General features: G+C 42.5%; 1 protein-coding gene across 1 annotated transcript; it reads left to right on the top strand.

Annotated features, from left to right (window-relative positions):
• The first annotated feature begins 41,274 nt into the window (after window positions 1-41,274).
• Window positions 41,275-64,927, top strand: LOC128712000 (uncharacterized). Its single transcript, XM_053806893.1, has 9 exons — window positions 41,275-41,366; window positions 48,894-49,008; window positions 49,441-51,019; window positions 59,751-59,992; window positions 60,464-60,710; window positions 62,599-62,767; window positions 62,843-63,082; window positions 63,153-64,759; window positions 64,827-64,927. The coding sequence occupies exons 1-9, from the start codon at window positions 41,275-41,277 to the stop codon at window positions 64,925-64,927; spliced, it is 4,392 nt and encodes a 1,463-aa protein (XP_053662868.1).
• Window positions 64,928-72,089: the final 7,162 nt, after the last annotated feature.

Raw genomic sequence — 72,089 nt, 5'->3', positions numbered from 1 at the left:
GGTTGGAAACCATTTGCAAAATAAACTCATACCACCCCCGCCTGCCGCCATTCGCTGGGCACGGGTAACGGGGCGTTCTTTACGGGGACGGGTGGGAAATCAGCACAACAGACAACACAACGATGGTCCGGCTCCGGACAACGAAAACGAAATGTAGAAAATAAATTCTCACCACATGTTATCATCTCCATCGGTTACGGCGGGAGAAACGGTCAGTTCCGGGGATGGAGCGTAACTAAAATTAGAACTTCAAGCGCATTGGGGCGAAGCGTACTGCCCGGCACTATTTGGGACAGTTTGTGCTTGTTGGATGTAATAAAAACACTGAGCCATAAAGGCAGTCGCTGTAGGGTGTTTGAGAAGATCCTGTTTTTAGGGATGATAATGAATGATCTGTAGCTTGCTACAGGACCACCAGCTGGTTGCGGTGGGTGCGAAAATTAACGACTGCCAAGGCAAGACTCGTGTGAAGCGCTATGATAAGACCCATAGAACCAGCTACATTCCGTTAAAAGGAGTCTCGACACAGGTCGACAAAGTAGTATTAATCATTTCCTGCAATTAACCCTTAATAACATGGTTTAAAAATCATTTTCGGCAGTTAACAATTGAAATAATATTATTATTAAATATTAATCAGAGTTAAATAAGGTTCAAAAGCGGTTGATGATTTAACAAAAAAAAATTTTTTTTTTGCTTCACTTTAATTCCTTTCGAATGCATTTTCCCTTCCTAAGATTGCATTTTTAGGATTGGATGCATAATGCAGCTCGGAAAGTCCTATAGAACTCCAATAGGACTTACTTTGGGCACCCTGTAGAAGTTTTATTGAAAAGCTTTAAGACTTCAATATGACTTATCTAGAAAAATCCTACTGTCACATAAAAAACCTTTAGGACTCCAATAAGACTGTCCTATAGCAGTCCCATTTCTATTTTTCTATAGTATTCCATAAGGACTGACTCTCTTTTCTTTGCGTAACGATCTTCCAGGTCACGCCTGCTATTTTTGGTTTACTAGAATTAATTTTAGTCAGTCCTTGCTACGGGGGATTAGTCCAGATGGGATTGTGGACCAGGTCCTGTCGGGTGAAGACCGGTGCCGCTAGCAATACACCACCGGCCGCCCACTTACAGGTTGCCCATAAGGACTGACTATAGGAATTCAATAGGAGTCTTATAGAGATTCAATAAAACTCCAATAAGACTGTCCTTCAGCAGTCCTTTAAATGTTCTATAGGTTGCAAATAGGATTTGTAGTCCATGAGTGATCTATAGGAGTCCGATAGAAATCCTCTAGGGCTGTAAAAGGACTGTGCAATAAAATTCTAGTAATAGTTCATCTGAAGTTAAAAAAAGGCAAGAAGTCGGTAGACATTTAGTAGTCTCTAGTAGGAATACAAAAGGAGTGTATTGGAGATCCAATCCACAGGATAAGCAGTAAAAAGGTAGCTGAGTATGAGCAGATGCACTGTGATAAACTAGCTTTCTCACTAAGTGTAACGTGAATTTGAATAGTGTAACCCTGAACGTATAGAAATAAACTAAACAAAACTATTTGTCATCGTTGATTTTTCTTCGTGGAAGCGGACAAAACCCTTGTCCCCCGACAGTAATTTTGGTTTAAAAATTGAAATACATCTCACAGGAAAGCACCTGCAAGGGTTTAATTAGAATGAGGCAAGGAAAAAGACGACTGCTCGAGCGAAACATCAAGCCAACAACGGCTAAACATTCTATTAATGATGCTGTTTCATGCGTTGACTTTTCCGGCCTTTTCGCTAATGCGCCCCCCCAGCACCAATCTTTTCTCCCATCGGCGACAGCTGGCCTTTAGCGGGCAACTCTATTAGCATCGCCCGATGGCCGGATCGCGGAATAAAACGTTGTGCTGCTAATTGTGCACTCTCTCTCTTTCTGTTTCTCGGGCACTGCTGCTGGAACACTGCCACCGAATGCACCAGTGCACCCGAAGCACCGAGCTCCAATTGCCTAATGATGCAAATATTTGCGCGCTAGCTGTAGCCCGATCCGCTGCGAACGACGGTGACGAAATGGTGCGAAAATCACTCGACACGATTCGGCCGCGCCGCGTGACGTGTCGCGTGCGATCAATCAAAGCTGTCATGCTGATGTCATGCTGTTTATGACAGATGCTGGCGGGAAGCACGCTAGCGCACACACGTGGGAACCGTGGCGCCTAATCCATTTGCCGCCCGGAATGTACTTTTTGGAGCAATTTGCTTAGGGCGATCAAGTAAACTTTGATCCTTGGTTAGCAGCGGGGAACTTTACGCCCTCACAATAAAACGTTCGACGGCTTGCCATGTGTTCAACGCGCCGATCATGAACCCCCACCCCGCCCTACTGACAGCATTTTGAAGAATGTTACACCTACTTCGGACGGCTCCGGTGCGCCGTGGAATACAAATGTTCCTACAATAAACAAACACCTGAACTGGTGCGGCTGAAGGTTTTTATTTTGGGTGCCCGCGAAACGATTTCGCTTGTTGAATTTACGCCAACGGTGACGTACGCGGGCAGGCAAATGATTTGACCCATCATTCGGTATTCGGGCGAAACTTAAAACATCTGGTGTTTAATCGAGTGTAGCATTGCATTGTTTATGTTACCGTCCATTGTTTGGTTCGGTCCGGGCAGAGTAAAGTGTGACGTTTCTGGCTTTTGGATCTTTTTTTTTCTACGTCACCAGCACAGCATGGAGAGAAAAAAAACCCTCTGAATTATATCATTTGCAATTCAATTCTTGTAACTCCGTTTGGTTAGGTCATCGCAATATTTGCTCCATGTTTGCATGTGATCGTGAAGGATCGTGAAACATTTCATATGAAGTTTGTACAATTGCCTGTTTTCCAAAGTTAACTTTACTTCAAGTTACTGAAGATGTCGTGCCAGATATATGTTTCATAATTATATGTATATCTTATTCAACTTTTTTATATAGTTTCAATCTTTCGTTTAAAATTGCTAATAAAAGAATTTTGATCTAAATTCAAGTTTTTGAAAGAATTAAAGCAGATAGGTGGTTATTTATCCATTAAATGCACAATAAAAATAATAACTTTTCAAAGTATTTCCTAAATGATTGAAATCTAAAAGTTAGTTATGTCAAAATTCTAGTAAAAAATACCTTAATAATTTTCTATTCATAATCTATCATTTTAGTCTCTTCGTCTATTATAATCGAAATTTTTATGTAAAATTTGTTTAGTAATTCATCGCCAATTGGTGTTAACCTTATTTTTCTGGTAAAGTTTACATGCACATTGGCAACGTGACGGGCTTGACATCTCCCGTCGAACTGCTGGTCTTGCGAGACTCTTCCAAGGATTCGGCATCAAGGCATCAAGAAAGGAATGTCCACCATCAATAAGTCATGAAAACGATAATGTATTCGATTCTAATCACGCTCAAAACTGAAGGAAATTCCACAATTTTGCCTTGATAGCATTTGTAGCACGAAGCGGATCGGACTGGTCGTGATTCTTACAGTCAAAAACCATTATGGATTTGACTGCTGATTGAACATGCTAATGTTGATTAACATATTCATCATGTTTTATTCTGCGCGAGACTTTTGAGATTAACTTTTCCAATAGAACAATTGAAAAATTACTATCATTCTCTGTGATGAATTCCTTGCGAGAACATAAGTATTGAGCATTGGAACTTTCTTATGCTGCATGAAGACGCTTCGTTTCAAAGATGGTTTCAATACTAGTGACGCAACTTGTTTCTAGCATTCGCAAGAATTCATGGCTCATTCCACGCGTCCTGCATTTACCGTGTCAATGGGAACGAATCCATAAAAGCGGCAAACCGGGGCGGCAGGCTCGCAAGAAAAGCGTACTGGCGGATGCTTCACTATTTGCATAGAACCGGAAACAGAGTGGAATCTTTTGTTAGCATTGCATCGGATTTCAATTGATATCCGTTTGGCGAACGAGAGTAAATGTTGACAGAGAATGAATTTCAACCGGATGAGAAGACGCGTGTACGCTCGCTGCAGGACAACCTTAAAGGCAAAAAGGTCCTTGGGAAAAGTGAACTTCCCGAGCTAAAGTTTCGTTTCATTTAGTTCAAGATTTAAGACGTTAAACTTTTCCCCTTCCCAAGAAATAAAGAATGTCATTGCCATATTTTTATTTAAACGCGCTCTACGCGCTCGATACATAATGGAAAACCATTCATACTTTGCTGACCCTCCATTGGTCTCTTCCAAACCGTGGTGCTGACATGGCCGTGATGCATCCATTGTTTGCTCGTTTAGCCAAGATTCTTGTTTCGCCTTTGCACACGAATGCGATCCAAAAAACACTTTGCAAACCACTTGCTTTCGCTTGGGGAAGCTTTACATCACGAGTGTCCTTCCCGAGCGAAACCCCGCTAAGCTGCCATCGTGCAACCGGGTTTAATGTTGTTTGTGAGCTGTTTTTTATCTTCCTATCGTTGAGTTTATGGTGCTTTCGAGACGCAAACCCAACAGGCCACCAGACCATAACTCATTCATCAATACCGCCGTTAAACAATCTTGATCCTTCGCTTCGCACCGATCCGATCGGTGATGGGTTTTTTAGGAATGGATTGGTCATTGGCGACAAATGATCGTCATGGCTTTGCTAGTGACCGCCGTCCGTTCTTTATGTGTGGGAGGAAAAACACAAAAGCTTTTATATTTTTATTACACAAAAAAAAACCCCATCCTTGTCACCGGAAGAAGGAACTAACTCGTTTTGGCACGGTAATGCATTAAGGAGAGAGAGCGAGAGAGTCCTTGTTGGTCTCTAACACTATTAGCCGGCGTTGTTGTTAATAGCCAAAAGGGTAGTGTTGGGAATGGGTTGGGACCATTAACGATGCTATTCGACACGGGTGGCACTCTTGTGAGATGAAGCGTACAACAACGTGGCCGGGCCATTCACAAGCAAAGTCCATGGACATGGAGGCGCATGGTCTTTTATTTTACATGCTTCCGAACGATACGCACAACAAGATTACAACTCTTTCCCGTCCATCGCCCTTTAAATCATCTGATTGCCTAAGAAAATATTGAATTTAGTGCAAAATTCTAATCCACAAGCGTTTGATAAACATAAAAAGCATAAACGATAATCTCATGAACTAACAGCTGTGAGCTGCGGCATGAATGAGCCTTCAGGTAGTCTTCGAAACGGGCAGAGAATCACACAAACTACGACAATTTTGTGGCCATTCTTTCGCTCGGCAACGTTCTGGCGTCATCTGTCATTCCAATTAAATTACAATGGACGCCCAGCATCAGCGGCCATCCCGGACCCATTCCCCCACTGCACCGCGTCACAAACTGGCATCAATCATCGTGCCATCGTGCACATTGTTGCGTAAAGTTAGGTTTGCTGGTATTTCCCGTGTCCGAACCGTCACCATTATCTGACCATTTCCGGTCCAGGACTAAACTGGGCCACGGCAAGAAGTTTCTGCCCTGTTTGCCACCGGGTGGGGGTCTTCCTCTGGTCTGGCCATCGCTTGAAATCGCTGGCGTAATACGTAACCATATCATGGAAAATTTTCAACCTTTTTGTTTTTCTATTACCTCGTTCATGTTTCGTTCACTTCTTCCCGCTTTAAGTTGCTAGGTTATTGGGGCTTTTCCCCCCCCCCGTTTTACACATTAAAGTGGATCAAATGCGCATGAATTTGTTCATTTTGTAGTTTTCTTTATAGCGCGCAATTTAAGGTATTTTTTCATTTCAATTCCTCATTCACACAAATACCGTTTTTCACGAATGTTTAAACCCCCCCGCTCCTCCCCACCCCACTTAGCCTGAAAATTCTTCACATTCTGTTCGTTGATAGCGCTTGCTCGCTCTTACCAACTGTTTGGTCGGTTGTTAGGGACGGTTGCCATGGCAAGGCATTAATATTCAAACAGCCACTTGTTGTTTCAAAGGAATGAATATTTAATCCGTTAAACAAGATGGACGGTGCACGCAACAAACACAACACACACATTTACTGAATGTGGCGGGGGAAAATTTTGGGCCAAGCACTAGCGCAACAACACACGTTAGCAGCACAATGCAAAACAATCACAAGCAAACACTAGTGTCAATTTAGGCAAAATATATTCACTCGTTAATTAATTCTGGCACACTTCACGTAACTTGAAGACAACTTATAAGCGTGCGCGACACGAAGAAGAAAAAAAAAGGATGTTCGCAAACATTTTCTAACACAAAATTACCGATAGCAGACAACAAAACACCAGCGCTACCGAAAATAATGTCCCTCACGGCTGCGGGGTAACGGTTTGTTTATAATTCCAACCGTCGAAAGATGGAGTAGGTGCACACCTTCACCTAGGCGGTATTGCCTGGCTGCGGCGCGCATTCCAAAAGTGGAAAACCCGGGCCACGAGCGCTTGGAACTAAGACGAATGCTATGTTTAAACGATGATTTTGAAAACTTACACACTGTGTCTGTTCGGTGCTCACGGGGCCAGCTCTTGAGGTCTACTAGACGCTGTATACTGAGCGTTAGGCGGCACTGCTTGTTGTTATTTTTTCGTACGTTCGCTTATCAACGGAGCATGCGCAGAGTGGAGCATGCACAGAGCTACACAGTGCGCTACGAAATGAGGCAACAGTTCGTTTTGCCGGTAGCATCAATTAGCCAAAGAAGGTCGTTTAACAGGAGAAAAAATCAAAATGTTTTATTTATGTTGTGTTTTTAGCTAAACAAATAAACAAAATGGTATATTGGGCAAAACTTTATCTAATGTAATGTTGGGCGTGGAAAAAAATCAGCTTTATATTTATGCTGATTTTAATCCTAATAACATAGTGGATTTTCTAATATTAAACTCACAAATACAGCAAATCTATGAAAACAAATGTCTGCTAGACACCAAACTCGTAAATAGATTAGGGTTAGAATAAGTTCTGGATTTTAATGAAATCACATCGAAATCTCGAAATATAATGATTTGTTGTTACCGGCACGATCTTCTATATCCCAATCCTAGCAACACGACCAAACCACCTTAGTCGGAGCGAAGGATAATTAATCCTTCCCTGGCTTTCGCTCAATATAAGCAAAACAAACTCTTGATAATGTGAGTTTAACATTATCATTGTTATGAATGTTAACTTTTTAATGAAAACGAAAATCTCGCTGAATTTTACTATCATGTAACTCGGTGTTTTAATTATCTAATGGTAAAATCATCATTTATCTATTTTTTTCTTGTCTATTTCTTAATATTTCAATTCTTCGATACTAATGTCCGCGTATGGGTGGGCTATTTCTATTTTAGTGATAAGTGTTTCATCTAAAGCTGGCTTTTTTTTCAAGTATTCTTCACATAACAGTACGACATATGCCCAGACGTCACTCAAATGATTACCCAACGTAGATTAGAAACTGATAAACTGATCAGGAGAATAAGTGATCTATAATATGCTTACGTAACCGTAACATAACCGATCTTCCGAAGAAGTTACAATTTTTGGTAGCTTGTTTGGCCTGATTATCTGATTTTTCTGATGTAACTCATGTCCGGAAATACTGTAAATCTTATAACTAACTTTAAATATTAAGGAATTTGCGCACAAAAAAAAGATATCTCTTTAAGTGGCAGCTTAAGTTTTTAGCTAAATGCCAAAGGAAACACTTATTCACAAACACTTACGCTTGTAAGTAAAATACGTTAACTAAGGTAGCATATTCAGCTATAATAAGATGCTGATGGGGATCTTAATTCAATGATGGCACATCTCACATACAGCACAACCATAGCTGATTCTCGGTACAGTATTGCAGCGATAATCATCCGAAATGTATTCGAGCGGAAAGTAAAAAAAAAATCTGAAATTAGAACAAAACACACAAACCATCGATCATTGAGCGCAGTTTAAATAATCACAATCAAAATACCAATTATCGCAATTGCCATTTTTTTACACTTAGCTGCACTGTGACATTTTTTTCATGACCATTTGATAAGGCTGGAAATGAAATATAAAACAAAATAAAAAAAACGGTTTCATTGATAAAATTCCTTCTAGAATCAATCGTTGCGGAGAGGAATTTTTGAAGGTTTAATAATGTTTGATGGAAAGGACAAGAGAGTTAGAAATGTTTGTTTAAAATCATCCATCACGCTTATTACCAATTAAAATAAATTTTGTGGACAAAATTAATGAGAATAATATTCAGTTTTGTCCTTTGTAAATCCATACACCCTTCCGATTTACAATTCGTCTGCAGTAAACCAAATCTCTTCTCTTTTCTATTTGGTCCTTGTGTGTCGATAGCAATGGCCTTGATGGCCGATATGCACATATTCGCACAGAGAAGACCCAAACACACGACCAAATGATGTTGCGCACCAAAAAAAAAAAAGGTGACAGTACACCCAGGTCCGGACACAAGTAACAAGGATCTATTTTCACCGGCATTTTTTTTTTTTTCTACAGCCAGCTGCATGTGCGATGAACACGCGACACCCGAACACGAACAAGCGGACCATGCAGTTTTCCAACGTTCACCCCAATGGAAAGATTTTCCCCAACCGTGGAAAGTTGCCGGTATCACGCACACCGATGCACGCTCCTGCATAGTGGGTTCGAGGCAGGTGAATTGGTGGTCAAAATCTACTCGTAAATATCCCTTTTTTTCAAGCAAATTTTAAGGATTTCTTTTTTGATAACTAAAAAATTAATACAACACTTTTCTTGATTTTAAATATATGATTATCAAAACATCTTTAGCCCATCAATGATGTTTTTTAGAGCCGACCCCAACTTTCTTTGTGTGCGTATGGATGAACTCACTGGAAGCCAAAACCCGACCTACGCAGCCTACTTTGAACTTCGGCCTCCGGTGCGTTTCTTTATTGCGGCTGTTATCAATTTTATGCTTCAACCGCTGGCAAGCGATGCAGTTGCCGATTGTCGGTCGTCGTGTTCGCATCGTCCACATCTGGCAATCCGTTCGAAGGCAATATACGTTTAGTGTGTGCAGTTTTTGCGAACAGTGTTGTAGAGTTTCAGTGGGGTTAAGTACAACCTCTAGCCATTATTTTGCTGCAAATCCTGTGCACGAGTGCAGGAACGAGTGATAAAATAAACGATTCGCCGTTTAGTTGCGTAATTTATGGATTGGTTTGCGATCAAATAAACGCGAAAATAGAAGAAAAAAATCCTACGCGAGTGTTTTTTAATCGCTACAAGTGATTAATTATTTTGTAACTCCCTGGCGGATCGGAATGTTGTGTGCAGTTTGTGAGGTGAAATGTGAATGATAGAGGTATTTATTCACGAAAGCTTCTTTCTACGATGCAGACCAGCAAGCGAGTGTATCCGCTGTGATGGATTAATTGCACTGAAGTTCCCTACAGTTTCCATAGGATTACGTTAAAGTTTTTCGGGTTGAAGGTATGTACCAGAAAATGTGTACTAAATATTTTAATTGACTTTCAAACGGATGTTAACGTGCTATACAGTTTCAATCAAAGAAAAACTTTTCGAAAAACTCCTTTTTTGCACCCGCAAACTTTGATGATGAAAATGGGAAAAAAAGGAAATACTCCGTTTGGCCATTCACCCAAAACCACCGAAAGCTCATCTGCATAACCAGCATCTTTTTTTTTCGCTTCCCATCCTTCCCTACGTCATTCTAATCCTTTCGCCAGCATTTGACGAACCGGTCGCATTACTCATTACCATAATTTCAACCCTTCAAACAATGTTCTCCGCCGATGGGAATTGAACAGAAAACGCACCGTCCCCGTGCACTAACTTCCGCCCACCGGGCACGTTTCGCTGTATGCTAATGCATGATTCAGGCCAAGTGTTTTTCCGAGGGCTGGTTACCGGGTGGCAGATTCGTTCGCTCTGTGCACAGTGGTTTTGCGTATGCAAACCCGCAGCCTGAGCGAACGGGCGTTTGCTTCGTTTTGGGGCCAGCGGGCCAGCCTCCCATCAACGCACGAGCTGAACAGTAAACCCGCATTTTTTTTTGCGTTGCCTTCTCCACCAAACAACGGAGGCAAACGGCACAGCAAAGCTTTGCTGTTTGCTAATACATGGTGCAAGTTCTACCTTCCAAAAACCTTACGCCGAAAACCCTTTGAACTGTAGTTCCGGTGGGTGCGTTGCATCCGGTGAGCCGGATGCACTAATGAAGGTGGAGTGAGCCGGTGAATTTAAATGCGCAAGCATAGGGAAAAAAAAGTGCCGGAAGGATACTTCTCACATTCGCTGCACTTGGAAACGTGCTGGGGAAAAATATTACGGCCGGTCAACTTCAAAGGGGTATGGTTTGCATGGTTAACATTCTCGCAACACGGCAGTTTTCGCAAAAGGATCGATACAATTTGCATGCTGCAGTTCGATCACGCTAATGGAGCGGACGGTTCAAGACGCAAATTGAATTATAACCTGTCAATCTCAATCCATCTCGACGGTTTCATACGTCCGTGCAATAAACAGCGACGATTGGACCGGGTAACACATCAAAAAGGCTTTTAATTACATAAAATTATTACATGATGCAACTCGCATCACTCACGCAGAGAAATGGCTAGTATGAATATTGATGGAAATTACGAATGTAATCAGTGTTGCGATTGCAGTGCAAGTGAAACAAAAGACACAATTTGGCAGTGAGTTCGTCAATCGTTCATGGATTATAATTCGGTTAGGATCAAGTGATAAATGATTAAAAAATTACCTAATTTTTTTGAGTTCTTATATAGATAAATAGCAAAAGAGTAAAGGGTTTTCCATTGGGCAGAAGTTTCAACGGCTCCTATGACCTTCATCATTTGAAGTGTCAGAGAGGTTATATCGAACAATGTTGGTGGCTAGTTGACATCATCTTCTCGCGGAGTAGTCAAGGCCGAAAATCACTAATGCCAAATATCGATTGTTTCATGCACTGCATGTCGAGCTTCCTGTTGGAACCACACATCGTCCTGTACCAACCTAGAAGAAGTATGTACAAGGCTCATCGATTTGTAAGGCTCTTGGATGATAGTGATGAAGAAGTGACAGCTGGCTTAGGGTCCAAAAATTCACACCAAACAGTGCCTTTTGTGGGATGTATTGCCGCTTGTTGGACCTGATGTGGATGGGTTTTGTGCTAGTAATAAGCCGCATCACTTAAAAAGGTAATGAAGGGACGGCAAATTAAAGATCTGTTTCACTCAGTTCAACACCTTTTATTAGCGAACACGTGGCGCCCTCTATGAACGTTTAACAGAAGCTTCTAGACCATTTGGTTCTTGTTTTGCTGAAGACCCCAGTCTCGCTGCTGTAGTATTGCAAATTGCATATGCATTTACTGCTAAACTCTTCACATTATTCCACTGTTTGCCGTTTTAGGTGCTAGATGGATTATTTTATTAAAGTGTGTACAAACCGTTTCTTTCCACTTTAACGATGTTTTTTTCCCTAACGTCTATGACACAGATATCATCATCATCTTGGATCTTGGCCAGAACGGAACGTTACTGTTCTTCTTCGTTACCAGAAGATGATTTCATATTCGTATTCTGGTCATGCTGTCGTGGAAAATCCCTTGGGAAAAGCAGCTGCCAAAGTTCCCCCTGTTCCTTTTCCCGGCCCACCCCCCGGTCGGCAATGAGCACCCCCGATTGCGAATGTATCCAGTTTCAGCCAATATTTCACATTTTGTCATCGTGCACTGGTGTAATTCTATTGTTTTGATAGGCTCCATGTCGCCGGGGCGCCTGGTTTCGATCAATTTTTGGTCCGTTTTTTTATATATAAAACGCGCAAAGAAATTGAACCTTACATTTGGGGATCGGGTCGCGAAAAAAAAATGGAAAAAGGGACACGCCATTTAAATTGAATTGCCAGCTTTTTTGAATGATGGACCAGCAGTGTGTGTGAGTGCGTTCTTTTCAAAACATGGTTCGATTTTTTTTTTATCTTTCTTACATTCCCAATTTCTGTGTTCCCTGTTTTACTCGTCACGGTACCACGGAACGGAATCGAACATCGAACGGAGCGCAACAAATTTAAATTTATGCCCAAGAACTTTGAGCGAATTTTCCCTGCCCTTAATGGCCAATTGAATTTCATCGAATTGTTCCGGCCGTTTATCATACTTTGGTGGTGGCGTGTCGGAACTAAATGGGACCGAACGGCGGGGTTCGTGTTTGCGAACTTTACAACATTAACGATGCGGGAACATGGACACCAGACATCGCATCTTGTGGAGTGCGTCAATTTATAAGCAATTAAAAATGCGACCTAAATAATGACGAGTAATGGTTTATTGATACTGCTATTACGGTAGCAAATGAAGCATTTCTTTACAAATTGCTTTTAAACAGTGACTACCGAAAGGTAATTTCTGTTGGAATCTTTATATAGTCTTTAGTGATGTAAGATATTGTAGCATTTTATAATTTTTTTTATAAGCTTTTCCAGCTACTAACAGGAGTATATCGTTAATTTCTTTTAACAAAACCCTTCAGAAGGTATTCGGAGGAATTGTTGAGACCCTTCATGGAAATGATTAAAAATGTCGGGCGTTCCACACTTTCGACCATCCCAGGCATGAACGGTCCAAACCCAACCACGGCCACGACCCATTTCCCTTCCATAAGTGCAGCACATTTATTAAGCCCAACAAATTGGATTAAACTGACAAAAGCTAGACCGCACCCACCCGTTTGGCCGTTTGTTTCGGCCTCTAATGACGGCCACGGGGTTCGCCCACAGAAGTGGGGTGGTCCTTAATTTCAACACCTTTCACCGTCGTGTAATGTCTTGCTGGTTTTACCCTGTTTGGCACGGCACAAGAACGTCGATAAGTTACCACCGCCGAGGTGAGGTTTGTCGGCCATCTGACAAAAGGCCAACCGTGTAGCTCATTAATAAAATTTCCTTCCCCGGGCAGTCGGCATCACCTACTCCCAATCTATTTCCACAACAGTGGGCAGTGCCAATAAACTCATTAAGAAAAACATATCTTTTCCCCCGTTTTGGAAGAAAGGGCTCGCTCGTGTCTGTGTCGCAGAGGATGCGAAATCACAACCAAGGGCAATTGGAATTGCGCCGAATGAATAGTTTGTCTAGTGAATAGTGACCAATAGCTTGGTATTGTTAATATTAATATTGGCACTGACTATTGATTTATTTGAGTATTGATCTTTATGGCGATTTTTTTTTAATTGCTTGGTTTGAGATATTTAAATCTATTTTGCGATGAATAGCTCATAATGAATAACCTACCAAGTGGTCGCACCACTTACACAGCAGAGCTTTAAGTGTGTGTGGCAAGAGGATCTCATAGCTTTTTTAGCATAACATTAGCAATGCTGGGTTCGCTCATCAAACAATAATTCTTTGTTGGCACTTTGCCATCAATAGATTAGCGCACCAAAAATCCTCACTAAATCGCATTTTGAATAGAAAACTTGTGCTTAATTGATAGCGGTTAAAACAATATTTCACGACAAGCGCTAATTAGGCTGTTTTTGATGACTGTAACGTTTATTTGTCAGCAATAATTGGACACCATCAAAAAATAATAATCTCCTTTCACTATTTGGAGAAGAGAAATGTCTTCAAGCGAATGTGAATTGTATCTTAGATTAAGCTACCTTTAGTTATAAGCAATATGGCCTGGCCGTTCTTGTTGAATAAAAAAAAAATAATTATGGAATTTAAACAATGCCATTTTAGCCTCTATAAACTGTTAGCAGTTAAAAGTAAAAAAACAAAAAAAATTACCTAACACGTAAAATACATAAATTACTCCAAACCATCCCAAAACCCCATCATTAAGATGTTTGTTTTCTCATTCCGTCCACAATTTGACATGATTTTTGAAATTAGCTTCATCATTTTTAAACGTCCCAGCTCCGGAATTCTCTTTCCATCAGCTTTCATTTCGCTTTCCTAAATTGCTCAGATTTGTGGAATATCAACCATGTAAAGTTCTCATAACGCTTCTCTTGTGTTGCTCTCGACAACAGCAACACGTTCCCCTGCAAGGATCCTCTCCCTCCTGCAAGTATTCAACCATTCATCCATCCATCCATTCAGGCGGTCTATTGGTTCGTCACCGTGCGACGGATTTTCCGTCCGTGCAAGGAGAGCATATTAAAATCCATAAATTAACGTCATGCAGGACCGCTTTCATGCTCGGTTTGAACCGGTACGATGGTCCGTTGTTGTCTATCCGCGCTGGATGGGCAGCACACTGCACTGCAACACGGTTGCTGCACCGACACGGTAACCACCGTGGCCCTTTTTATCTTTTATTCATACACCCATAAATACGGAATTGCACCATTAAAGTGTGGTGTGGTTTCTTCAGTTCAGAGCTATCTGCCGGGCGACACGTTTCGTCGGCAACACTTTTGACAGGTTGCGTGCCCCAATATCTTTGCAACTTAGCGGGGGGTTTCTTTTTTTCTGGGCTGGAATTGTGGGCTGTGGGAATATGTGGTCACGTGTTTTCCTTCACATTTCAAAACAATTCCCCTTCATAAAAGTGCCTATGAAAACGCATGGCGCGTCTCCATACGGTCCATCATCACCCTCATCTCATTGCTGGTGGATAAAATATTTTGTGTTTCTGTCACGAAATGGGCACTTGAACTGGTGAAAATATGTTCTCAGTTATGCAATTGCTCTTTTCTTTGTCATGCAGTGTTGTTTAATAGCTGTTTTTTGTTGTACTGGAAGTAATTCCCACTTGAGTTTAAACCATTATCCTTCTCGTATGCACTAATCTGCTTGGTGAGTTCAATTTAAGTGTTGGTTGCATTAAATACAAATATAAAAGGTAGGAAATTGCAAAAAATACTTGTAAGTGTTTCTACCATATATTTCTGCTAAAACGCGGGACGTTTATGAAAAACATTGAACGAAAATGAACGAAAACCCTATTAAAGCAAGCCCCACTCAGTTGTTACAGTTGTAAGTATTATGATATACAGCCAAACATAACTAGTCGACGAACCCAAAATGAAGGTTAATGTACCATGCGGAAGTCGAAAGGTAGTATAGAGCCTGGCCATACTCTAAATAAAAATAGATGTAGCAAACGTCTTCCGATATAGGGAGATATTATTTTATTATGAATTCTTAGTGTTGTTTCTCAACTAAAGTAATTATTACGTGTTGTGTATTGATTTTTATGTTTGTTTTTGCTTGAAGTATTGGAAATTTTAACTTTTGTTTTGATATTATTAATAAACAAAACATATAAAGACATTCTTTATAAAAAAAATACCAATAACTCCTGGATTCACTACTTGTTTTATTCAAACACATGTTTTATTATGCTTAAAAAAACAAAACCCACTCATAAAACTAAACCCCCACAATAAAAATTGAACAGCCCGAAAAAAAAGTGTTATTTGACTTGGCTCTCCCCTCCCCAGGGACGTCTCTCATAGTGCTGATACCATTTGAGCGGCAACCGACGACTTGACAAGCCCGTCAAAAGATATGCGCACGCTGGAAGGGACGTACGCAATGAAAATGTGCTAGCCAAAAGAGCCGGCACTCGTTTGACACCTTATGAAAATGAAAATGTTATGACACACGCGCGCGACACGTCAACAAACGATTTCTGAAGGGGAAAACACCACATACCCAAAAGAAACCTTTTTTTCCTGTGGGAGATTCCTAAAGATCCCTCACGAAATTGTGACGAGTTCCCTGCTTTTTTTTTTCCTTTGCTCGGTCGGTGTGCATTGCATTACCGCCGAGGGTTGTCCAAGGTAGTCGGCCAAACGCAAAAAAGGGGGAAAGCAAATGGCCCACGTTGCCACCCTATTCCATACGAAATTAAATTAAACCAACCCCCGTGTACCGCAAATGTCTCGCCGCAATAACTTACCAGGTTACAATACAAGACACCTACCGAAGGATCAAGACAGAAAGAGTGGCAATGTACATTGGCCTATAACAACGTTTGTTGTAGTGTAATTTGGAACAACTCGACAACTTCACTGGAGAAATATTGTCGCGCTTGGTTTAAACATGATCCGTTCGATGATTTATCGCAAAATTAATTGCCGATGACATTCGCCTTCGCCGCAAGGGGCACTACCGTCCGTTTTGAACTGAAGTTAGTTTTTTTTAACGAAGAGATTAAAAGGAACTGAAATTTTAACGATAAATAGAGCAATATAAAAGGGTGAACCGTTATGAATGCAAAACAAATAAGGGTATCATAATTGCCTTCGGTCAAATTTAAGGCTTCGTGTAGGGACCTAGGCACCAAGCCTATGGAAAACTGGCAATCCAAGAATATAAACCGTCGTCTAGGCGCAATTCTCTGATCACTGGGCCGCGTTTACGAGGCAAGCAAATAGTGCAAAAGGGAATAAAATAGCAGCGCTGTGGTGCGGAATCGTGAAACGCGGAACTAATTTATCTAAAGAAAATCCCGCTCAGCTTAACCACGAAATTATATTAAAAATATTTGCTTCACACTAGCAACCGTACCAGCAAATTGGAACTGCGATTACTCATACTGTGTGATAAATCTTCCTTATCTTCCTTAATCCAACGTTTAATCTTTCATTTTTAATTTCACAAAAAAAGGCACAAGATAAATCAGTAAAACACAAATGGGTTTGTAAATTTTAATTAAAGATGGGTTTATGTATTTCTGCATGCTGACCAAGGCATCGTTTTTATTAATAAAATTTAAGCTTTTTCTAAAAGGCTTCAACAATTTACCACTCATCATTTGGCAAGATTGTACACATCGATTATGAATGTTGCATCATTTCACCCACTATACGCAACCATATCATTATGCAACGAAATATTTCTTCCGTAACACAATCGACCCTCGGCACTAGCATGAACATTTCCTAAACATGGAATACATTTCGCGCCCATTTTCTATCGATAATCGCCTTTTTGGTGAATGTAAATGTGCTGTATGGAGATTTTACTTTACTTTCAAACACCTAAAAGTGTGAGAACGGTAAATCGATCTAAATGCTAATGCTCTAATCAAACGGATTTAATTCACTGTCACAGAACAGACGACCGGTGGTGCATCAAGTTTAGTAGTCCTTAAGATATTTTTCAATTTTTTTAGTCTCCTTTTAGAAGTTTACATAAACACAAAACTGACGACGGTTAAGTAAAAATAATAACAAAACTAAGAAAAACTAAACAAAAGTAACATAAGTGCATAAGCATAAGTAAACAAAGAAATAGAAAAGATAAACAAGAAATAAAATAATACTACACAAAAATTAAAAACTACACACTTTGAAGCTTTTTTATAAGACGAAAATGTTAATAAACCCTTCCTTCTTATTAAAATAAAAAAGACACCCCGAAATATATGCATACAAGTTTAATTTTTATAATGCAAATTTGAACGGGTTTTTTTTAAATTTCCAAACAGCTTTTGTTCAGCTGCCTGATGCATCCCTCTAATCAGCACACGACCATACCAAACAATTTAATAATGTGCCTGGCGGTAATAAATACTCGAAGGATCCGCCATGCCAGCGAAATTCCCACCGCACGAGAGGGTAACGATTTTTTATCGCCACTCAGCTGATTCCGGCGCGGCCCGGTAAAGCGGATCAGCATTCATCGTTTTACAGCGTCGTAAAATTGTACTCTTGAGACAGTTTGATGTAAATAATGTAGCGAAGCAGTGGAAGGAAAAACAAAAACCAAACACCATACCCACCCACCCCCAACACCCAATCGCATGCACCGTCGTCGGGTATGCAATAATTTCCCGCGCCATGCGCTCCCTTTCTGCAATAAGCAGGGCAGTACGCACGACCCATAACACCAAGGGCCCAATGTTTTCGAATTGTGAATGATAGTTTATGCGAGCTCTGCCTCCGCTTCCCGCTGCGCTACGGGGATTTTTGTTTGGCCCACATCGGATCGCTGCTACTGTGCTTATTCAAGCTTGCAACACAAGCTTTGCCACTGTTAGCTTTCTTTCGTTTTTTTGTTATTTGTTTCCTTGTGTGTTTTGCTTCGCATTTGTATCTGGCCCGCAAAACGACTAAACAAAACATTCTTGCCAGGCGATATGTCAACGTGTACCACCACGTTGGTAGTCGCCTTTACGACGCCTTGACATTCCGGCATACGTGACACAGCACGCAGGCGCCAGGGATAGAAAAAACCCCCCTAGCGAACCCTGTATCTCCCTGTACCAGAATGCATACGATGGTTTGGCGCGTGTGTTCCGGTGTTTCCGCTTGGCCAACTCTGGTTTGCTGCAAAACTGCCGGGTGATGTAAAATCGCACATTCACATTGCGGCTTCCAATTGGCATCATTTGCAGTAGTCATTTCTCTTGGAAAATGATAAAAAAAAACAAGCAACCAAACCCAAAGTAGGGCATCGTAACAAAGCTTTAAGTTAACGTTCTATCATTTATTGATCTTTCCTTACAGAAAAGTCACACAACAATGGGATAGCATGATGCTGGAACGTTGCAACCCCATAGCAACCATTAGGGTAAGTGGTTGACTGGATGAATTTATCGCCATTATAATTAATATAACCTTAAGAAAATGTTCAAGATACTCTCCAGCCAGGCTTAAAAACATTAGTGTTCCAGCAGCACATAAACACTCGGGAAAGCTTTGCTTCTGCTCTCATGTTTGTACGCGCGTTCTCACTCTCTCTCTCTCTCACGCTCGCTGTGGCTCTTTTCCTCTCGAAAGTGGTAACCATCGCAACGCAAATGCCACCTTCACCCCCAACACGGTTACACGGTTCTCTTGCATAACTTACGGGGCAGGCGCGTGTGTTCGTTATCACTGGCTAGAGTAGCAAACCCGTTCCACGGTACACCGTTGTCGAGATGGGAATTTGCCGAGAGCATCCTGTTGGGAAATTTCTGTCACGAAAGCGCTGAGGCAAAAAGTAGCGCTCTCAGCATTTTTCCTCGCTCGCTCTCGCTCTCTCGACGAATCTTTATCCTACTGCATGCCCACACTTTTCCTCCTGCAGCAATACACCATATTGCTCTCTCTTTCTCGCTCTATTTCTATCAAATTTCCACGTCGCACCCTGTGTGTATGCACCAACACACAGCAACCGAAAAGATGCTTTGCTCAGTTTGTGTTTGATCTCTGGTGAAAAGTGCACGATAGACCGGAAAATTTTCCATCATTTCGGGTGTAATTTTCTTGTGTTTTTCTGTTAAAAAAATTATTCCAAAACTGTCGATGAAGAAGACGCCATTTAACAGGTGTACTATTCGCGGAAAAGATCATCTTGTCCACCGGATTGTGTTTGTTAGTGCAACCAGTCAACAATAGACTGCTAACGTAACGCCAAACGAGAGCATCTCACACACTCGTTTGCACTGAAGGACATTCCGAAACACATAACGTTACCTCGGTTCCGTCCTGGCTCCGTTAGCCCGTATCATTACGGGAGTGATTGTTCCGTCCTTTTCCTTCACACGCGCTTTACGTATCCTTGTCCTTGTTTTTTTCTCGCTCCAACTAGAATCGACTAGTGCGGTGCATGCAGTTAGTAGCCATAGTCTGTTGTTGTTACCTTTTTCCCGGGCATTAAATTCTGCTAACGAGACCGGATGTGAGGTTATGTTGTGTCGTTTTGTGTAGCCAGTGTTTTAAAGACTGAGGAACACAAATGGACAAATTCCACGCATTCCTCGCCGTGGAATGAACGAACGCAGCAAACGAACGATCGAACGAAATAAATGAACGCGGCAGTGGGTGAGTGCTGTTCCCCCCCTAAACAAAACTCCCCTGGCATCGGGCGCTGCAGACCTGAAACACTGTCAACCATCCCCATCGAATGACCCGTCAACGCAGGACAGGAGTCGGCCATCGATAAAGGTAGGATCAATTCATTAAATTAGACACGCTGCCGTATATTGTCGTCCTGCACTGCTGGTTTTAAATTGCCGTCGTCAGCGTTTGTTGCTCGTATGCGTCCTGCCGATTTATCGATCTGGATTTAAACCCAGCATGAGGCAACAACGGCCTGTACCGAAAACCCCGTAACAAAGTTTGCTGCTGGTACGTCCCCCTCATGCAGGTTCCTTGGGGGGTTTTTGCAAACCTTCTGCTACGTTATCAGTACACCATCAGATAAGTTTCTCATTTGCTACTTCCGGCAAACCGGGTTATCCACATCCCCCGCACAGCATTAATTCGTTAGCTTAGGTCTGTTTGCTCTTCTCCAATCGCACAACCGCAACGAGCATACAGACGGGTTAAAGTTGTTCAACCGTGGTTTAAGTTTGGGCACATTGTACAAAGATATGCTGTGGATGTAATTTGTGGCAATATTGTGCTTAAAACATATGAGTTTTCCAGCGAAGGAGTAATATTACGTAAGAAAGAACCTAAAACCATATCTTTTCTAGACAACTCGCATCTATTGGAGTCTTACAATTCACCTACATTCCCTTTCTTTTGCCAAATGTTATTTCAAAGTCCTATTTATAAATGGCGTACAGCATTATAATTATGCAAATATTAGTTCCACTCGATGTAATGTTGTCTTGTCCTTCGAGCTCGAAGACGCCAACAAAGGGAAAAAAACCTTCTCCTCTTTTGCGTTTTATCAATGACGGCGGCGGTTCAGCATAACACAGACATTAGCTTTGTTTTATGAAAATATCACTGAAATATTCATATCACGCCCACCATTGTAATTATTACTCAGTATCGGCTAACGCATTGCATGTTTTTCTTCACCACATCTCGCAAGTTGTGGATAAAAAAAACCCCCTAAAATCCTTGAACTTCCCACAGCTTGAATGTCCAATGGGACCAATATAACTCCATCGAAATATAGCCGACAAATGAAAAGCTACCCCGAGCTGACCGAAGATATAATTTGTCGCGATTCCATACATCTTCACAGATTTGCTGGCTGCTGGTGTTCTCTCTTGGGGGGGAGGATGGAAAAAAAAACGTCCAAACCAAAGTCTTCTTCCGGCCGCCCTAATGAACATCCGTTATCATTATCGTTAATTTGTTCGGTACATCATAAAGTGGAGCTTGGATTACAACACATCGTCCCAATGGTAATCCCTGTTTGTGTTAATTAGTCAGCTCGGGCGATGTGCTGCCAGGAAATGATTACTTTCTAGTTTATCTTTCTTCTCCGCCGTGTCTGTAGCCCCGGCGAAACCAAACCGGCCAGTTCTTTTTAAGTACCTTCAATAGTTTTCTTTTAGGACAACGTAAAAGACTGGCACTGGCACAGGCTTGTAACATATTTTAGCCTCACTTTACTCCCGCAATGTTGCGCAACGCAAGTGTCAGCCTGCCGAACGCCGAGTGGCTTCGGATGCTAATCCATTGGATTTTCATAGCTTCTCGTTCGTTTGCTGCTAACTTTTGCTCGCCCAACACGCTAAGCTGTGTGGAAAAGAAATGTGATTCGCTACCCAGGATGATGCGTAGGTTTTATTCCTCTCGTTTGCAGATTCGCACGAAGGTAGAGCATCGAAATTGGCTGCCTGACGTGAGAAATGTTGCTCGTGAAAGGTTAACTGTGCTACTTCTGCTATCGCGCACTGCCGCCGGTGAGTGGTCTTCGTGCTAAATCAAGCCATTCGATAGTGGCTATCAAGCGGCAGTGGATCTCGAATGATAAATAGTCTCACCGGTGCGCACCCTAGACAGGGCAGCCCAATTCGCCCCCCGAAATCTCTCGGACAAGCCGTTTTGCGGACAGGTAGATGGATTGGGCGAGATCATCAAACATTCGCCCGGTTCGTAAAAACTAAATAAACCCATAAACAACCTTCCCGAGGTTCGGTTTCGCTACCGTGAGCAGCTGTACTTTTTCTTGCTTTTCTCCACTGCACGTTACAGCTTTCTTCGGCAACGAGCTTGTTTTTTTTATTTCCTGACACTTTCTCCACCAGAGTTCCACCTTTTGCTTTTGCGTACTCTGAAGGGCACTTTTTGCACCCCATTTTCGGCCCGCCCTCCACCGGCCATGGGTGTCATGTTTAGCACGGAAATTATCGTGGTGTGCGAAAGCGGCTATCACCAGCGTGCTGCAATATTCATGAACGCGTAGATGCGAGATTTTGCACTCATTGCTCTTTCGGCTGCCGATTGGTTGCTGGCAATGAAAAAGCACCGCGAAGCAGCCGTCTTGCTTAGCGAACCCCCCCAACCTGTAGCATATCGGGCAATGGCAATGGGTGGGAAGCGAACGACGACCGACATTTTCGGGCACAGTTTCAAATCGGACTAATTGATCCCTCGGGGTATCGGAGGATACACAAAAGTTTGGCCAAAGCCAACTGAGTCGTGAGATCTTAGCTTATTCCACGTGACAACCGTCAAAGGCAGCGTTCTACGAAAAGTACACGGCTGTGCTGTGTTTTTTTGCATGAAGCTGCTTCCAGAGCTAGGCCTTATAATAGTCTGCAAGAGTATGCATCGTTTGAAGTCCCGAATTTACAGTCAAACTTTACGATTTATTGAAGCATTATAGAAGACAAACAAACGGGATATAACCGACAACTTTAATAAGAATAACAAAGGTAGTTGAGAAAATATTTCTTAACGCTTTAAACATCCCTAATATACCATATATCATCATTAAATTTACAAGAAACTGTTTGAAACGCTTATAAAATTGTGTTTTATATCCTTCATTTTATAATCGTTTTCTTTTCTACTTCCGGAAGATTATTAAACACCTCGGAGTAAAAACTTTTGGATATTTATCGTAACTATCCCAATTTTTAATCCCTTATTTTGCCATTTTGGAAAAACTTCTCAGCCAAACCTTGTGCCATGGAACGGAATAAATGGAACGATATTAATCTGAAGATGCACCACCTGGGTGTTACAGAACTTCTCCATGTGGATATGCTTAGACGAGCTTCATTCATCAGTTTTACATACACTGCAGAGATTTTTAACTGTAGCTTTCCTTCGTTTATCACTTTTAAGCTGCTGTAACAGCACCGTCGGCCTTTGCGCAGCTCATTCTGAACCACACTCATGAATAATCCCACCATACACAAGGTGAAGGCATCGTCTCGTTAACATTCTTCTTTGAGGTAAGAATATCGCATTGCCTAATGATAAAAGAACGTAAACAAACAACTCTTTTTCATTCCTGATTATGCTAATTTTCTTTATATCTTTCGGGATTGTGGCAAAGTCGAACGTGGAGCGTAAAATTCCGCACAGAAAATGGCTCTAGACCAGCTCCTGATTGTCTAAAACTCATTTTGTACATTAAGTTTTAGCCGCCATTCACGAATCTCATCACCATCTTGATACACCTGGCTTATTTATTTCATATCATATGACCGCCATCAGGTTTAGTTCATCCAGATTCAAAGTTTCTGAAGCGATTCTATCAAACTTCACCAAAATTACAATTTTATTTTATTTTTCCCGACGAGGTTTTTTTCGAATACATACATATAACATAGTGTACGCAAAAGGCAATATTGAAATCAATTAACTTTGAGGAAAAAAAATCACAAAACATTACTTTCATCCAAATCTTCACTATTTTCATCATTCAATTTATGGAAATAAATTCGCAAAACCTGATCCAATGCAGCCATGTAAAGTTATGCACACAGGTGCAGCAAAATGTGTATAAAAACCAGCCAGGTACAAACGATTAACGCAGTGTGTTCCATCGTACCGGGATTGTTTTCCATGTGCACTCTTTTGATGAGTTTGTTTATCAGCGAGAGTGCAAACATGTTATACCGTGTGCAAACAGTCGAGCAGTGTCTGGGTTTTGATTGACAATGCTATCCCATCGTGTACCCATCCGGCAGGTGTTGGCAGGGGTCACTAACAGCATACAACGACAGCAGGCCCGAGTTTGCAGCCCCCGTCTGCCCATCCGATCTATGGTAGGACCCACAGGACGTACACGCATCAACTGACACCTCTGAACACCCCGGGACACGATGAGAGGATGTGGTCCCAAAAATAGGATTCAATTTCGCTGCAGCTGTCAATATGCTCAAAGCTCCTGAAGCTGCGGCATTATCAAGCGCCACTCAAATTCCTCTCGGGTAATCCAGCACTCCAACGACCAGGAGAGATTGGATTTGGCGTCGGGTGCGTTTGCCATTGGTACGGCAACGAAACGGTGTTTTTTTTTGTTCGCAATGTACCCTTCGGCACATCGTTTCTCCACCGAATGGCACAGCTCCCATCCCCGAAGCGAAAAGACGGCCGAATCAAAGATCTAGCAAGCAAACATCCACGTCTGCTTCCCGACGGCTGTGCTGTACCGTGCAAAGGGCGTGAATGGCGCACAGAAAAAGACACTCACAGCAGAGTGGGTTTGGACGTGGCAAAAGGATTGCTTCAACTACTGTCGCCCTGGGGGATGAAGATGGAGTGGATTGCATGTTGGCAAGATGATAAAAAAAAATCTTTATATCCCCCCTTCGCTCCGTACTGTGGTTGGCACGATCCGCGTCCCGATCCCGCCCAAACACAAACAAACGAAATGGCACTCCGCTGCCCTACAACGCCACTGAAGTATGATAATGAATAAGTGAATTGTTTGGAAGGCAATCTTTTGGTAATCCGGTTTGAATTGTTTCATTCACATGGGATCAGTTAAGGCACGACGAGATAGCTTACCCATACGACATCCATCCATCAGTCCAAAATCCCTTTGCCCGGCGTCGTTCGGTGCTGCTGTAATCCTCGAGCGTGACTCTGTTTGCCGACGCATCCACCTCGATGACTGCTCATGAGCCGTTACCTACGTGCGAGCAAACAATGAGTCTCGATGCAATGCAACACAAATCCATCCCATTTGCCCACAAAACTCCCACCCCACACAGCATCCGCACCACAGTAACAAGCAACAATCGTTGTCTGAAGAGCTGCATCGTCGCACTTGGATGATGACGCTATCCCGAGTAGCGCAAGATGATGACGGACTCTTACTCTAGCGCAAATTGATTTGGAAGACAGTGCTCTGCTCCCCAGGCTTAGCTGTGTGTGTGGGACCGAATGGCACATGAAACACTTCACCTTAAAACCAAACGCTCTTCAAAGCTCTTCAATGAATTCTTCACAACCATTACGTGCTTCTGGCGGCCACGAGTGTGCTAAACGGCACTGCTTTAAAGTGCGCTTGCAAGTAATTGTTATTTATTTGCAACACTCCGTTCGCTGCTGCAAATTGACGACCCGATTGGTTCACCCCTTTAAAAATCCTCTAGGCGCGGGCGGCAAGATTAATGGATTCCCGGTGGCCCGGTTCCCGCACCCCGGCACGGTTGGGAGTACATTTTTCACCTTCAAACACCCGAACGGGGAACGTGTCTCATCGACCAGGCTTTTCAGCCTCCGGCGCGGTGGTGGTTTTTTTTTTTTTTTTTTTTATTCAATAAGAACGGCCAGGCCGTATTGCTCGGCGCGGTGGTGGTGTGCGCGTCAAAATTTTAGCTACATAATGCAGCGCACATTTTTTAGCAACATTGCTCCCGCCCAGAACAAAGAGCGCATACTTTACGGTGCCATAAATCATTCATTCGCCCCCCGCTAAAAAAAAGGCGAGTTACGTAAGCTTCTCGGAGAATGTTGTAAGTTTTGGTACAGTGGGCTTTAAACTTCAGCCTCAGGGGGTGTGGAGAGGGGGGAAGGGGGGAAGGTGTACGATTTATCACCACAGAGCCGTATGTGCAATGTGGCAAATACGTGTGGAGTGACCTCCCGTTATCGGATTTTTGTGAAACAGTGCATCGTACATCGTACGGGTATTCGTAGAATTTTTCATTTCCAGCTGTCTGTCCAGGAGAGAAGAGTTGGGTTTGAAATGTAACTGAAAATCCCATTATCAACTTTGGCCTTTTTGCTGTTCGATTTATTTTTGAACAATTTCAAGTCTCACTGTTCTTTGAATGAGTGAACATCTTTCTCGTCGTACTGGGTTATCCCCAGTCATGTAGCTATCTTTGGCGTGGAGTTATTTATGCGGATTTAAAGTTACCATTTGTCAATCGGCAAGTATCTCCAACAACACGCTTCACCGTTTTGCATCAAATTACGAACAATTAAGGTATGTTTCGCACATAATGTTGTGTGCTAAATACAAATTGAATTGGTCACACCTCAGGACATTCCGATTTAATGGAGCAAAACCTTAATATTTAGGAAACTAACGAGAATTTCAAATAAAATAACACCAAACGTTGTAAAAAATATCGAAATTGCATCGCATTTTGGTTCGAAGTACGGCCACTTTTGACGCGTAATTACAAATGTCGGACAGCATCGAATTTCGTTAATCAGGTTCGTTAATCAGAAATCACAAAATTTCTATGCTAAATGTCTATGCACAACTATTTCGTTTTTAACTTACCACCGTCCAAATAGACATAAAGAGACATGCCTGTCCGCAAATTTGGTCACATTCTTGCTCCTCCAATTCAATTTTGTAAACGAAGCAAAAACCCGCGCGATGACATTCCTACGCCTACTGCGGTGGTTTTCTTCTGTGGAGTCTGTATTACAATTTACCTCCGGATTACAAATCGACCTCCGGAAAAAACAGGACGAAAAATCGTGATTCGAATTGTAGACAAAATTAAAATGGGTTTTTTTGTGAAATTCAGATAGTAGAATGATAAGCCACTACATTTTGCTCATTGATAATTAGCTCCAGAATCGGTTGTGATGTACTCCGATGCAACTAGACCAGAGTAAAGGGCATTAATGAGGAATTTACACCGGAGTCGATTTGAAGCAAAACTGAGCTAAGCAGGCTAAGAAAGCTTTCAGCGATGAAGTGAGCGATAGTGACCGATGGCAAACATTTATTTATTCCAAAATTAGGGCATAAAAGATCAGTAATCAGTCAGTAATTTTATAAATTTATTCCTGTATATCATGGTATTTGTGTAATATTAATGAGCAGTGTGGTTAAAGTTTGGGTATGAAAATATTCTGCTAAAACGTGCAGGATGTTCCGGAATTTCAAGAATTTGAAGCAGTTTGATGCAGCACGGTATTTTATTATGTTGAAAGTATTATACATAAAGATAAGATATCTTTTTTTATCCTAGCTAGTTAGTTTCAGCTCAAACAGCTCTTCGGTCAGAGTAAGACTAACTTTGAACCATAAAATAATGACAAACAACCTTTTGCGATGTCTTCGAAAGAATGCTTCACTTTTATCTCATTGTATAAGGTGGCCCTTCTTAGGAAATAAAAGTCCATCTATTGATGGTTAGTTCCAAATCCGTCTCCTTATTCCAATTCCAAACCCCTTTGAAGTATGTCGTCAATTAGTGACGGTTCACTAAACTTACCCCGTCGTCTTCTTGGCGACGTTCGTTCGTTTCCACGATTTGATTGCCATGTATTTATAGGTGCTTCAGCGAAAACTTTGACCAATCAAAACCATTCCTATCGCTTTCAAAAGTCTTGTTATGATAACAATCCCATACTGTGGACCATGAATGTGAGAAAATGGGTAAAAGAGAAACATTTCATTCGCTCGATACGTTTCGTCACCTAATTAAATAGCAAAACCCTAAACATGTACAACCGCGCTGTACACCTTTTCAAATGTCCGTTTCTGTTCGTTTAACCTTAATTGGATCAGTTCCCCACGCTCGCCAGTGCAGTCCCGCACGGCAACGCTGGACACCAAGGCATTATATCAATTATCATCATTCTTTTGAACGGAAATCCGGCACGGGCACCTGGCCCATATCGACCGTATTACGTGTTGGATTTTGGGTTTGCCACCATTCACAGTGGCATTCCTGGGAGTGAGCGGGAAAAATTATCGCTTGCGTCGGTGCTTTTGGGCACAACATTCGAACATAAGAATCCCACTGTGCCACTAACTATCACGCGGCAGTTGGCAGTATTTCTAAATCCGTTGGAAAAATATCGTCCACATAATAATAAATTCCATAGCCTGAGGTGCCATCGCGCAAGAGAGACAACGCCTGTTAAAAGCTGGCGGAAGCGGGAGACAAATTCCAGCCTAACTTGCCTACTGCACTGCTGATACTCCATCGGTATGGGGCCAGGTTCTGTAGTGAAAGTAGACGCTACGCACAGTGACACATGATGATTGATTACAAAAACGATGGTATTGGGCGTGGTGTGTGAGTTGTCACGTTTCGATTAATCTATCACGACATAAGCCTATGCGACTTTAGTGCGAGAAAACTTTTCCTTTCTCTGGTAATATCTCGGATAAGGCACTTTCCAAATCCCCGAAATGGGATAGTTTTTTTCCCAACCAAACAGACTTATGTCTGTCTAAAACATATGCGTAACTAGACGAAGAACGCGAGGTTAACGTATGTTATCTCAGTAAACAAACAATAATTCAAGCTATTGAAAATATTCTAGCTGCATCGCAGCGATAAGTTATAAAAGGTCACACCATTGCCAAAACACTTGTGACGCCTGCGGGAGTAAAAACATCCCAGTAATGCCCAAATGCAACAAACAAGCCTGGTAGCATCCCGAGCTAATATGGTACCTTTCACTGCTTGGCTGCCACGGACGGAAGCTTATTTGTATTGCATTAAATATTCAAACATAATTTACCCTTTTCACTCAAAGTCACACAGCAAAAAAAACGGGGAAACCGGGAAACGCAACAGCTTCTACGAAACAGAAAAATAAGCCGTTTTTGGCCCAAAAACCCGGCAGCACCAACGGCAGACAACAACATAATGGTTGTGGCGTGTGCGCGGTATATTGCAAAAGTTTAAACACTGCGCTTTAACTGTAGTCACAGTCACGAACATACAGCGACCGCATTTAAAGACCGACATTTGGCAAAATAAGGAAGTTTTATGTCAGCTTGAACTTTTCTGTTATTTTTAAATGTTCACCGTACAAGGACCTTTGTAAATAAATTATGAGCTTAACAAAGTTATAGGCAAAGCGAGCAAATACAGAAGGCCAAAGTCCTATCTGTTCTGGAAGCAATTTGCTAATTTGACCTACTTTGTAAAATTCTCAATCAAATCTGTGTTACCATTAACGTGCGCCCGAAACAACAACCAAAGGGTTCGATCGGTTCTCACGGACGAGGACCGCACACCAACACAAACAACACTCTCGGACTTATCGACTGTCGGCAAATTTTCCAACTGCAATCTAATTTGCTGCGGAAATTGACTGTGTAAAAATAAATAAACCATCATTAGCCGGTCCTTGCTGGACCGGAGCACCGAAAATAGGCCCCGTGATGGGGCCGCCGCCACAACACCGAACGGCACAAACATCACACACAACTTCCGTTCGATCTTTCATGCCTGTATGGCCAAAAATAACATCACACACTTCGGCCGCGGGGGGAGGAGCTTCATTCGCATCGGAACTCGCATCTTCATTTCGGTCTCGAAACACATGAAAAATAAATATCATTTTATGCGCTTCGCAACCGTACCTGAGACGGAGCGCTTCCAGCAAGCGGTAGCGGTCCTTACCTTACGCATACGCTAAAAGCGTGAACGGCAAAAATTAATTAATCGAATAATAAAAGCTTTCACGTGGTACGGCATAACTTTTTGATGCCGGAACCATCCGGGAGGAATGATTTGTGAGCGTTTCCAGCAGCAAAAAAAAAGGTAAAGCATACTTGCCCCGAGTGTGCCTATAGAGATGTATGTGCTATTGCGTAAATAATATACGGACTTCCTTTTTTGTTTATTTTTTTTTATCTGTTGAATGTTGTATTCTAAGCGTATATGTGCTAAGCAATTGAATTCAGTTGAAAAAATCTTTTTTTGTCAGCGTAAATTAACTTTTTTGTAGTTAAATATTAACAATTAATTAATTGTACTTTGTAGTATGTCAAAAAAGAAATATATTTAATTAAAATTAAACATTAGACAGAATTTAAACAAATATACTTTAAAAATCGGTTAGGTAAAAGTACCAAGCTACGTAACTATTTTTATTGTGATTAAAACACAAAATAAATTCAAATGGAGACGCATGGTGCTTTAAACACTTACGCAGTGGTTACTCAGAAAGGTTAAAAAGGTACGCCTAAAAACTTAATATAAATTGCTTACCTTTCGCGTAAGAACAAGCAGGGCGTTTATTAACATTGTTGATTAAAATAGGGCACGGCAAACCACAAAAATACCCAAAACCTTTTTTTTTTGCTTGTTGGTTTGGTTGGTATTTTTATATTTGAAATCCTGAACTGCTGTGAGTAATTTTACCCGATAGCTCAATCTTCCTGGGTCCATTTCTAGCCCGCCCCAGTACGATTGCTATTTTTTTGCCATTTTTGCCACATTTGTTATGCGAAGATTAGTGTGCTGGTACAACTCCTACCGACCTTGTGCTGCTGTCTCGCCGGCTTCCGTTTTAATTTCGCTTAATTGTGATGAATTTGTCCACTGGCAATTACTGTGCCTACTTCTGGCGTGTTTTTTTTTTAAACAGATCCATCATAGACAGAGACAATTTGCAAACCTCCCCGGAGGATTTCGTATCTATTCGTCTTTGTGTGAAAAATACATTGGGCATCGGGCTGTACTTAAATTCTCATTGCTCCCGCTCGGAAAATAGCAAAAAATGAAGATGTCATCTTTCTCCCTTAGCGGTGGTCCCTTCCATCAGTTGAAATAAATTGAGAAAACCTAAAGCGTTACCCACCGTACGCGGAAGAATGGTGAATAATTTACTTACTTCGCGATTTCCCCAGCTTCAGCTTATTTTCCATTCTCGTGCTAGCCAGTACATACTGAAGCTTTTCCTAGCAGATGAAGTAAAATATGAGTTTTGATAAGTGACAGTGTTTTCTGGTAGCTAGCAAACAATGTTAGCAACCGGAAAATCTGGTGACAAATTTCAATTTTAAATGAAGATACATCGCATTCTTATCATTATAGAGCAAATAATCGTACGTTTTGATGATACAACGATGCTTCTGCATGGTATACCACCAAGTGTGGCTTCAGTGACTTTTATTTCGTCACTAATCAATTAAAATCCCTCATCCATAAGCTGAAGATTTAAGCATTTCTATTACACTTGCTCCATTATTCTTTTACAAACTCCAAGCTTTCAGCCTCCAAGCTTTTTCCTCCCATAAACGAATTAGTCTAATCACATTATTTATAATTTCAACTCTACCTACTCATCGTACTGATTTAAGCGCTATGACAAGGTGAATTCGGTGCAGATTTATCAAGATCGATTCTATCAACCACCTGGCAGCCATGAAGCCATACCTTTGGCAAAGGCACTTGAAGAACTCGCATCGATCGCCGGCTCCGTTCTAGGCCAAAAACGCTTCCCAGGAAAAGTTCAATCACAGCTCAAACCCCCCCTCAGAAATCAGTGCTTCCAGTGATGGTTACGCTTCGCATCAAGTGCGGCATCCTGGTGACTCGGTGTACTGCCCAGGTTGGGGCAACAATTTCGAACGGCAAACCTTTTTCGGCATCATTTCCTGAACCGCACGCAGTGGAAAGTAATCACACGGAAAGATAATCGCATTCCATCCCGAAGGGCGAGTTCCGATGGACGAGCTTATATATTGGCGATAAACAAAAAGATGCTCGTTAAATTCGTAACCATTCGTCCCCGACATCGACATCGTTGAGCGACGGCCACTGCTCCAGCTTGCGAGTAGGAAAATCGATGGAACGGTCACGAACCATACATTCTGCCCGGGTTGAAGCTTGTGCCAACACCGATAAATCACGGGAATGAAGCTAGTGCCAAGATTTGTTACAACGGTACAATAATAGCAATACATAGAAGTTGGCAGATATAGTACCACCAATGTGGTGTGGTAGTAAATTTTTAATGAACCATAATCGACCGACAACTTTTCTGCTACAAGATTATGTGCTAACTGAGAAAATCCACTCATTGGCTACACGGGTAATCCATTTGAGGTGTCCATTTTTGGGGAAAAAGTCAATTATTGGAACACTCATGTTTGGTTACTTTCATTCTGACCTTTCATAAATTCTAACCTTCTAACTGATGCGAAATGGGGGAATTCGGACCCGGTCTTTCTGTTGTCTGTCGTTACAACGCAGTCCCTTGTTTTGGTTGAGAGCTTTTGTGTTGTTTCTCTGCAGACAATAATTTCTGGTGGACTTAAATTCCTTACAACACTCTCCAACAGATTGGAAATCTCTCCAGAATTTCATATATTCATTGGTCGTCTTAGATATTTGTTTCATAATTATCTATTGAGCTGTTTGTGCTCCTAAATTTATGCAATTTCTCATACATTTGTTCATTTATTTAATGCCTTTAAATATGCACTGGGTCTTAAGATGTGTATTCTAAACAGAGTTTTTCTTAGGCTTTATAGTTTGAAGTAGTGTCAAAATATTTCTTGATGTTCCGTCGCTTAATTGCAACTATCTGATAAGCAACAAAGTGCTTCCAGCCTCCAGCTACGTACAAACCACTCAATTAGACTGCCTCCAATCTGCTTACAATCAGAGGCTCTATTCATGAGACGTGTGACTTTACGCAACCATCGAGACGCAAACAAACGTACGGACGCACTCGTTAGTTTGTTTGAGGAGCGGCCTCGTGCATGAAATGTAGTCAATTTTAACCGTAATCCTCATCGTTCGCGCACAGTGCTACGTGCCAGAATCGAAAGCGTGTTGCGATTACTATTATAATGCCAGTAGAAGCTAACAATTTATTTCAAACACCATTCCATTCGTTGCGTTCCAGTTGGTGTGGAGATGTCTATCGATTGCTTTGATGGGAGATCTCAGATTGTTTGCTTCATCGTTCTAATTAAGTATATACATTGGGATTCGAGGTTTGAACTCTACCAAACTGATTTTCAATACAGTTTTCATAATTCCCTCAGAGTTCGAAGGATATCTCCGAGTGTCCTAATATTGAACACATATTGTTTATTTACACTTCCTCCAATTCCTTTGTTTTACCTAAAGTTTCAATAAATTCATATAAACCCTCATCATCTCGAACATTCTTCGGCATGTGTACGTCAGATGACAAAACCGAATGAGAGTACCGATCTTGATAAACCACATTGAAGGCACGGAATGAGTCAAGTCCTGTCCATTAACCGATAAGAACATATTTCTGCCCTGCAATGTCTGGCATCGTGACACATAATGTCGCATCTCGATATTGAGCCTTCAAACGAGAATCGACTGCATGCATTCTGCTTTGCAGTGAATGAACCCGACACTCAACGTGCAGATAACATTCATCGATATCCCGCTCTATGTTACCGCATCGCTGTTCTACATGCAGGGCAAAACGACCTCAAGAAACGTTATATTTTAAAAGGAATATAACGTGCAGTATAATCGATATCCACTTTATAGAACGTACCATATCGTAGCACCTGCTCAAGCGATTCGTTGTTCATTCGTACCTCACACAGCGGCCGAAGTCAGTTAATACCTGCCACGAATACCTTCGGAGCGCCGGTGGGGAACAGATAAATGGGAAGGGAGAATTGTAAAATTGAATTCCACATCATGCTACGTAATCTGTCATGCCTTCGTCTAACCACTGTCGTGCGTATGCGATTCTTTCCCAGCCAACGCTTCCCATACGCAGACCATCGATTTCCCAACGATGCTTATCATTGTGATGGGGAGAAACTCTACGTCAAAAGTTTTTCCTTTCTGCTCTAAAGCTGAACGTCCCGTACATCCACTTCCTTGGCTAGATGTCAATTTTGTTCTACTGCCAACGGAGTGAATAAAAGGTTCGTTCCCACATACCATGATATCGCAAAATGTTTGTTGTGGCAAATAGCTTTTTTTTTTGTTAGCAAGGTTTCACAAAATATTGCAACAGCAAGCGGAAATGACTAAGCTTTCCTTAAGCAGCTTATTCCGTGCGGTAGGTTTTGTTAAATGTTTTATAAGTAAATTGTTTAGCATGCTTGATCGAAGCATTCGCAAAACTGGCACAACTTTTACCTTTCGATAACGAGTTTTCGAGCGTTAATCCGATCCGAAAATCATGCTTTTTTATGAAATATTTTACACAATATTTGTAAAGGATTATCCCCTGGGCTATCAATAACGTAACAGTTTATTATGGTATAAAATTAAAATAAATATATTTTCACAACATTCTCATTAAAGCCGACTTAAAATGTCAACTTAAAGCCGGCCTTACGGAAAGTGACAATCAAATAGGGACAATCGCCCTTCATTTTCACACCCTGCGCCTTACCGAACGTTGCGTTCCGTAAATAGACTTCTCTCCCGAAAACTTAATGTAATTTATTCCCGTCAGCCATTGAGCTCGATTGTTTCCTACCGTCAATGGCAAATTGTGGATTCCTGTTCACGTCACGGCAAAAAAAAAAAACAGTCAACCAGTTGATGATGTTCACTAATTTAGCGGTGTTGCTATCAAATTTGCAAACATTATTTCACCTCGTTAATATGGTAATGGGTTTTACGGTCACGAGCGCGCTACTTTCGTGCATAATTATGTAGGCTTCCGTTGGATTCCGGCTTTAATGGTACAATGCACCGCCTGGATTTCCATTCCGTCAGCCAGAAATTGTGGAACGACCGAAAAACTCAATCAAGCCCCATTCGGTGGTGTTAAGCGTCAGAATTTCCCGAAACAAAAGATCAAAACGAGCTGCGATAAAAGCATTTCCATTCGGTCCAAATCGGCCGAATGATAAACCGATCGAACCCAATATGTATTGGCGTTTATTTGGAGAAGAAATATTCACACTGCGCAAGGGAAGCCTATCAAAACATGCAGCACAAAGAGAATCAATCGATCTTGCCGGAACGGAACCGTCACGGTCCGAAGGTGTTATTGCCAACCATTCGTCATGACTAAACAAACGATTGGTAAACACTTTTTTCCCCCTAATAATGGAATTGCTTCTGTACGGCGGTACAATGACAGACTAACCATTCGTCGATTTGTTTGCCTATCTCCTGCAGCAATCGATAGCCACACAAAGAGTAACATTTCAATTTTGCCATTCATACCGTGAAATGGTCGAGAGGTGCTAGAATTTCAATAAGATAAAGTAATTTCCGTTTCCTTATGAGAACTAAAAAAAAAACGGTTCAGTTGCGTTTTATTGCTTTTTTTTGTTATGTTTTTGGCGCGTATTTTACGTTGAAGAAATACTGACCCCCGGGTGCATAAAAAAGGCACATTAATTATGTACCGAAACGATGAAATTTTATTGTGCTGCACTGTAAAACTAACAAAAGCCCCACTAACCCTACCTTCAACACAGGGGTTTTTAGAATTTTTTAATAAGCATAACAATGCATTTAATTACTTGATTTACTCGCATGGAAATTATTTGCGTAGAGTTGACATTTTTTTTCTGTAACGGCCTCATAAAATACCTTACACGGTACATTCAGCGTACCATCACAGCGTTACATTATATATGCGTAAACATAAACTTTTTAATGGCCTGCTAAACGACTAACTTTCTGGCCTTACTTTTCCCCAAAGGCCTTCCCCTCTCCCTCCCTCAACCATCGAGTCACCTTCGGCCGGCACAGATTTATTCCGTAACACCTCAAAATACAGTCCGGTTCGGTTTTGTAATATCCGGCCACGAATATTTACGACGCTACGACGACCATCCGCGACTAAGGCGGAAATAGCTCGGGAAACGTGCCTGTGGTGAGAAAAGAAACCCCCGGTGAAACTCGCAGGAGTCTACTGGCTGGCGAAACAAACAGAGCAAAAAAAAAAACTTTCCCATCATCCAGGACCACCTCTTCACCCAGTGACTGGCGCACGTGATAACGGTTCGGACAGCCAAAGGAGGCGGGAAGGGGAGGGGGTAGGTTGCCTTGTACCTGTACCAGAATCTGACCTACACACTACTGAACAGAAATTGCCCTCCGCGGCAATTTAAATTCAATACACAGCCGAACTTTCGCACTTTAAGTGAATCACGGGTTTTTGGGCGTTCGGACAGCACCGTCTGAAAACTTTGCGGGCAATGCTTGTTGCTTTCATGAATTTCAGGTGAATATTTCTGTAACTCATTGCCTCAAATTCTCAAGTTAATATATGATTTTTCCTGATTAATGACCATTCCCCACAAAGCACCACAAAGTGAACTTGACCGGTAGTGTCTACCAACCTGCCTGGACCTACAAAACCTCATACTATGCAATATTTGCCTGCTCTGACAATCGATCTTTTACACCGAATTTCTTAGATCTAACCTCACATAGACAGGCCCCAGAGGCAAACAAGTCTAGTAAGCTACTCCTTGACACGAATGGCTTGGTCAAACTAACACCCGGAAATAACCTGTGTCATTGGCCTTTAATATCTTAAATGACATTAATTACCTATCACAATCTGAAGAGTCTTTCTTTCGTTGCATGATAATTTCGACATCGCATTTAGCTCGTCACGAAGGTAAATTCTTCAGAAACACTAGTATTTGTAGGTCGTCGCCAAAACTATTGAGCGACGGTAGAATGTTATTGTTGGCAACGCGGTTGCTATGGATTTGACAGAAGCTGCGTTGCTATTCGCTGTGCACTTTGCTGGCAGCAGTGTTGCCAGCAACATCATTCAACGATTGCTCAATAGTTCTGCCGAACATGTGAACGCCATCTTTTGTACAATTCAATACAGGGTTTTCGGGGATTTTATTGATAAGTTCAGCGAGTTGTTGTTTTGTTCGGGCATTCGGGTCAAACAGCAAACTTGTCAATACAATCCCCGAAAACCCTGTAACTTGACGAACTCCCCGAAAACCCTGTAATGCTACACTATACTCAAGAAACCCATTAAATTCCTTTTCCTTTTAAAAAAATACCCTAACGAACCCGTTCAAATAATTCAGAATTTTTGGACAGTAATACGTCCTTTTCCTTTAGTGATTCGTGTCTTACTAATATATTTCACTTGCGTCTAGGCATTTTGATTGATTCTAACTCTAGTACTAACCAAAATCCAAAGAAAAGCCACGATGGAGCCAATTAAAACACACGGAAAAAAAATGGAACCACAAAATGTCACGAAACTTTTTATTCTCTTCCTCCACAATCTTCATCATACCATTAAACCATTCATAATGACGCTTGACGCGTCACTTTCATCCCACTCATCGTCACCCACGAAATCATGCGCTCATGCGAAGGAACATTCCGCACAGCTGGTGCGCTTCACAATTACTTACTGGCATGGCACCGTACAGTAGCCTCCGAACGGCACCTTTTGGGAACGGCGTTAAGTGGTTTTTGTAAGACTTCTTCATCACCAGAGATAAACCAACCAACGCATCTAAGCCAGATCTGCTGCTGATGGAATATGTGGCTGCTATCTAACAATCATCAGCTCGCTTTAAAGACCGAATGGTGAATGCGGAAGACCAGTGTAAGGAGATTTTTATGTGCTGTTTGCATCTATTTTTTTTTTTTCATGCTCTTGTTACATTTGTGGCCATGTTTGTGGCACAAATTGGTGTAAATCTTCCCTGATACTTTGGCAAGCGGTAGGCGCTCCTTAAAATGTTCCTCGAATATGAAGACGTCACAGTAAAACATACAGCGCGGGGCTTAAAAGTTTCAACCAATGCATATTGAAAGAAACTTTCTGCATGAATATTTCATTTCAGTAACTTTTAATTAAGATATTTAGAGATTCATATTTAATTTTCATTAGCGTATTGAAACAATGATTCATGCTTTTTATATAGAAATTAGTAAAAAAAATTCCCTTCTAGTAGAGTGCTTCAGATATTTGAATGAAATGGTTTACCAGCGACAGCGTGACGATTGAGCGATTCTTCAGCATCAGCATGAAGTTTCTATTCATTCGCAAACGTCTCCCCGCTTCAAACGCTTTTCCATTGACGTTAAACTGTGCGAATAACGATGAAAGTCCTTTTCTATGCCACCACCAGCGTCATGAAATGAAACGATCGCTTCGCTAACACAGTTATGCCCGTGCATCATTTTTTTTGCATAAACTCATCGCTGCCCACCGTCCTGGGTAGCTTTTCACGGTACTGATGGGGATGGTGTGTAACATGGTGCAACACAGTTGATTGAATTTTAACCTGCTTTTCAACAGGTGCAAATAATCTAGCGAAGTGCATGATGAAAGAAAGCTGGATGCATTCTCGCAGCTATCGTTCGCAGTGATGCGATGTGTATATAAATTGCACAGTACAGGCGAACGGCGTCTGTTTTTACATTTGCAGTCTGCACAGGATGCAAATGCACGACAATTAAACGATGCACTATCGCTTGCACCACGGTGTGTAGGCATTTCGTTCGCCCTAACGGGGCAGGATTGTTTGGCGAACATTGGCAACATTATGCCGGTACATGGCAACTCGGTGCCAGCTTTTGCCTGATGTGTGCGAGATTTCTGATAACTGATAACGTTAATCCCCCGTTCCGTGTGCTACACGCATCGTACTAAACAATTTTCAATCTGTGTACCCCAAACCCGACACTTTGCCATCGATACCTACTGTTCGGCTAAACAGTTCCCCACAACCGAGCCGCATGCCTTCCAGCGTACTTTGCAATGAAAATTAAAATTAGAAGGGATCGCAAATTGCTCCAAAATGAACGTTCATCATCGTTCTTATCTACCGTACCGGATCTTACCGAAAAGCCCGGGGGTAGCCGACAAGGGGAAAATCGATTCCCCGTCCCGATGCTAGTGCTCCGATCCGTTCTAACCGTTTCGATGCTTCCAACCGGTGCACGATAACTCGTTGCTAAAGCAATTCAATTTTACTTTCCCAGTCACCAGGCATTCAACGGTTTACCGGGGCACCCTTCCCACCCCCCTTCATGCCATGTGCGGGACGCAGATTTTCCATCGGATTTGCGAAAAGAAACCCCCCGCAAAGGGGCCAGCTACCTGGGAGAGGCTTTTGGCCTGATCATTACGCGAACACAGGATGTGCCGCTTTTGATGATGCGGATTCGTGATTCTGCACCGTGATTGCTCGCTAATGAAATGGAAAATTATGAAACGGCAGCAACCGTGCGCTAGGGAAAATTCATTTACGTTTTAAATTTTCCTTAAACTGTTTAGCTGTTAGTTTTAGGTTTTGCAAAATATTGTCCGATCCGTCATTTGGCCGCAGGTCGATGCGATGCCATTTTGTTTAATAACTTAAGCAAGATATAAAAAAGGCCCGAGCTCCCGAGGCCCGTAAAGATGATTTATAGCAGAGGAGGACGGTAGTAATTGAAAGCTTGGAAAACCCACCCTGTTGTACTTATCAGTTTTCATTTACAAATCAACCCGGTCCGGGGTTGGCAGCTTGGGTACGACTGTGTAATGGCGTTGCTTTAACCGTAATTTTATGACACCTCGTTTTTCCGTGTAATCTCCAGCGTAAGTCAGCAGTTAACACTTTATCGCCTCGGGGCTTTTCGTGACCCCCCCCCCCCCGGCTGCAAAAGTTCAACGTACCGCTTCCGTTTTATCTGCACAAAAATATCCGGCCTGCGGGTTGGAATTTGGTGCTCACTGTCCGCCATCTTTATTACTCTCCGTTGCGACGGGTCTTTTGCTTCGATCCTTCGCTGGAACGTTGTTAAACCCATCAGCGCTTTCGGTGGCTTTACGCGAGTTTATGCCACTTTTATCTACATTGCCAGAAACCAGAACCCCACGCAGAAAGGACTGCCGAAAACCGAGCATTGGGGTTTTTGTTTATCACCGTGCACTGGGCTCTCAGTGTATATATCTGTCCCGTGTCTTGGCCATTTCTTTCAATTAACCTGTAATTAAATTAAAACTTGTCTCTTTTTTAAAGCTGCAAGATGCATTTGTGCTGCTGTAGGCACTTTAACAATTTGATCAGTCAAATGGGAAAACTCCAGGTTGCATCACCAAGGCAACAGTGGTAATCTGATTTTGACGAATCAATAATCCATCAGAAACGCATTTTGTAGCGTCAACAATGGATTTCTTTTAATGCCGCTTGATTATGCAAATCGACGAGAAGAATTGATTGTTTCTAAATTAGGTTAATACATTCCATCAATATTGAGTTGATGAATAAGAAGTGTTTCTCTAGTTCTGTTATTGAAGACACTTCGTTGCTTGAGTGTTACTTCGTTGCTACTTTGATTAGATTTGCATTTGAGAATTATCTACGAATACATTTCATCTTTTTAACAAACTTTTCCTATTTTGTTTTATAAATATGAAATTCTTTTCTTTACTTTCCTGTTGCTAGTGTCACCTGCCACTTTATTTACCTGCTATTTGAAGAATTCCTCAAACGCTTAACTATTTAAACACACCTTTAAACAACGTTGTTCCCTTGTTGCGAAGAGAAATGCCCGCCGGCAGCTTTGTACTTCAGCGAGAATTTAAAGACTCTTATTAATCTCATTGATGTCAGCTGCCGTTGGAATCCTTTTTCTTACCATTCCACTCCATAAACGAACCCGTCGGTGCAAAAACTTGATAATAACGATACACAAAAGCATCCAGAGAATGTGAAGAGTTCAGACAAATATTCGAGCGCCCACAAACAACAAAAGCGTTCTTCTGCCTACCCGTTATCAAGGGAGAATCAGCATCCACACTCAGCAAAAAAAAAATATCAGCCCTTACTAAGAAATGCAATTAATGTGAAATGGGTAGGAATTAAACATGTCTTTTTTCTCTCGTTTTTCAGGTTTTCTACCCTACTGCCCTGCGGCTCGAAGGGCCATCGCTGCTCGGGTCCAGAGCTGACTAAAGTAGCTGACAAGCTGCCAGTGAATTAAGTGCGGCTCATCCTATTCCATTTCGTTCGTTCGTTCGTTTCGTTTGTGACCTTTTTTTTTTGGTGCGTCTGTTCACTCTGACGAGCTCGAGATAAGTGACGAACTCAAAGACATTCGCCGGTGGAAGCTTTATTCTGTAAAAACAAAACAAAAACTCATATCGAACCTTAGTGTGTGTTAGAAAGTGTGATTCTGGTTTGGTCTAAAAATAAAATCACCCACCGCTGGAGGAACAGTTGGACAGTGACAAACTATCTGAAGGACTATTAAACCAAAACAAAACCCCCAAAGCAGGCAAAGCAAAAACACTTTCAGGACGTTACGATATTCTGACACCTAACCCAGTTCTTGTCCGACAGTTGCAGTGGTGTTACAGCAGTGACATTCCTCTAGCGTGCAACGATAGTCCGCACAGAATTTAGACATTTTACTCACAGGAAGGAAGCGGTAGTAGAAGAAAAAAAAAACCAACAGGAAATTCCAGATAACACAAAAAGCCATAATACAACCGGTCGTGTATGAGTCTACTGGGAAACGAAAGATGTTCGGTTCCAAATTGCGATCATGGATGGAAAATCATATTGTGCGACCGAGAAAAAAGGGAAACAAAAATAAATCCGGAAACAACAACGGGTAAGTCGAAACGGATGCTATTTTTTTTTTTTTTTTTTTGGGTGGGGAGGATGGGAATGCAGCGATGCTGGTTCGGTTAGGTTGAAATTGTGTAACATCCCAAAGCAAGAAAGGGTTGAAATGTTATAGCATCGGAAATAGCACGAGCGTAATATGACAATAACGGAAAGTTTACGAAAAGAAGCAAAAGACTTTGAACATATCGCTGATTTCCGCAACATATTGTGTTTAACAGTTTCAAAACTCAATATGTTTAAAGATATTACACTATAGTTTTATAAATCAGAGCTTTTTCATTGTTAATTTATTTAAATTTCTTAAATATAATTTGTATTTAAAACTGTTGGTTTCAATTAAACAAATTAAACTTTTAAACCAAAATCAAAATAAATTAAAGTTATTTAATACAAAAGCTATTAAAGCTATTAAATTTAAAATAATAATATTTTAAATAAAGTTTTTGTTACAGGGAATTTTAAAATCTTATGCGAAAGTTCTGCATTATTTTTGATACATACTTTAATTTGTTTACTACTTCTACTTCTACTACTATCACTATAGGAATTAATTATTTAAAGTTTGTAGTAAAATTCCTTTTCTCCTTTTCCTTCTCCTTTCATGTTTTAATTTGCTTTTTTTCATTTGTTGGGAACTCGAATTCCTTCTTCTCTGTAACTTGCCTTTTTTCTTGATTTTAAATTATTTTCTTTGTTCCATTTTCGGTAACGACACTGTGCACAAAATAATTTCCTCGAAACAGTTTCGGCTACTTCCCATTTTCCCGGACATTTTCAAACCCCCAAGCTTGCAATAGAACTTTCTTTACATCAAAACACTTTCATTGGATGTTTTTTTTCTCCCCCTCGTGTGCAAAACAAAATCATTTCATGCTACAAAACTCAACTATACGCCGAATGCCGACCTAGGCCTAGCCCATCGCAGACAGACAGACAGTTTTAGTTGTTGTAAGCAAATGGTGGCTCGTGATTTGACGTACAAATAATGAAACCGAAAGCTTATCACAGCCCACCGAACCGGGTGTGCGGATGAGCCTTTTGTCACATTTCTGCTGTGCCATCATTTGCTATCGATGCACGTACCTGGAACGTGCCCCGTGCGGGTTTCGCACAACTTTCACTGGCAAACTGGCGCCGGCCTAGTCACTGCAGTAGCGCAGCAGCATTCACTTTTCGCTGTTGCAATGCAGATTGACACAAAGGACATAGCCGAGCGTTTTTCGCTCGGTCGGCATAACATGATCAAAAGTATCTAACGACCATAATCAACTTTTATGCCATTATGGCTTGATTGGTTTCAGCGCTGTTCAAACTTTGTTTTTTCTAGGGAAGCTATATTTACCCATGCCAGACTGCAGCTGCACCGCACGGCGGGTTGGATGTGGTCGCTTTGTCTAATGCGCAAGTTTTGTATCTATTTATTTTTCACACAAAGTTTTAAGTAAGCTCATAACGTTAATGTAAATATAAACTTAGCATAAGGATTAAATAGTATATTAAATTGCTTTGCAGTGCTCTTGAGGTTCCAAAATGAATTTGAAATATAATTAAAGTAAAACACTCACATAAACTCCTACTCCTTGCCGGTGTAGCAGAATATAATACAAAAACTATGTTGTTGACCTACATTGGGTAAACAAACGGAGCTTTGCAGTGTTTGACTCTGGAACGGAGTGTCAAATGAACTTCGGTTAAAGTTTACGATAAAGTAGACATTCCAAAGCACTATCCCCTTAAATCATTCGCCTTTATAACATAATTCTTCTCTTGTTTTATTATTCATTATTGCCAAAAAAAGGATACCATTCCTTCACACATGCAAATTCCGTTCGTCGCTTGCCGCACGTTGAAGCATTCCCATTGCACGCCTCTGTTTGTTAACATGTGATGTTTGTTTGCCGGTTTCTGTTTTCACTGTATGCTCTCCATTTAAGCAAACACACAAAAACTTCCAGCAAAACATGGAAACTTTCCGCGCCCCAACATTGTCCACGGATCATGGAAGAACGTCAGCAAAATGGCGCCCCGTCGCTAGACAGTTTTTCCATTACTCAAACGTTGCACAATGCTGCAAGCAACGTACGTACCAGCAGAAGTGAAGCGTTATGAAACGGAATGAACAAAACCAGCTAACATGGCCATCGTCATTGGCAAGAGAGATGAGGTACCATTTCGCTGCCAAGCCTACCCTTTTATTAGACCTTGAAATGCGGTCTCCAGGAAAAGCCTTGGCGAAACAATTGCGGTACTTTGTCGGGTTACTTCTGGAACTGCAAAACCTGATACGAAGGAGGCATCAGAAAAAGAAAACACACAAACATGCCTACATCACTCGAAATGCACCACATGATTGGGATGACAATCATGATGATGGTGATGATGATGTTGATGAAAAACTGGATGAAACATACTATTTTTACCATACGGGGAAGTACACCTTCCCTAATCGTAGTAAGCTACGCTCAAGGTTCGCTCTACCGCATATCCACACGAGGCTCAAATTTTACACAACATCCCGAAAACCTTGCGAAATTTGCCCACACATTCACCCTCCCCCCTCCCTCGGAGTACAATGAAAACCACGCAGGGGATGGAACGCTCACAATGGAACCCAGACAATGTTTACTCTTTAGGCTTTGTATCTTTCCCCGGGGCCATGTGGTGTTCAGCCTTCTATCTGAGCTTTTCGAGACAATTCCGCACTGGCAATCCATCATTTTTCGGTGTACGAGTCTTCCTGGTTTTTTTTTTGTTTTTCCTTCGTTTATCTTCTTGCAAAGCTGCCGTCTTCTGGGTAAGCACCACAGTGCTTACCAAATATTTGCTTCCGAGCTGAAAAATAACGGAATGACGATCGCGAAATCGACCGCTGGCCGTGATTTCTTGCCGAGCGACCGAAAATAGACTGACGCTGCAGAAGGCACACTGAAACAACAACTGCTGGGTCTTGCTTTCCGACGAATCCTTCTTCAACCGCGCACCAGTTTCAATCCAGCCTTTATGTGTCACTAATTCGATTTTCGAACAAGCGTGATGTGTTGATGGAGGTGGACGCATCCGTCATCGTGTGACCGTGCGACCGAACGCTTTCTCTAAATCCACCCCCACCCCATGTCAAGCTGACAGATGTCAACCCGGCAGACGGTACGATTTGATTTTACGCCTCAATTAAGTGACAGCTTTCAGCACTTGAGAGCGGATGGTGACGTGGAGCGCTACCAGTGCTACCAGTAGATAAGGAACTACAGACACCAAAAACGCAAAAGAAGAACCCAAAACCCGGAAGAACATTTTACGAGCCAATAATAAATAAAATCGATTTTGCCGATTATTTCGGAAGCTTGGCATGGAACGGTCCGACCCCGAAAGGAATGTGCCTCGAATGGATGATTTAAAATCGCTAAATTCTTGCAGACATTTCTCTGCTCCTTCGGCTTCGGCTGGCAATAAAGTGAAGTTTCCATTGCTCTCTGGCGCTGTGTGTACCGAAAGTAGGTTTCAGCACAATTATTTTATGGGACATTTCGATGTGCCGAACGAGAGTGAGAGATTGTGCGAGCTCGATAGTACCCGCCCCGGGTGCAAAACCTATTGTACATTGTCTAGACAGATTTGTGCCGGGATCCAATCATCCCTCCGCGCTGACAGTTAGCGCTCTGTTCCGGTGGTTGGCAGTTTGCCATTCTCCTCCATTTCCCATTGTGCAAAGCAAAAGACAGCAGGGGAATAATTTCTGTCTAATTGACTCTTGAGCTTTATTTATTAGGATGGTTCCGTAGTCTTCTGGGGTTCTTTTTTTTCGTACAACGAATCAACATAACAAAAGCGTTCAGAATTTTAGATGATGATGCTTGGGGCATGGATTATTCAGGGAAAAGCTTGGAAACTCCACATCGAAACACGATGCTTTAATTTTTTTTATACATGAAAAGAAACAAAAAATCATGATAACATTTATACACATTTATAGCATCTAGTATGATTTCTATGCGCCTGTCAGTAGGCAATACGCATTGCAAATTTGAATTTTTCGCTGCAGAAGTTTTTTTTTTAATAATGTTTTTGCGTTTCGAAACATTAAAATGGTAAAGCTAACTCTTGCATAAAAATTGTTTTTTTAGAAGATAAAACTTAAATCAGAAAACATTTAGAACCAAAATCTGCTTTGCATAAAACACTCATACGATGCTTAGCCGTATAGATGAGTTTATTAAATTACAGCCTGCATTAACATAACATCCCATCAAAACACAGACAACATTTATTTGCAAGACATGTAGTAAAAATGTGCAAAGTGTCTATTCTAATTATACCACTCCATCTGTTATATAAGCAGATCCGGTGCGTAACAGTCACAGCCATTTGCTGGCAAACCTTTCCAAAACCCTCCCCATTCCTGCCATTCACGTCTGCCAGTCAAAAAGCTAACGGTACGAACCTTTATCAAAAACGACAGCATCCAGTGTGTCTGGGGGAGCTCCATACCATACCTTGCCTTGTTTATGCGCCATTCATCTCGCATGAGCAACGATTCGCGACTCCGATGTGTAAATGAAATCCGATTACAGTTTCTGTACCGTCACGTCGCATTTCAACTACGTTGACATCTGCATCGGAAACGCTTAAGCTCTTCGGAGTTTTGCGAAAACGGGCTGAACGGCAATGAATTTCAGGTTGGATAAAATTTGATTTCATGCTGCATGCTGCTTATGCTCGTGTGTGACATCGAGCTAGTGAGTGTTCGTTCGAAATTGAAATGCTGCGTGTAATCACGTTTGAATTGCATCTCCATATTATCGGTTTTTTTTTTCATCGCACATTCAACCTAATTATTAACTTTCCTCAGGTACCGTCCATAAAGTTTGTTTTACAAAGTTTGCCCACCTGTTTCACCACCAGTGCTGCTTCATTTGATCGCTCAACAGCAAGTGTGAATTGTAATGATGCGGCTTACAAACACCCGTGAAACATTTCATTCGTGTTCTACAAAACTCACCAATAATACTATCACTTTACGGCAAACTGGGTGCTGTCTTTGTTACAAAACATTCTCCACTCATGCTCTCTCGCGGTGGACGAGACACTGCCGAGTGTTAATGCTTTTCTCAGCATTCTCATGTAACACAAGTGGTAACATTTATGAGCTAGTCATGTTACTCCTCTTAAACGCATGTGTGCCTCTTTAAATCCTATCTACTCCTTGCTCTGCTCGGGTAATGGTTTCTGCTTAAAAGCTACACCCTCATATGATGCAATGATTATGTTCGCTTTGCTTCCATTACTTCCAAACCCCAAGACACAACCGTAAGCCGTAAGCTGGTCCAGATTTAATTCGTTTCATTAGTAATTCCATCAATGATTCTTTTTTCCATTTCGGGACTTTCTATTAATTCTAACGTTTTTTTTTGCTTCATTCGTAGATTCCACAAGGGTTAAATATGTTGTAATTTGATTGTTTTTATCACGAAAAATTCATTTCGTTTATAAAGTTGCGATTAATATCATGAAATTGTTTAAGTATAACGTTTACGTATACGTAAATACTTTATTCACACGAACATTTATTAATTATGGTTCATTATGAACAAAGGCATATTCCTTAAGGTTTTACACCACTCAGTTTAACTCGACCAAATTTCGTATAATAATCGTAATTTTTAGTTACTTTCCCCTCTCAAACATTTCTGCTAATTGCGAAGAATATTTTGTAAAGTAGTTCTCCCTACCATCTACTCATTTTTTAACACACTTCTAAACAGCCTTTCTTTCTTTGTTTTAATTCCACAAACGAGCGTCGAGTGTTTTTTGCAGAGCCTTTCGTGCTTCCCCGTTTCATTTCTCCCCTGGGAAATGTGCTTATAAAAATTTATCGACCGGCCGGCCGATGGCATCGAAAGCTACTTGCCCGTTCCCTTGTTTTCGCCCTTGAAAGTCTTGCGGCATATCTCCTCTGGAGCCAGGCAAAACACACGGTTGGCGAGAAGGCTTGACAGAATAACCGCAACAGAAACTAAAAACCATCAAAAAAGAAAGGAAGCGAAAGATGCGGTGCTTTCCGTTGGCTAAACTAAAGAGATACGGTCGAAAAAGTTAGCCCATTGGTACTGGTGGCCTGCCTGTTTTAATCTAGTCTGTCCCGCTTACGTGTCCCGTACGGTATGAGTGGTTTCGGGTTTCCTATCTACTTCCCCGGCTACGAACACCGTCTAATGCTCGTTCGGTTTTGCGATGGGAGCCAAAAAAAAGGGAGGCTCATGAGTGGAAGCAATATATTTAACGACGCTTGTTATCTTTTTGGGTATTTTTCTTCGACCAGCATGAAGACCAAAACGAAGCGTAAGGGGGGAAAGGAGGTGGAGGGGGGGGGGGGGAGGAGAATCGACAACTCCCCACAAAAAATTCTTTGCGACTGATATATTTTACCGCTGGATTTAACTTGGCATTACACATTAAATGTTTAAACACCGTGATCATTGAAGGTTATGAGCAGTGTACGGGGCGAAAAACTATTTTTATTTATATGTTTCCTTTCCTTTAATGTCAGAAAAATTCCGTTACGAAACCTGTTACGGACAACCATAAACTGGTGCGGACAAAACTATCGTTTCCTGGCGAACGAAGCATTAGCAATGACTTAACGGACACAGACATTTCCGTTTTGTCTCGCACACGTCTTTCACATCTCGCGAGCGATATTTAAGCCCAAAGCAAACTAATTTCTCCACCTTTCGAAGTTCTGTGTGGAGTTCGGAAGGAAGGAAAAAAAACGAATCACACGTACACCTCGCACATGACACGTACTTCTTACTTACAAACGGACCGGAAAAGTGTCTGGAACTTTCACCACTGGAACGGCACCGTTCGACCGCATTTCGTCATGCACCTGATTTACGATAAGTTTTGTTTTTTCACTTTTGCCAACCAATTGAATTAGCGGATGCGGAATGCTCGCTTGGGGGAAGACTGATGCAAACATGCGGTAGAAGATTTTGGCTAATCCCAGCTGAGACCGTTTACCCAGTGCAAGTGCTTGTGTTGGTTATTTTTTTGGGTCTCTCACAGTATCTGGGGAAATTCTTTGTACTTTCGGGTTCAAATTCAATCACTAAAGTTTATGTTTAGTACCTCCCAGGCCATGTCACACAAACCTCAACTGGGAAGCCATTATTGAGCGTTCTTTTGTGTCCAGTTTGCTGCTCCATAGCTCTGGCTGTGTGTGAATAATTAATCTCTTTTCATTTATTTGGCTGTGCTGAAAAATTGCCCCACAGTAGGAATAATTTATACCACTACATTTCAATTAATCCCCTGAGCTATTTGCTCTACCCAAACCCACCTACCCCCCTCCCTCCCCAGCATGAGGCAATACATGACCTTTTGACGCAAGCGGAATGTAAACATTAAGTGTACACTATAATTCTTCCACCACTGCCGTTGGTTGGTTCGACGCCGACCAGTTAATGGATCTGTGTTTTAACTCCACTTGCCTTATTTCCTTCGCTATTTCCAGCAACAACTTCGGTGTCCTGACGACGCAAAATGGCTACAAGAGCGGTTCATTTGCAGCAGATTCCAACATCGGCAGCCCTGCGCGACGCAGCGAAGTTTCACCGATTCAAAGCCATGTAAGAGATTGATCTGTACGGCAAATTGCAAATTTCCATTTAATTTTCATTCGTTTAAAAAAGTTCACTAGAAAACAGTTAATGTTATAATATTTACATTTACATATAAGCTTTATAAATTTTTCCACACTTTTGCTGGATTAAACCAAAATCCACTCGAATTTTGATTTCTTATATTTATTATTGTATTATTTCGAATTATTTCGAAATTTTCTTTTGAAGTTTAAAAAATTATATTAACATTTTTTATTCAACAAAATAACAGAAAAAATTGCATATTATAAGTTTTTTGATGTTTTTTTAGGCTTCACCCCTTAAAGTATGCAATATGTTTGTGAAATCGCTAGCATTATGTATTAAAATTGTAATAACTCTTTATGTGCCATATAAGCTTATGACTACTTCTCAAACAAACCGACCTTTCGTTGACAGACAACTAGTCGCCGCGGTTGGCACTCACCGAACCAGGACAATGTTCCGATTTCACCGAAATCCGATCACTATCCCGTGCAGCATCGCATTCACAGCCGACAACCGCATGATGGAGGCGCCCAGCACTGGACAAACGCGTACGGCACCGTGAACGGGCAATCGGGTCCATCATCATTTCACCATCAACAGCAGCAGCAGCAATTCAATCCCGGCGTATCATCGCCAAAAAGCATCTCACGCAACGGCTCATCTTACACGCTTGAAACGGGACCGGCCAACATCTACTACTCGAAGAGCGTCGACTCGTACGCGGTGGACGGTGCGCTCCCGTACGCCATGCCGGAGTTTGACTTTCATGCCGGAAATACCGGCCCGCCGAGGGGCATTATGACCGGTGCGGGATCGGTTTCCGCCGGGCATAATGGGCACCTGCTGACGGTACACACACCAACCGTCACGCGCAGCACCTACTCGACGGCGACCAGTTCCAGCAACGAGCTGCTGGAAGAGCTGCATCCCTTCGAGGGGGCCCGAATCAAGCGGCTACATCCGGCCGCAACGCGCATCAGCTCGTCGTCGTCCTCGTCCGTCAACTCCACGCACTATGGCGTGAACAACAACCACAACAACAATAACCATCTGGCCAGCGGAACATTACCCACGCACTATGGGAACTCCAACGGACATCACCAGCAACCACTAGCGAGAAGTCAAGCGGTCGCACCGTCCGCTTCAAGCGAGAATAAATACGGCAAGCTGCTGCAGCAACAAAACGCATCTTCCAACAAACAATACGGGGCCTACTACGAGCAACAGCAACAGCACAATGGCAACAACAACAGCTTACACTATTCCCCCAACAGTCAGGCAACTGCCAACTCCACCAATGGGGATGGTGCTAGCAGTAGAAACGCCTCACCACTGCCTGCCCGTGGCTCGTCGGCCTGTACGTCACCTGTACCGCTGCGTTCCGCTGCACCCAGCGTCAAAAGTAATCGCATTAGCAATGGCAATAACAATAACAATAACAACAGTATCCACCTCGACGGGTCGGCATCCGGTGGTAAGGCGAACGGAAGCTCATTGACGGCCAGCTTTACCAGCAAGTTCCACAAACTGACGGGCCATCGTACGAACGCACCGGAGGGTGGCAACACTAGCGCTAGCAACACTAAATTGAATCATGTTAATAACAATAACACTAGCACCACCCCGGTCAACCATGTCCCGGGGAACTCCAACAACGCTGGGTCCTACCATCCCCACCACCATCAGCAGCAGCAGCAGCATCAGTACCAAATCAATAACGTCACGACACATCTGCATCCACCGGCGCAACCACTTCCGTCGGGAAAGCAGCAGCAACCCCTGTCGTCATCCTCCTCATCGTCCTCACCCCCACCGCCAGGTTCGCAGACGGGCGGACACGGACCCGCACCTTCGCCGGGCGTACACCATCTGCATCATCCATCAACGCACGGTCACCACCATCATCATCCGCACGGACCGATGGGTCATACGCTTTCATCGCCGGAAAGTGCTTACTCGACCGGATATTCTACCGACGGCACGTCACCGGGTAAGTGTGTCACGGAGCAACTTTTTCCTATCCATTATCCCCATTGTTTGCACTGCGCTTTATCGACAATCGACGGTCTCGGGGTTTAGTCGTTTACGGAAAGTCATAATTTCGGATGCAAGATGAGCGCCGCCCCCGTTATCTTAAGCCCATGATGAACCTATCCGCCTAGTGTAGCGGTAGTAAAAACACAAACTACGATTCGGAAGTGATAAAAATGTATCTACTTCTAATCAACGTTCTAATAAATAAGCCCCCGAAATGTGTCGTAAACTATTTTGCTCTCGACAGCACGAACGTGGCTCGGCTTCGTTAGGTGATTCGGCCAAAGCAACTCCCGGCTCTCGTCACCCAGTCTGTCACAACGATGCGGCCGGTAGCGGCACGTCAAAACGCCTACAAAATATCCACTGTTCGTGGAATCATCACCGTGTGCTTCCCCATTTTATGGTGTGCCATTATGTTTTTTTTATGATCCAGAAGTTGCTTCAATCAGCACGATATGATCGATACCGCCAATCTCGTAGCACGGGACGTCCGTGGTTCACGTTCTTAATTTGAATTGCTCGTTGTAAAAACTGGCCAAAAAAAAAACAGTATATGATCGATAGGAACGTGGCTCATTTAGTGCTTTCCTTTTGCTAACCGTATGCCACGATTCACCGTTTTGAACCGTTTGATCAACACGTCCGAAGTTATGGAGGCGAAATTTCATTAAGGAAAACTATTAACAGCTTGTGCGAACAATCAGCAATTTATTGGTCTGGATGGATTTTTTTTTGGGCATTCAGAAGTCTAGCCATAATGGTTTGATTAAATTCTGAGTTCTAAATTGGAGCTGGTCGTCTGTCAACGTGTATAACGTTTATCAACGTATAATAGGACGCATCAACACCGTTGTATCTAGACGAGAACGACTATGAAAAATCAAACCACAGGATGTCATGCATCTCGATGTTCAACTCTTTTTGATGTTGCTTTCTTACTATGTTTTCTTTATATAAATATTCTTTACTATAATCAAGAGGAACAATAATCAAGAATAGATATATAAGGAAGATAGATGTATTCCTAACTCTACAGCTTGTTGAAGAAAACTTGTTGCTGTATGGCGCAAGCGAACTTGTGCTGTTTTACACTGGAACACCTTGAGGGGCACGTTGAGGTTCCTACATTCTTGCAACTGCTCTGCATGAAGTATTCCGAAGGAAGAAAGTGTAGTGTAGTGAACTCTTCTTTGATGAAGTTTGCCGGATGCAGATGATGCTCCGAGACTACTCGTTAATTTACGGTTGGGAATTCCAGTGCTACTTTGATATCCGGAAGTTCCTCGATTAGTATCCGTAGGAAAGTTTAGGTGGTGATGCTTTTTACTGAGATAATATCGTTGATGTTCTTTAGTTTTACGGTAGGTTTACTGAGACAAGACTTATCTGAACTTCAGCTGATGGCTAGTTTATATCTAATATTAGGTCAAAGATTCAAAAAATCATAGGGCATGAATTCTAGCAAGTCAATATAAGGTGTAAAAGATCTTTAAGCCCGGCGGCCTAGACATGATGCATTGATAGCGGCGCCCACTATGTAAAGACCCACGAATGGTAAAAAAAATCCCATCCAGACCAATACTCCGTACTTAGGACTGAATATCCAGCTACGGGGAAATAAAAGTCACGGAAAATCAGAACTTTCTTGAGGTTGTTCTCTATAAGATGTCTAAACCAACACTAGAAATACCTGTACTTTGAGCACTTATTTTTCCATTAAACTATTTGTTCCAAGTTTCCTACCTATTCCAGCACCCAGCTTTATAAATCACCTCAGAGTATCCTTACAATACTTGGATTACGTCAAAATCCTTGGAGAATTCAAACATCATAAAGCGCCCATGGAAAACACAAGTGGAAGTGCGTGTAGTATAAACTCCAACACGAGCATATTACTGATTGGAGAAACATCCAAACAGAATTCACGAAAAACACCAACCAACTTCTGAACATGCTTGATTTACATATGGTAATTCGCTCGTAATTTGTTGGATTATTATCCCTTTATGCCACGGTTTTACCACATTTGCCATCAATCCTTAAAACCGTACGCTCGTTAGAGTGTCCGCATCCATCCAGTTGTTTTCTTGTTGTTTCAATCTGTTTCATCCCCAGCGATAAAAGCAACGATCCGAACGGAACCGAAAGAGGGAAAAGCTCTATAAAAATGAGTACCAGCAATTGTCGACCATCGGTGTGCCCCCGTATTTCGCTAACACAAACCCCTCAACTACTCTCCCGGAGGTTACCGGACCAGTAACGGCCATTCGGGATAGTATGATCTATGCCCGGGGCAAAAGGGTGCTATTTTCCATCATCACTCATCAGGCATTTGCCCCAAGGTTTTGCCCAAGCAACTTTGTCCGTTTGTTACCTATTTCGCATGTATTACACTGCGTCTCACAAAAGCTACGATGGCTGGCAACGAAGAGGCACCAGCAAACCATACCGCTTTTATGCTAATGCGATTTACTTGAATACCTTTAATGTTGGCAACATCCTCCACTTGCAGGATGGTGCCCAAACGACTGCGGCCCTGAAACGGCAAGACACAACTGTTGGGCTAAGTTGATCTCCATTACGTTTACGGCAATCTTTCGTGCATGAAAGTAGCGAAAGGAAACCGGTATCTCGTCCCTTTTTTGTTGCCAAAACCATAGTCTTTGCCTTGCTTTGTACTTTTTTTTTTGTTCCCGCCGAGTAAACCTCATTTCTGATGGTCAAATTTTGGGACGCTCATACCGAGCTTGCTCTCAACGAATAGTGTGCAGTAAAGATTGCTCGCTGTCTCCGGGGCATTCTCGCTTGCTTCCTTGGCAATCAAGAAGCGTAATCTGCAAGTGCTTCTCAGCCTGGTAGATCAACACCTTCGTGCGCGGTACATGGTACCATTACCATCAACAGTTGTGAACCAGCTCGTGAACTAGCAAATTTACTGCTCAACTATCCCTCGGGGACATTCGACGCAGGACTTTGGAGGCCCGCGCAAGCAAAAGAGGTGGTAAAACAACAAAGGAAAACGAGCTCGTACGAGCAGTCTGATTCACTGGCTCCAAATCTTCAACAATTCGTATCCGGACACGCACCGATCCAAATCGGACCGGGAGATGATGATATTGCAGCACTCTTTCCGAGCGATCGATCAAAATTCAACGCCACAGTGCTGTGTCATGCGCGTCACACGCACAATTTCCTCCCTTTGGTTTTCCGCGACTATCCCCGGAGGTTCTTGACAGCACGGTCATCCTCGGTAATGATACGTTTCGTGCGCATTTTCTCGCCCATTACACGTTTAATTGAATTCTCCAATCGAGGAGCTGCAAATGTAACAGTCAAGTCATGGAAGGCAAATGAGCTCCTCTAGCATATCCTTTCGGGGGGAGTGGGTGCCATTTGACTACAATCCAACCTGTCAGTTATCGCTCATTTTGTGTTTGAATATTTCACGCATCGAAGCGTGTATTAACGTGGAAAACTTTTTTTTTTACTGCAGTTCAACAAATGGTGGACCATAAGGTGGAAAACGTTTTCCCTTTTTTTATTGGGCGAGCAGGGGGTGGTTGACATTTCCGATTATCACTTGACGTGCGCCTGGTTTTCCTTCCCATGCTGCAGGCGAATTCATTATTTGGCGCTTTTATACACACGCCGTTTGTTGCCAGATTGGAGTTTTCCGAAAACGGACGGCTGTGTGGGTTTTTTTTTGTTGCTCTCATCCACTTTTAAGTGAGAGCAAGCAGGACGGGAACAACTTCTGTCAACCATTACGATGCAATTAAGTGTGGGTTTTATTGATTTGCTTGGGTCGTACCTTCCCTGGTACGGGTAACCCTCCAACGTTCCGACCGCACACGCCCATGTTGATCTTGATGCCCAACCAACCCAACGAATCTGAGATCGTTAATTCATTAAACTTAATTTCTGTCCCCAAACCGCACAAACATAAAAGTAGAATGCTCAACAGCAGGGCTTGTAATGATGGTTCTTGTAGGCGCACCAAATGACGGTCGTAGCAGTAAAGTGATTAAACTACAATCAAACATTTACTTATCGATCGTAGAGCAGGGATTTCTGGTTTCTTATGTTATAAAAATGGGAATTATTAAAAATTATCACAATGATTTTTACTCAACTTTAAGATCTCTTAAGGTACTTTTTTATTCCCATAACCTTCATCAATGTTAGACACTTAGACTGAGCTTACTGAAGATGGTTTAGTGATACAATAGTAATTGAATTATTGGAGTTATATTGGAAAGCCAGAAATATAAGAAGGATCAGCTCTGGACAAGTAGCCAAACTGTGAAGAATTCGAAAATTCCCCAATCAGTCTCCAATCTTCCCAAGAAACCCCTTCAGCAAATCAATTTTCTTCAAGCTTCCGATCGCTTTTTCGATCAAAGTTTTGTTGGCTGTACTTAAAATAGTCAGCGTGCGTCAGCCTTTCAATTAACATCAATATTAACATCCACCCATTCGTATGAATGTTTCCTTTTGCAGTACATGGAATTGTGGTTCAGTTTAAGTACCACAATCTACCTGAATAGAAACCCTTACGCTCTGACTTCAAATCACCCTTTGCAACATGGAACAGCATTATGAAATTTTTGAATACCTATTTTCAATCCCACTGCCCACCCTTTCCCAAAACACCGTACGACCCAACCCACCCCGGGGGCCATACATTTCAATCTTATGCTTATTGCTTATTGCTACCAAAAGTCCACAATCACTTCATTCTTCGCCGTCGATGATGCTGTCGAGTGCCTGTTTGCATACACATGGCCGTGACATTAGGGGCTTATTGGAAAGTATCCAACAACAATAACCAAACAAAAAAAAAACGATCGAAATGGCATTCCCGTTCCGACTCGTACAACAATGTTTTTTGCCAAAGCTTTATGATACTTTAAGTTTCCGCCTCGTCTTTCACCATCAAACCGAAACCGAAACAAAACACTTCAAGGAACATTTCCCGCATACTGCCTAAAAATGGTGCCTTCTGCTGGTATGGGGACGAGCAACATACGGCAAAACCTCCCTCCCTTCTGCCAAGCCATGTTCCCGAGTCTCTGTCGATGCAGGTGGAAAGCCCGAAATGCCTTTACCTTTCCAAATATAATAAAAATAATAATAACTTGTCAGAACGTAAAGGATCCCAATCTCCAGAGCCATTTGGGCCGCACCCCGTAGCCCTCGCGGCACTACCCTTGATTTTGCTTGAGTTCTCCCAAATTTTGTGGAATGTATTCCGGGAACGAGAAACTTTGTCTGGTACGAGTGAGTGAGCAGGCGAAAATGAAGAAAAAAAAAACAATCCCCACAACACAACAACGGAGAATAGAATGTTCTGCGGAGGTGGTCTGCGACATTCATACATACATTTGGGTAATTTCCTCCCACGACCTCCCACCCATAAAGAACACCCCTTTTGACTGCATTGAAAGACATAAAGAAAAATCACAGCCAACTTATCAACATTTGTATGCTAATAAACTGTTTACCAGGAAGCGTCTCGCCACCGCCACTACCCTGGTCAGCCTGTTTGGAGCTTGTTCTAGCCAGGGTCGGTGTATAACCCCGAAAGGATCCGCTCTGCGACCGGACCGGGCTGGAAGAACACATTCGCATACAGGCCGGTTAGAAACATGGCACAGGATGTTGCCACCACGACCACGTTACCGACGAAAAAGCTTTGACCCAAACCACCTCCTTGCGGACCCACTGCCCGGTTGAGACGCATCGACCATTCCCAGCCGGGGAACCGTTCGACGTGTCGCGCTACGAATTTAAGGCTCCAGTGCAAACTGTAACTAACGTTGCGAAATCTGTGTGAACCTTTTGGTGGCGACCGCGTTACAAGAGGCTTTCCAAACTTATCAGCTGCAACGCTTGGACGCTTGGTGTGGTTGTGTTATCCCACGGCCACAGCAAACACAACGCAGCCCGATGATTTGGGTCAGCACGTCCAAACTGAGCCTTGTTATGCAAATGACCTATCATGTTTTCATGGATCGTTCCACAGTGAACCTCAGTGCCTCTAGAATCAGAGTCATCGTCCCCGAACCAAGCGTTCGATGAGACAGCGTTGAATGGGAGCGATGGGAGGCTTACAGCAAAATAGCTTTACCGTATCCATGTCATAGTTGAGCCGTGGCTACAGGAAAACAATTTCCTCCTTTCGCTTTCCCGAGCTGCTTCCGTTGCAATTCCACGACGCCAAAGCACGATGGTCGGTCGGTTCGCAACTTTAAACTTTGCCGCTTGTCAGCATCGATCGACCTAAATCAGGATTATGATGGTTGGTAGTAAGTAAGGTCGGCACGGATGTGGATGTGATGACGGGGCAAGTGGTACTAACATCGACATTACACTTGTAATCGTAGCGCATTGAACGAGCTGCTGTCGATAGAAATTAGGACAGTGGTCTATGTCGCTTTCTGAGCTATAAATAACTTTTCGTTGCGCACATGGTATAACAAGTGATTTAATTTAAAATACAATTTTAAAACATTATGGAATAATGAGGTGCTTACAATTGAAAGATGCATTAGAAATTTCTTGGATCATTTTTTCAAAGAAATGATGTAAACGTCATTAGACATCAAGAAACTTTCGGCTCAGTCTCAGAACATCTGTTGAATTCGGAGTTGGAGACCATATTAGCATAGCATAAATTTGAATAATGGTATTCAAACTCCATTCAGAAAAGGTGATGAATTTAGACAACGACCTGAAGATTCGTGGTAGGTCAGTTCGCAGAAGTCCAACTTGAGATGTTTGCTTGAGTTTCAGGATTGTTCTTTGGAGGAATTTGAAGAATTTCTGAAGCTCTCACCTCGATGATCATATTTTAAAATTAAAAAAAAACTAAGCAAAGTCTTACAATACAGATCTAGCTCTCGTGTAGTCCACACCCATTAGACGACCTTAAACTAATATACTAACAATGGTCTTGGAGCATACTTTCATACGCATCCATTGGGCATCCAAATCGCATCCCAATTAACTTTGTTTTGTCCTTTTCAATATTTTTCTCGAATGTCTGGAATGTTGAATGTCATGTTGAAATGATGCCTCTGACCTCCTGTCTTCCAGTGCCTTCATCTTCAAGATGTCTGATTACAAAAGTCCTATTCATACTTTCCTTATCAGTGTAGATCGATAGAAATAATTGAGGCTATTTCTAATCATCCTTGTCTTAAGCTCTATTACTTTTACTCTTGTTTAGTCTTCTCATTGCACAACTCATACCAATGAAGAATCAGTGTACATCAACTGGCTAAATTAGATAATCCGAAAGGGTCCTCTTTTGATGAGCTTATTCCAGCTCACTATCATCTGATACTAGTCTCACAGTCTATGTTTATGTCAAGCTGGCAGAGAAGTTATGTGAGACACTGACAAACCTTGGAAGTCCTTCAAAGTCGATTCATATTAAAGGTTCCTAGAAGTCTCTTATCCAGCAGATGTCCATATTAAGCCCATTTTTTTTGCAATGCTGCATCGTTAGTATATTCAAATAAAGGTACAAACCATTAGGAATTTAATTCTCACTTACTTCGTTCCGTATTCTACAAACATCTGAATTTAAAAAGTAAAAACACACATCCATAATCGCATTCATCCGATCGCAAATAAAGAAAAACAGATTCACTCCCGCCACAACTCGCACAATAAGTTCAAAAGCATTTTTTTGTCCTTCAAGGCATCCCACGCCGCTAACAAGCAAAGCAGCGCTCAATATGAATCAAACAGCTGGCAGGAAATCGTTTAGAAAGCGATTACGATTCACGATCGTTTCGGTTCGATCAATCCCATTGCATAACAAACACATCCTTATTAAATCGCTTTCATTCGTACTCCATCTCTGCGGCCCCACCAGACGACCGTCCGGAGAACAATTCAAGGCATCTTTTTCCCGTTGCTTGATTTAATGCTCCCCCACGGTCATGCTCCACGCTCAAGTGCCTCATCGAACCAATGCAGCACTTTGTTCATGGTGCGAAAAAAAAATGTTTCCCCAATATACAAAACATGCAATTGGAACATTTCTGGATGTTCCTTGTTCAATTTTATTGTCCCACGTCCGCCATCTCATCGGTAGCCACCCTCCAGCTGGGGGATGAAAAAAAAAACCACACCAGCAAGCGTTCGATGCGGAGTCTCCAGAAAGGAGCTTAGCGAAGATATAACGAAGCAGCTTCCCACTGCTCTCGCACACACGCACACACGAGATAAAGCGCTTCCTTTTCTTTGTGGTCGTTTTGGGCCACCGATGCTGCGTGCGTCAGGATGGATGGTTTTATTGCTTGCTCCACCCGCTTCCCCCGCAATCCGTCCCACCGACAGCCACAGTTTTCACAGACACCGAACGAATCCGAATCGTGTTTTGAGGCCCGTTTTATTGTGCTATAAAAAAGCGAAAACACACCCATTTGTCAACTGAAAGCTTTGAAGGTGGTAACTAAATTGAATAAACATTGCCAACGTTTAGGGCTGGCTGCTCGCTGCCACACACATACTGCGCCTCCTGGGTCCTGGTGGATACGGACGGTGCTCGATTTTGTACATCCCGCTACGAGAAAAATGTCTTCAATTCTTCAACCACAACTTGATCCATCGTCCCGTACAGCATAATATTACCATTTTCACTACATTGTTCCGTTTCCTTTCCCGCACAGGTGGTTGTTCCTACACGCCCGAATACTACATCAACATCCGCACGGGGACGCACTACTTCCCGAAGGGCACGACACTGCCGGGTGCACTCCACGGCCGAACAGCAGCTGCATTTGATCGCACCGGCACGGCGATCCCGCCGGGTGCATCGGCGGGCAACCATCACGAGAATGGTTCCAAATTCAAATGTGCCCTTAATCGCATCGAGGAAAAGCATGTGGAGTTTTGTGTCGACGGTGAAATGGTAAGAAGCGGGCCATTCCACAAATGGCTCCCGGTAGGGTGTTTTAGTTGCTATTCCGAATGCATCTTAATACGGCTTTACCGTACATCTTAACATCCTTCATCTCGCTCTGGGCAAGAAAAAGTTCAGCCTTTCCGATCAATTTTTTCCAATTTTCCCGTGGAGGGAATTTAATTTTCCGTCCATTTTCTGCATCCCATTCCATTCCGGCTCCTGACATCGTCCTTTCCCTTTATCGCATCTCAATGCATGACACAGTTTTTTTTTTTCGCCCATCCGTTTAATATCACTCTTGAACACTCGCCACGGGCACGGACACGTGCATAAACGTTGCATTCTGCAACAGACGACCAATTTACGCGTCCCAGGGACATCTGTCCCACGCTTCATACAACCGCTGTTGTTTCCAAGCATCCAACCGCCCAAAAAAGGGTTCAGCGATTGGTTCTATCTGTTTCCATTTCCTTTCAGCACGTTGCCGGACCACGGGCGTGTGCAACCCCAACCCCGCCGGCCAACCCCAATCTGTCGAGCTTTAAGCCCACTTCCGGTGGGGGTCCGGCCGGTGGAAACGGAACCGCCGGTTTATCGCAGCTTCAGCAGCAACCGTCAGTGGCAGCACCGCAACAACCACAGCCCAACCAGCCGCCGAATGCAGTTGCGATGAGTCCCATTATGCAGAAGAACCTCGGCATGCAGCATTACCGGAGTATTGAGTGTGAGTATAATGCAAACCAGTAGCGTAGCATTTGTTGTGCTTTGTCCCTGCCCTTTTTGTGCTGCTGGAAAACGGTTTTCATTTCCTGCCATTGTACTGTGGTGTGCAGCGGAGTGTATCGAACCCCGTCAAACTAAGCCTCGCAAAAGGGCGGCTCGTGGCATCCTTTTGTAGCATTTTCTCCGTGCACAATTTTATAGGTTATTCGCGTAAAGTACCATTGTCTGTTATTCCGCGGCAAAATGCAGCCTAGTGCAGTCGGACTTCCCCAGGCAGCCGGATGCAACACGGCGGGGCCGGATAGGAAATAAGATCCATCCGAAAGATTGCACTTGAAGGGCTCACGAAGAAAGTTATGAATGTGCCAACGACACTTGGACACATCGTGCCAAGGGGCCGGGCGCGTGAAAGCAGAACTTTTCCCCCACTCAAAAGCCATCCACGGATGTTCGGAATATTCTGCCTATGAACGGGAAGAAAACTTTTTGTTTCCACTTCCGCGAAAAACGCACCCGAAGCACTATGCAACTTGTTACACCACACTCCGCGCAATGGATGCCATATGCCGTGGCACTTACACCGAACGAACGAATGCGGTGTATGGTTAAATTGCATTTCGCTGTCACTTTTTGCCAAGGTGGGACAAGTTTGCTGTTGCATGCATTGCGAATTTAATTATACGCCCTTTTGCGCACTTTGCTACGGTGCCTTTTTTGTTGTGAATTGCAAAAGAGGACATTTTAAGCGTACTTTAAGAAATAGCTTCATTTTGACTCGGCTCGTTGAGATCACCGTCGTGAGAAATCATTCACCTGGTTGAATTTTACGACGTGCAATGCTCATGAATAAACATTAAGATTTTGGCTGGTAAAATGGGAATTTCCCATCGGGGAAAAATATGTTCCCAATGAATACACTGTTGGTAAGGGAAACAGCAGCTGTAGATATAAATATTGCTAGTTAGACGTTATCATAGACGGACATTCTATCATAACTTGTAAACTGGACACTTCAAACCTCAGTAATACCTTAACCTGCTTTTACTGACATCTCTACAGTTCACTTAACTCTCCCTAGACACGGAAACTTAGATAAATGTATTGAAGAAATATACTAATTTTAACTGACAATTACATAGAACTGTTGAAAAAATTTGAATAAAAGAAGATTTTTGTTATAATCTACGATTATTAAACCTTTAATTAAACTCCAGCTACGGCCTGCCAGATAGCTTTAGACCATTCGGATGTTTTGTTGACATGCTCTTCTATTCTTTAGTTGTATGTCATCGGGTGTTCCTTTGGTTTGGCCTTGGAATTATTGGAGCACCTTCTCCTTTTGAGGTTCTTCCAAAAATGTACTGTCGGTCACGTACGAAGGACATTGAAAGGGTTCGTGATCTACATGCAAACGGAAGTCAGTGCCTCTTCTCAAGCGATCGCTTGACATAATATTATGCGTATTATATCTTGATGAACATAACGGATTCGCGAAGATACTTTTCAATGTCTATCCATGTCCACTCAAAAAACACTTGGAATATATCTGATCGTCAATCACAAAATGAACATCGTCAAGATCGTGATGTTGAAGTCGTCAAGGTTAATCTTCATGATGAATGGCGTAAAGAATTCAGAAACGCCACCTAGTGGCAAATCTTAACATTCATTAATATCAAGAGTTTGCAACTTCTTTAGAAAGAATTTTACCATCAGCAACTTCAGGCGTTCCTTCTGGGTCATTGCCTGTCGGTCAGATTTGGCCAGACCCTTTAAATAAAAGTTTAAAATGCATTAGTTTAGCTAGGATGCTCCAATGTACCCAATTCGTTCAACTTCTTAATGAATTGTTGATACATAAGACATCTATTCCACTCATTCTATTCCAGCTCCATCTCCACGCCAACGGTGCAGAATTCGAACGAACCCTTGGCTAACGACAGCGGATGGAGCACTTGCCAGTGCCAACTGTATCAAACGAACGGAACACGATTCAGGATCTACCTCGTCCGGTATCAAATCCAGCAGCGGAACAGACGACAATAAAAACGACAACAAGTAAGCCAATGCCCATTGGACTTCTTAATAGTCTCACGCCACTAAACATTCTTCTATTCTCAATATGCTTTCCAGCAAACCGAACGCACTATCCGACACTGATTCCAGCTCGTCCACGGAGAAGATCGTCAACAAAAAGCCCTTCACGCCGAAGAGTCTTAAAAAGATGACAGGAGACATCTCGCGGCTGGACAGCAAATCTGCACCGGTTACGCACGGCTCCAACCAGGACAGTGATGAAGATGCTACCCTGAACGAGATGATGGGCAAATTTGACGAAAGTTACCACTACGAGAAGGAGACTGACATTTTGAGGTGAGTATCTTTTGTTCTTTTATTGGTTTATCGTTGTTGTAGAAATGACATAATGTTCCCTACTTTGCAGCTGTAGCGACTCGGATCCTACGGACTGTCCGACAGATATTGATACCGGTCAAGATGCGGGCGATGAGTGTGACACGGACGATCTGCTCGATCTCGACTTTATCGATACGGGCTCAGTGCAGGAGGTGCCGGACAAGGAAACCTATCGGCATACGGCCAGCTGTTCGATTCATCACTTCCCCGAGCGCAAAGCGTCCTGCAAGCAGCAACGATCGCAGAGAAGCAAACGCACCAACGAATGTGGCGGTGGTTCCAAACGCCGGAAGAAGTTGGTCCGTACGAGAAAGAAAACGTCGGATCAATCATCGGCACTGGGCATGGGTGATGGGACGGGCGTTGTTAGTCGTGGTTGCCGCAGTTTAGGAGGAACACCCGTCTCCTTGCGGCGGAACCAACCGGATCCCGAGTCGCGTACACCGACCAGAGGTTCGCCGCTTACCAACCGCTGCAATTCGCTTACCTTCACCGAGGTGCATTCGCTGCACAGCCGAATACTGGCCATTTCCGAGAGCGAAAAGGCACTGCTCAGAGCTGACCTGGAGGCGGACGTTAAGTACAAGCAGTTGATTCACGAAGCCGAATCGATCCTGTTCTCGATGAAGAGCAATAGTTCGATTTGCATCAAGGACCTAACCACCGTGCCGCCACCGTTGCCTCCACGCGAACCGCAGCCTCCTTCCGTGCCATCACTAGCGAAAGAAACGCCAACGACTACTACCAGCACCATTGCCAGCCCACGGCGTGTTTGTAACCCACCGGCCAACAAACGGGTGGAGATGCTGCGCAACTGCGAAGCTGACCTGAGACGCGAGCTAGCAAAGACTTGTTCGCAAAAGTGCGCCGATGGTGTCGGTAACACGGGCGAACTGAATCCTGCCGAAGGTGTCATCGTAAACAAACGGTTGGAAGTGCTGCGCTACGAAACTTCCTGCTCACTATCGGCACCGAACAGCCCCAAGAACACGCGTGTCCTGTTGCCTCGCAAAACCCACGTCACCAACTTTATCCATCATCAGGCACGCCCTCCGTGCTCGGCGGAAGCGAACCAGGCGAACGATCTGAAACAAAGTGCCAACCAATCGCCACCACCACCGCCTCCGAGGCGATTGATGTCAAAGTCACCGACCATCATGCGAAGACGCTTCCGCAGCCAAAGCCCACATCTGAACATTGAGTCCGACTCTGATTCGGACGAAGTCAGTCGAAATTTGGACAGCAAAACTAGCGGCAAGATGCATCGTGCCAATCACAACAACAAAGAGAATCTTACCAACCATCCGCAACCAGTTTGCATCCCGCCACCTCCGCCTAGAAACATTGCTGGCAAGCAGATGAACAACTATCGCCATACGATACATGGTCCCGCTCTCGTGAATGGTGAAGATGCAGCGAACGGTTATGACGGTAACACCGTTGAAGGGATCCCAAATGGCAACCACGGATCGATTGGCATGCACAAATCGCCACTCATATCGTTCCGCTCGGTAGACATTGGATCTCCGGTCACTGATGATAGCTACTGTCCGCAGAGTGAGCCGCTGAAGCGTAAAATATACACCTGCAGTGCAGCGTTTGAGAAAATACAGCGAAGTCTTCACCATGATCCAGGTAATTCCCTTTTACAAAAAATAGAAAACCAAAGCAACATCTCACTGCTCAATTATCTCACCTTCAGATGCAAAACAACAACTCATTATCGATGCACTAGCGGAGATAAAACGCAGCCTGGAAGACCAAAGTGTGGAGTTGCACGAGCTTAACAATACGGAAAATTAAATTTCACCGTCTTTCGCCACTAGCGCTCTCTAGCGGCCGGCCATCGAAGCAGCATCACCTTCAGCACCGTTGCGCCATCTAGCGAACCGTTTTGCTGCACGCGTGTGGTCTGTGTCTTCGCTAACCTACTCGATGCGATTCGAGCCAACCAGTTGCGCTCGGCAATAATGTTTTTCAACCCTTCCTTCCCTTTTTACCTTCGTTAGTAAGTAGTAAATTTTTCAATGTTTAGTCCACGTAACCTGAATTATTGGCCGATTGTTCTTTTTTTTACATTATAGTTACACTAACGTAAAGATATCTAACGTAATTAAACTTCCAAAAAAGACAAAACACTACTTTAGAATTTCGAATTCCATCCATCCATCCATTAGGTTGTAGAGAAGTGTTGATTCAACGCGTTAGTAATCAACCAACATAAACGACGATGACGCCAAACGTAGTCTCGAACTCTAGTCAGTATCCTTAGGATAGAAACCACCACCATCCCACAGCCCCATCTTATTCGATACCGCCATTAGTCATTTACAAACTAACTAGTTCTTCTTACTCGATTGCATTCGAACGATAATCTCGTGTGGGACAGTAACAAACAAAACGACTCGATATTAGTTTATAGAAATCTAGCAACGTTTGCTCTCACTCGTTACGAGCAATGCAATTTCTTCTGTACTTGCAGATTTAATTTTTGTGATTAAATGTGCTAAAGTGCAAGAAACTAAAGCTGCATTCCTTATTAGATGTAGTGATTTAAAGTTGTTACTTACTGCAATATGCAAAATATGTAATAGCGAGCAACAACTTAAACAGAACTAACTCATTTTTTTATCTCTTTTGTAACACACTAATTTCTTTTAATTTAAAGTTAAACGAAACGTTATTGAATACATTCAACAAACTATAGATAAATAGTGAATAGCTAGTTTTGTGAATTTAGATCAATTTAGTTATTGTTAAAGGTGTTTTACTGGTTGTTTTGTTTAATTTAAATAAGCAAACTTTACGTTATTTGTTTTATTTTTGCTTCCTTCATGATTGATCTCCTGTTTTACTGCTTGTATCCATCTGATAAGCTTATCTTTTCACTCTTCTATATCTTTCACCATCTTTTCTATATTTTATTTTACACTTTAGACTTCTTCTAGCGCCTTAAGCGAAGTTTTTTTTGTTTTTAATACCATAATATACCTTTACCGGGTAGAATAGAAGCAATTTTGTTATATTAATAGCGTCATCACACCCAAAGAACAATTGCGATTCACATTTAAAGGACCAAGCAACGCGAGCTTATGTGCTTATTTGCCGAACGAAAACAAAAGCCGTAAATGCCTTTCCAACCAGCTGAGTATAAGAACTAAAGTCACAAAACTATTTATTCCTATACAACAACGCAGATCCAATAGCAAATGGAGCAAAGTTTTATGCAGTTGGGTTACTGTACCATAAATTAAGCGATAACTTCATGGCATACAAAATAATGGACTAGATTTCGTAACAATATACTATATTACCAAAACGAGTAAACTTTGCGGTAGAGTCACATTGACAAAAACACACAGACACACACTTACATAAGGACAACCAGGGCATATACGCAAAAATTAGCGCGCAATTTATTCGTACTAACTAATTATACACTCGATACCGGTAAGCGTACTGTTATTGCATTAGTTGTAGGAAATAATAAAACAAAAAACCCACAACAAAAATAAAAAAAAAAACATACAAAACCGAGACAACGTCAGTGCTTTTCTAGGACTTCCGTTTAACCCACAGGATGCTAAGAAATCAGTAAACAAATATGCAAAGTGTACGCACTCGGGCGTGAATCCTTACCAAGCGTAATTAATTGCTGACGCACAAGTGTAGTGAAAGAGAGGTGGAAAGAATTCATCAAAACCAAAAACTAATGAAGAAAGGAAACCCCACATCTTCCGGTGCATCCATTGGACATTGTAACTATACTCATTTACACGATCGTATACAATGGCGCTTGTGCGCTGCATAACACTCAACAAAAGTAAACTCAACCAAACCTCGTATTTAATAAAAAAAAAACACACAAGAATATTAAACTTTAAAACAAAAATGCTCTTTCGTCCTATTTTTGTTCTGCAGGCATTGTGAAGAAGTTATTTCCGCAGTAAACTCATACGGACCGTAAACCCCTGGAACGTTCGTACACGACTCAAGTGGAGCCCAGTATCAAATTTACCTCCGCTCCGTCTCCAGCAGCCACTTGAAGCAGCTAGAGCTATACTTATCAGTGTCAGGTGTGAAGAGTTTTGTGCCCATCGTTTTCGTTCTTCGTAATTCTCGTAAAGAATCGAACGATCTTCCCATCAGCGGAACAGTTTCGACTGAGATTTTCGCTGTGACAAGATGATGTCACAAGCTCCGTTTCTTTTTTTTCCGTTCTTTGATGCCCCTTAAAACCGGATTTCACACCTGAAAACGAGCGAATTATGAGCGTCGCATGTGAAGACACTTCCTGTTGTTACATAGTCTGTACGGGTGGTGTAAAATTCTGTCCACTTCGAGTGAGTAATTGTTTTGTACAGGTGGAATAAATTGGAAAATTAAATTGGAACACGATTACGGCAAGCAAACCCGAGCCCAGCATCACGCATCTTCTCGGCACACAATCTTAAATTGCCGTTTAACGTCTTTAGCGAAAGGATTTGCTGTAAAGAGCACCAAATACTACGCAAAACAAACGCTAGCTATTCCCCAAGAATGTCTCGTCTCGTCCTATGTTCATTCAACTCTTTTTCGAACGGTGGTATTATTACGTAGCCAAGCTTTGTGCAAAACTGGTGAGCCGGTTCGGACGGCAAAAAAATAACCGAAAGTTCGAGATAAAACTGAAAAACAGGATTTAGTTTGTTGTAAATTTGTGTGCCATCTTCCACAACCTTCTCTGTGGGGGCTTGTGCTTGACAAATGAGACTTTAAATGCCTGCTCATTATACAGCCAAGCATCAGTTCTTAGGGGGTGCAAGGGGTGCACAAAAGGCAAAGTTGTATATTCCTGTAGAACGAACTGAATTCTTGGACTGGTCAAGAATCTTGGTCAGAAAGATCTGGAAACTGAAAGCTGGCTAGACAGAGCTAGAGTTAGCGTTTAACCACAACAAAGAAGTTTTGTGCTAGAAAAGCTCAGACAAATGTAGATTTAGATCAGAAACAATGTGTGCTAAACACTGTGATAGTTGACTTATCTATTTCAACCTCCTAAAAACCGTCTGCGTTTGAGTGAATCGGTTCAACTTGGACTTAAACCCTGCGATGCCGAAAGATGGTTTAACGTCCACAAAAAATATGGTGGGACCAATTCGCAATACTATATTATGAGCTTCCTGTAGTTCAGGATTACACCTAACTCGATATTCTCTTGACTAATATTTTATGTTCGTTGGTGGTGACTTTACTGATGTAGTAATGAGTACTATTAAAGGTAAGTAGTTTAATAAATTTATTTCCCGATTAGTATGAGCTACTTCTAAATGACTCAAATTTCACACAAGTTGGCAATCGAAAAGAATAATGAAGCAAATAATTAATAAGTACGGTTTGAAACAAAATAGTGCAGAATTCTGATCCTTCAACAGCGTTTGTAGCTCATACGATACGCTCATACTGGGATGTTTATCAAATCGTACTCAAAACCAACCCACAATCAACATTTTCTTTTGTAGTTCCCTACGAGACATCTTCCTTATTAGCTCCAACGACCTATAAAACAAAACAAAGTGCTGGATTTGATTTGATCCAACCGGCCCTTAAACCCCCCCCGCAGTTAACAAAGCAAACTGCTATATCAGGTGTGTTTTCTTCGTACAATCAGCGAAACAAATCGATTACAATCCACTTTCTTTCCTGGGTAGCAACCGATTGTGAATATCATGCCGGCAGAACAGCTGATTGGTCCGATTGGTGGGGATTTGTGTTGTTGTTTATTTCGAAAGCCTACGGACGCCCTTCTTCAGAAGGGGAAACCTCTCTCACCAAATTAGCTCGTGTGCAGCCCGCGGGCTCACTGGCCAGCCCTCCCGGTTACCAACGGCTGTCCGCTGATAACGGAGCCGCGGCCCACGCGAAACGTTCACAACCCTTAAACACTACCCTAGCAACAGGTGGGACAGAAAACTCATCAACAACTGATCTAAGCCTGGAACAATATCTTGATGAACCACTGGACGAATGGATTATCGCGAAATCTCTCCCTGGCTCTGCACCGGAGAATGTATCGACAGATTAACGCTTTCGGTTTGCTATATCATAATCGCTGCCTTTCGCTTCGACCGATCAATAACAACAACCCGGGCACCTGTCCTTGAAACCGGTGTAAGTAGTATGCTAACCTTTTTACCCGCTTAAAGTCCCCTGTAACAATTCTGATTTACCGCCTCATGCACCTACGGCCATACACCACAGAACGCAACAAACATATGGTGAGGTGCATGCAACAGTGCAGCAACAAACACACCACCACCCACCCCCTCGATGGAGTTTGCGTGATTAGACAAAATTATTGATAAGAAGTAAACAATTTTTTGTTTCGCGTTGTTCGGAATGTTGCAAACCGTCACGTACGGCGAGTGGCGAGTGGAGATGGGCCATTCGGATAGACATTTCGCGGGACCATCATCACCCTCTGCTAAACGTGTTTTTGCTAATCCAAGCAACATACGACACACCTTCGGATGTTGATGTTCGTGTTGATGATTGTTTCGTGACGAGTTTGATTGGTTCCGATTAGGAAGATTAGTTCGTCGAAAGGAACTATTCGGAACAAAAATATGGTGTATTTAATGTTGTAATGTTGTTTCTTCATACATTTGTTTATGTTTTTTGAAATATATTTAGCTACTTTAGTTTTTACTTCTTTATTTGGTGTTTTATTTACTATTTATTTACTTTACACATTTATTTACCTTTCGTATTCAACTTTTTTTTTATTCGTTAAAACATGTATGAATTTTCTCTATTGGTCTGCTATAGTTATTAGTTCCCTTACTTATTTATTTGCTTGCTTATTCATTTATCTTTTCTTTTACTTCTATTTATGAGTTTCAAATATTTTTTTGTTGTAAATTTATTTAATTTCATTTGTATACTTCTATTTACTTTCCTACGCACATATTTAGCAATTTCTTATTCTCCATCTTAATAACCGATTATGGGTCCCATTAAATAGTTTGAAATCCTTCGCAATGTAACAGATAAACGCGTTAAAAAGTTACCAAAAGACTTTGTTTATCTCTATTGAAGCATTCCCTCACTCACTCGCAACAAAGCCGCTTGTAAGCAATCGCTCACTTAGCTGGACGTAGCAGACAGACAATCTGTCTCCAGTGTCCCATGCGCAGCGATCCCGAAACACACCTGATGCGACCGTCGTCACGTATACCTTCAGCGAAAGGACCTCGAATCATAACTCGATGGCGTACTCCAGACGCTTGAGCAAACCACTCGGAACCACCTTGGAACAGCAGCTTCAAACAACCGAACAGCAAAGAAACATAATCGATGCCTGTGTGGATGGGTGTGTTGCTGCTGCGGCTGCCACAGCCTGGAAGTCCTTCGGCTGGCAACGACTGTGAGATAAAAACCGGACCCAACCCAGAAGACCGGTTACCGCAAGCTCACCTCACCGCACGCGCCACGATGGAACCAACCTCACAGATTCATTTTCCCTTCGGAATGGTCGGAACAGTTGCTTCTAAAAAAAATTATACCAACAGTGATGCACCGAAACACTCTCCCATCGTTTGTGATGCTCTGCTATTGTACACCCGAAACATGGTGCAACATACTCGGCTAGGTCACACGAGCAGCCCTCGTGTCCGTCGCACAATCATTAGCAAAAGACGCGCTCAGCTCGCGCGGTACATTAGGCGAGCAGCATTAGCGTTTGATCATTCATGTTGAAAACTGCGGCGATCAGACGGCCTTCTCGTTGGCCGGTGGTTAAGACCTTTCACGGTTGCAAGCATTCCGATGGCAGCTAATTATCGCGAGGCCAACCGTGCTGCCGTGTGATTCAAAAAGCGAAACAAAACATAGAAATTCGGTGCCCGCCAATGATTTGCGCCGCCAGCACAGCCCGTCTCCTCTCACCTGCAGGCATTCAAGTTCATTGCCGAGATTGCTGCTGGTCCCATATAAATCCTCGCCCCCTCCCCCCCCTATGTGTATGGACAAGAACATGTGTACCGGACAAAACGAAACAATTCAAGGTGATGACACGTTTATTTTGCACCAAAAATCCATTCCTCACAGTTCACAGCGTTCCACAATCGATAGTGCGGGCTCGATCGATGGTTCTCACCGGCACGCCGGATCATCCGCGTCTGGGTGTAAAACCTCTCCCCCACTTGCCTGACAAATGGTCCATCATTAGCGCTATCCTGAAGCAAACACAGGCTGCACCAGCTCCGTAAATGACGACAGATGACGCACGTGAAATGGGAGCCTGAACGACGGTCCGCACTTAAAAAGCAATACTTGACGATAACCGCAGAACCCGCCAGATCGCTGCGATGAATAATGCAAATTAATCGCTGCCCAACGTGCGCGAGAAGATACCCGCCGGCAGGACTCGCGCACACTTTATCACCGGGCAGATGCCCAAAACCGGAAATACGACCAAACGTAGAATAGTGCGTCGCTTTGTTTCTCCTTTCATCTGTTTCACCATTTTGTCTGCCCCGTGTGTCGCTCGGTGAATTTCAAAGCAGAAAAAATCGCCGCCAAGCAGCTACAAGTGAATATTTAATTATCTTACTGAAAGCATTTATGGCCTCGTTCCACATCCAATGTGACAGCAGTGGACCGATGGAGGGGAGGGCGAGATACGCACAGCTTTTTTACACCTTCCAGCACATTCCAAATCGAAACATTTATTACAGAACTGATCTTCCAGCTGATCGGGATGTTTTGGATGGGAGAAACTCTTTTGGATTAGTTACTCTAATGATGTTATGATCTACCGATTTATTTATTTACTTGCGTGTTAGGTAATACAGTAAATTGGCTCTAGCTGCTGCTAGAAAACCTCGGACATCTATCTCAATCTGTCTTACCACACATACACTATTCAACTGATAATCTCTTAAAAAGACACTTGTACTATATTATGAACCTTGTTCAGAATCTA

The sequence above is a fragment of the Anopheles marshallii genome, chromosome 3 (genome assembly GCF_943734725.1).
Source record: "Anopheles marshallii chromosome 3, idAnoMarsDA_429_01, whole genome shotgun sequence".
NCBI lineage: Eukaryota > Metazoa > Arthropoda > Insecta > Diptera > Culicidae > Anopheles > Anopheles marshallii.
This window is presented reverse-complemented; position numbering and strand designations above follow the sequence as displayed.

What these genes read in the sequence shown, in the direction of transcription:
- LOC128712000 (XM_053806893.1), top strand. Translation starts at nt 41,275, where the DNA reads ATGTTCGGTTCCAAATTGCGATCATGGATGGAAAATCATATTGTGCGA. An exon ending in TTTCACCGATTCAAAGCCAT is followed by an intron (nt 49,009 to 49,440) that starts GTAAGAGATTGA and finishes TTTCGTTGACAG; the next exon opens with ACAACTAGTCGCCGCGGTTG. An exon ending in AAGTCTTCACCATGATCCAG is followed by an intron (nt 64,760 to 64,826) that starts GTAATTCCCTTT and finishes TCTCACCTTCAG; the next exon opens with ATGCAAAACAACAACTCATT.